Source organism: Ixodes scapularis, unplaced genomic scaffold (genome assembly GCF_016920785.2).
Source record: "Ixodes scapularis isolate PalLabHiFi unplaced genomic scaffold, ASM1692078v2 PGA_scaffold6__148_contigs__length_123643588, whole genome shotgun sequence".
Taxonomy (NCBI): Eukaryota; Metazoa; Arthropoda; class Arachnida; order Ixodida; family Ixodidae; genus Ixodes; species Ixodes scapularis.
Genome location: NW_024609881.1, coordinates 17998771 through 18070859, shown reverse-complemented (window position 1 = coordinate 18070859; position 72089 = coordinate 17998771).

The window sequence follows — 72089 nt, the reverse complement described above, 5'->3', positions numbered from 1 at the left end:
TTAAACTTTTTATGTCTTTGTCATACTGGCCAACACTCTTCAGTAGTTCATCATACTGGTCTGAAATGTTTTGAACAGAAGTTTTAATGGCGGATACGGTTTCCTTCATACTCAACAAGCTGTTCAGTTTCAGGTTCATGCTTGTAAGCAAGCTGGTCACATCGATTTCGGCACCTTTCTCAGCCTTCGCGGTTTGAGTTCTTTTCGCAACACTGCATGTCTCGCACCGCCAGGCTTTCTGAGACTTCGCATTTCTCGCTTTAAAGGTTGATTCCGCGATGCCACAGCAAGTTCTAAAGTGATAAGTGAATTGACATTCTGGAAACGTTATATTAGGTTTGTCATCTGATAACACTTCATGGCACGAAAAAGAAGACCTGGTGCCACCAAGTCAATACATGCGCTTTGGGCTTCGCCAAATATCGCTGCAAACCCAAGATTTTCGCACCGATTTCACAAAACGTCAACACACGGATCCAGGAACCCTCCTGCCATCCGGTGAGTGTGACAATTTGACCGACGTCGTCATACTTTTCGTCACGTCAGCCAACTCCATACTAGGCCTGGTACGCCTAAAATCGTTTGAAGGCCGAGTTTGCGCCGCGAGGCCTCACCCGGGCCGGCCTCCCTCGTGACATCTCCCAAGCCATGGACATGGAGTGGCGACCGGCCAGCGGTCAAGCCACCCGCTACACAAACTACGTAACCATTATCGTGAAGTTCACCGACGGCCTCAACCTAGCCGCCTTACTCCACCACGAAATCAGCGATCGAATCATCGTAGCCGCATCCCTAACTTCCAACAAACATTCAGATACATATATCAAAGTACGAGACATTCAAAATCTTGTCACTAGTAACACATATCGGCCTACCGTAGAAAGAAAATTGCTGCAACTACAACAAGTGAGCTTCGTCAACGCCGCACACCCGGTCCGAACCTACCTCGCGGTCAGTGCTGCCAACGCGCGGGGTGTGATCCACGGCATCCGACCACACATATCTGAAGAAGTCATCCGACAAAAACTACAAGTACAAGGCCCAAGAATCCTCCACACTAGACGGATTGGCACATAGAACTCCATCCTCATTACAGTCGAGGGCACCCAACTTCCAGGCTACGTGCTCTACAACCGCGTCGTGATGCGACTTTATCCCTATAGCCCACGCAGCCTTCAATGCCGCCACTGCTACGCGATCGGCCACCAAGCCGATGTGTGCCCCAAAAAGACAATATCGATAACGTGTCCCACATGTAGCACGACCTTACCCATCGAGACAGGCACAGCAACACCGCACACGTGCGAACCATTTTGTCTGAACTGTCAGGGCGAGCACCCGCCCGGAACACCGACATGCCCAGCCCGTGCCCAGGCCGACGAACAGGCGCAAGCAGGCCAACAATACCGCCGCGAGCGATTCCTGACAACTCATTTGCCCCGCAAAAACCCACCACCCTTTCACAGCACAGTGCACTGGCCTGCCCTGCCCAACCCACATCGAACCGGTTTGCGGCACTCGATAACTCCAGCCGCAGCCGCAGTCACAGCCCGGGGCATCAACCTGAAACAGCACAGACCACTACCAAAAAGCCAGTGACTGAAGCGGTCGCATCAGCGCCAAGCAGAGGACTGAATCATAATCCTCGCCGACGCCACAAGACCACCATCGACAGTAACCAAACCAGAAATATCTCTAAAGAAAATTCGCTCAAGGGACCGGAGCAGCGACTAAGGGAATATAGCAGTGTCTCCCGTCCAGCTCCATGTGCTAATCATTCCACACACTCCTGCACAACATATCCCCTTCTCAAGTACAGCCAGGCATTGGAACAGGCGCGCGTCGCCCCAATCACGTTTAATATTGTCAAGGCTATGCAGGCCGGCCTTCAGCCACACACAACCAGACCACAAACCCCGCACCTCACGCCCTCCACACCCCCCAGCACCACTCCAAACACTGAACCAATCCTCGCTGAATTGCAACAAATCAAAGCCACCATGATCCACATGCAATCAATATAAGTCAGCTACAGGAATCCATGGAGAAACGCGATGCACTTATGCAAAGTCTGGAGGAACAACTCGCCCACCTCACCCAACGAACCGAACAGTCCGATGCAACCCTAGCCAACGTCCAGGCAACTCTCGCTAGGAACAAAATGGTTCTACGAAAACGCCCACACACGACACCCCCTGACACTCCGGATAGCCCAAACAAGATCATCGTTTCCGAGGCAGCGGCCAGCTTCCCACTCTCACACGATGGCTAAGCAACCTACACCCAATGCAACACAGCCCTTAACATCTTCATCTCACACAAAGCAAAGCACTATCTTGCAATGGAACTGTCGCGGACTTAAAACGAAAAAAAGGACTCCTCACATATCACATTCAGAAGGCCGCAGTCAAACCAGACATCATACTCCTACAGGAAACAACCGGGTCAATAACTCTCCCAGGCTATCAGCTCTTCACGCAACCCAGTATTACTCGACGAGACAAAACCTCACACACCGGTACCACTACACCCACACTTGTGGCCACGTACGTCGCTAATCATGTAGCTGCCGTGCAGATCGACACGTCCCACATTAACAGAACGACAAAGGAACATGTCACTGTTCAATGCCGCCTGGGTTCGAACTCCAAGGACACAATAATTACGAACACTTATTGGCTGCCTAATCACCACACCGTATCTCTCAGTTGGCTGTCGAAGCACTCCGCCGCATACAGGGGCCACCCCTTGCTCGTGGCCGGTGACTTCAACAGCCACAATACCGCACATGGGACTACACACACACAACACCCAACGGGCGAAAACTGGAGGCCTTTATGTCTGACAGCCGGTTTTCTCTTCTAAACGACACCACAATACCTACAAGGGTGGGAAACAGTGTCGAGCACGACACCAACCCAGACCTGACTTGGTACAGAGGTAACTCAACAGCGTCGTGGGAGAACTCACTGGAGACGTTGGGCATTGACCACTGCATACTAGTAACCACCTTAAAATTTGCTAGGGACCGCAGCATACCGAACCGGGGGCCCCGCACCAAGATCACGAAATGGACCCGGGTTCGAGAAGAACTAGAGTCCGCCCCCTCGACCCCTGCCACACTCTCCGCCTGGACAAAATCAGTGCACAAAGCGTACAGCAAGCACACAAAAACGATAGCCCGCGACATAGACCATCCATTCGTGGACTCCCACTTAGTCAACCTCTGGGACAAACGTCACAGGATAGTTCAGAAATGGCGAAAAAACAAGACCAATCGACGTCTGGCAAAAGAGTTATTCAAGCCATAACCGAGGAAGCACAGGACTACGCTTACTCACTTGCCACGGAGAACTGGCTACAACTATGCGATCAACTGAACGGCCAGCTCCACACGCCGCGAGTATGGCAAATCCTGCGTACGCTACTAGGTCAATCCAAACCGATACGCACTATGACGAAATTACAAATGCACACCAACAAGACAAAGAACGATCTCGCCAACGACATTCACCAACTATTCTACCAACAGAAAACCCACCCCCTCCCACTTCCCTCTTACCCCCCCCCCCCCCCCCCCCCCCCCCGAAACACTCGAGGACCAATCCAGAGGGATCAACTCCCCCTTTACCATGAGCGAACTAGTATCGGCTCTCCATAGCTTAAAAAGGAACACCAACCCCGGCATGGACAAGATCACTTATGCGATGCTCCGAAACCTTCCGGAGACTTACTTGAACTCACTCCTTCAGTATATTAACGAGGCATGGAATACGGGCATTCTTCCACGGGAATGGAAAGAGGCGCTCGTGATCCTCATACCTAAATCAGGAAAAACACCCGATAACATTACTAACCTCCGACCTATCTTGCTTACATCGTGCACAGGTAAGCTGATGGAGAAGATGGCCCTACATCGACTAGAATGACATCTGGACAACACCGACGCACTACGCTACACTATGACTGACTTCCGCAAGCACGTGTGCCCAAAGGACACAATGATGCGCATACACGAAGATATCTGCAAATACCCCAGCACATCGCAACTACGCACGATTGCAGGGATAGACTTACACAAATCCTTTGATAACGTCACACACCGCGCCATTCTGGATAACCTCATTGACACGATGCCTGGGTCAAAGATGTACAACTACATCGCAGCCCTCCTGACGAACCGTACAATGCAGATACAAGTCGATGACTATACTTCACCAAAATACACACTCACCGCGGGTGTGCCTCAAGGAGCCATCCTCTCTCCCATTCTTTTTAATTTGGCCCTAGAAAACCTCCCACAGGCTCTCGCATACATCCCCGACCTACACCACAATCTATACGCGGACGACATAACCATTTGGAGCAACACAGGCTCACCGGCGGAACAGGAACAAACCATACAGGCAGGCCTCAATATCATACACCAATACGTTCAGACTATAGGCCTCACCTGCTCACCCGACAAGTCCGAATATGTCGTCGTTACCAATGGCACAGGCAAGAAAGCTGAAACATATAGAGACCTCATACACCTCCACATAGATGGCGAACTCATCCAACGAAAGCACACTATTAAAGTTCTCGGCTTCCATATCCAACGGAACGGGAAAGCCGATGTCTGGATAGGACACATCCTACGCCAAATTAACCAGATACACAACATGCTTAGGCGCGTTACGAGACGCAGTCGAGGCCTCAAGGAGCATGAGCTCCGCAAGACCATCGAGGCGCTCGTCTACACACGAGTCGTGTATCACCTCCCATATGTTACACTAACTCGAACCCAAACAAAGAAGCTAGAAACCGCACTCCGGAAATGCACGCGACTAGCTCTAGGAGTCCCCCGATTTGCGCTTGTGCATCTAATCACAAACACTGGCTTTTTTAACTCACTAGATGATCGCATCACTATACACGAACATGCACAGCACCAGCGATTGATAACATCACAACAGGGGAGCCAGATCCTCGCCCATCAACAATACGACACATCCAAACTTCCGCCCCTCCCACCCCCGACCCCACCCTGGGACTCGCTCCCACGCATAACTGTTTTCCCCATTCCACAGAACGTGTCTCCTGACAACCACCAACTCCGCCGCGAAGCTCATGCCCGCCGGGTACTCTCACGCACCCCTTCAGACACAGACGTGTACTACACAGACGCGAGCCGCACACTTTCCAGGAGCAGAACGGCAGTGATTGGACCCCGATCGTCTACATCCCGTGAACACGAAGGCGTCCGTTCCTCGACGGCCGCAGAACTACTCGCCATCGCCGAAGCCATCACAGAACATACCCACTCAACCGATACAATTCTTATCCACACAGACAACCAGGGAGCGTGCCGCTGCTTTCGAGACTTACCTTTCCACATACACTCCATACTACAACGACACCTTCACGCATACCCGCACCTACACATCAATATAGAATGGGTACCGGGTCATCAGGGAATGGGAGGAAATCTACGAGCGCACACGCTCTCCCTGGCGACTTCTAATCCGGGACCTCCCACCCTCTGGCCCGAACCCTATGACCCCAAAGAACACCGGAAACAAATGCACAAGGAACGTACAGCCTTGCTGCTCGAACTCAGACAACACACCAACACTTTACACACCCCTCATTCATATTTAGCCGGTCTGACTCTACCCATATTAGACGTGCACAAAAGCGGACTCTCATGACACCACATTACACTCACTTCATTCAGGGACGTCCTGGCCGACCAGTCTGCCTACATTGTACCGGCTATCCATCAAACATACACTACTTGTGGGACTGCCCTAACGCCCACACATCGCGTAACCTACTTCTTTCACTCCTCCCTTCCCACCACCTCCCTCAGACCTGGACAGAGTGGGCCAACGCGCCCAAGATACTCGAGGCTACACTATGCCCCCCCCCCCCCCCCCCCCCTCGTCCGACATGTCAAAATCATGCTTGCTGATGAATTGTGAAAAAAAGGGAGCTCCGGACTCGGAGCGAAAATAAAAGTTTTCTCTCTCTCCCTCTCTCATGGCACTTTAGACAAACATCGTCATCTTCATCACTCATCGTGACGCGAGCGCAATACAAGAAAAGGGCTAAGGTAGCAGCGGCAGCAGCAGCACGCGATAGTTATTAGAAAGGCTTTCAATAACAAAGACACTAAGCTGCAGGAAGTCACAGGCAAGTGGTCAAACACACTGCACTGTTTGCCGCTGCCGCTGCCTTGCTGTCGGACAGAACAGAACCAACGCGGTTGGGGAGCTAGAACCTAAAAAAATAAAAAGCATGTTTATTTATTATGGAGTGAAGGGAGATAATTTCCACTTCGTCGTTGCTATCATTGCAGTTCATGGTTTGCAGCATTCGTGGTTTGGGAACATGGTGGCAGCATCTTTCTAAACATGGCGGTTGCATGTAAAAGGAAGACGGCGTCGAACGATGCGTTCTATTAGTTTGTTGATGTTTGTCAAAAGCATGGTGGATGCTTGAAGCCGGTGCACTCTTAACAAACAACGTCGATGTTGACAGTCCGATGGTGCTCCTTTTTACGTCAATGAAGAAAAAATTAATTCCAATATCAGATTATCAACCTCGTCACTGTTGGTGCAAGAAGGCGACGACTTCAAGCTTCCACCATTATTTTTATACACAACATCAAATTATTGTTCGACGCCATATTATTTTCTCTCCGGAACGGTGTTACAATCCCCAGCTCATGGCGAAGTGGCGTAGTACGGGGATTAGCAAGTATTCGTGATCCGCCGCACGTGACTTCAAAACGCAGTAACAAAATCAAAAAAGTCAAATTGGACGTTTTAGTGATTTATACAGCGTAAGGTTGGTCTGCCAGTAGGGGCGACACTGGTTTACACTGTAAATGAGCAATTTTGCCAGTGCAATAAAACTGCTAACCTGGGGTCTTTAACGTGCTCACGCAGTAGTGATACACGACCGCACGCCGGTACGATGCTCATCCAGATCGAAACGGGCAGGGTTGGGGCTCGAACCCAGGATCCCTGGGTTCTGCAGCGCGAGCAAAACGCAGTAACACCTCCTTATTTCTGCTTAGAAAACGTTTGCGCAAATGCACTATTTGTTGTTATATGTTTAGGCAGTGGAAAGTTGAACAATCCTAAGAGGCCCTTAGTTTCTCCGACATGTGTGAGAAATCTAGCACGCCGGTACGATGGTCATCCAGATCAAAATGGGCGGCGGCGTGGTTTGAGTCGACGACTCCTGGGTTCTGCAGCGCAAATTTTCACTCTGCGTTATTCTCCTGACGTGTCTAGGTTTGAAGCCGAATGTGCTCATGAACATGCGCTTGCCTCGTTCAGCAGTTGGAAGAACAATGGCCGAGCTAGAGTGAACGGGGAGTAGTTGCTCCCTGCGGCGGGAGCTCGAAGTGGTCGTTGTAACCCTGCCGTATACCTACAGCGATTTATTTCTTCGGAGAGGCACCTCCTCCTCCCCGTGTTGTCCTCTTTGCTCCGGTGTTGATTTGGAGAAGTTTCTACAGTTATTAGACCCACTGGTAATAGAGAGTTTTAGTAGACCGTTTTCGGTTTCCCGCTCCGCTCTATGGAAAGCGGAGTCGCCATCGCGCATGCGCGACCCGCTCTGGGATTTGAGCGTGCAGCGTCAGCTCCGCTATCGTCACCATTTTAAGAAGTACGTTCCATTCTCAGTAAAGGTTCACTAGATGCTGCTTTTCTGAAAAAGGTGGGTGCTCGCTATTTGAAATCATGCTTGGGAGCGCGCTTGACCCTTATGAACCTCGCTACACTAAGAAGCTGCGCAGACTTTGTTTGAAAAGGCGTCCCCCAGAAAACGTTTCACGGTGGTCAAGAACCTCTGGCTGCTTCGAGAAATCGCTGGCCGCAATCCTTTCACGGCCCCTGAACGGTGGGAACAGGTGCTGCCTTGTCTAAGCCAGCGGGCTCGATTTTTCTATGCGAGATGACGACGACGACGTTGAGAGGATGACAGACACACCGGGCGACGGCGGTGTCTCAATCTGAGCCGTGGGCCTCGGTTCCTCGGAGGCGGCAGCTTCTACTTCGGCTGGACTACCTCCTTGGAGCATGATTCTTTGACCCCAGTGGACCCCAGTGAGCAATAGTGCCATTTTGTTCCTGGTGCTCCTTCATGCACTGATCGAACGGCGTGCAAGATCCTCATAGCTCGCTGCTCACCCGCCCAACCCGCCTCCACGAAGTCTGGACTTCTGCGAATCGGACTGCCACCCTCTCCAATACCAACAACCCATGTCGTCGTCATCTTGCACGTATATACTCATCACATTTCCATGTTCCCTAGACGCGGCACCGCGGGCCTCGGTGGTACGGGCTGCTGCTTTCCGCGGTGCCGCGGCTCTCCAGAGCCAAGAATTAAAGGTTAAAGACCAAAGACTAAAGCAGTCGGCAAACGCACAGATATTTTGTTTGGTTACTTCAGGCAGCAAGACAGTGAAAAATAGCGAAAGCGAGTGCTCCATTTATATCTCTACTTTTTTTTTTCCCCAATGAAATGAGTCTTTTCTTCTTCGTATGCTTCGGTTTGTGATATGGTGCCTTGGTGTTTATGTACACTGCGCGACACTGTTAGCGGGAGCATTCAATATCCTGTTTTCATTTTTCACCTTAAATTCGAGGGGCTGACATTTGCCTATTGGCGTGGGATAAAGCGCTCGTTTGGGGCACTAATCTGAGCGACAGATTTTCAGCTTTTTCAATAGCTGTCAAAGAAATAAACTGCAAATAAAAGCGATTTTTTTCGTGTTCGTATTAACAGTGGAGCGCAGTGTATGTATCTGCCTTGGGGGGGGGGGGGGGGGGGGGTGACATGAAACCATTTTGCTTGACTATACACTTCTTTTTATTTAATTTGTGTGTTTATGAAAGTGCGTTTTTCAGCTTAAGCTCCTGCCCAGTTTCTGCCTCACTTGTGCTACGGTCTTTTCTTGCAATAGAAGGCCACGCAACATAGTCTACTCTTACAATGCTGAATTCAACAGTAACACTGTAATTTGGTTAGATGCAATATTCACACGCACATCTGAGAAGTAAAATGGGAGTCGTTAGTAAACGTTTTTTATTAAAATATTTCTAGATGCCTTTCAGCCCAGTTGGACAGGTATTTCGCTCAGTACAAAAGCTTGAACATGATTTACTGTGATAATTTTATGCATTCTAATATTAAACAAACAAAAAAATGCCAATGGTATTTGTAGATTTCGTCCAGCCGTCAAATTATGCCGTCTGCGCACATCACTGCCTCGTGCTTCACGACGAGCACCCTCTTGTGGTCTTCTTCTAATTTTTTTGATGGACGGCATATGGGCATGCTGTGCGGTCAACAAAACCCCAACAGTTGTTCAGGGCTGTTCCCTTGTCCTTGACGGCCTAATAAAAAAGACAAAGAAAAACACTCTTACAACACGGCAGTATTTAAACACTACCAAAACATATGATATGGGACTTGTTACTCCTCTAAAATAAAGCGTATTTCCATTGTAGGGTTGTACAAAACTGGGTATCGTAAATTAATATATATACATATAGTTGTTCCTTAATTCTGCTAAGGTTTGAGGCCGTCAAACTGTGCATGCGAGGCCCGCTACGCCGGAATTCAAAACGAAACTCCTGAAAACTGTTCTAATCTACCACTATTGCTTAGAAGTCCAGGGTTGTGTTCGCTAAATTTTGCATTGTTTATGCCTGTCTGGTTTTCACCAGACAAAAAATTGACGTGGAATATTCTTTCGACCGTTATTGGTAACTCTTTTCAAAACACCACCGGGTAACATATTCGGCCGCCATATTTTGGGCATCGCTTTTAGTGCGAGACTTGTGACTAGAACCCATTTCATATTCAGTATTGACGCAGCATTCGTGTCTAATACATTTAGACTCGCATCCGCGACAAACAATGACGTAGCTCTCTTGCTCCCTAGACACTTGGCCAAAATAAGGCGGCCTCGAAGACTAGCGGCACCATGGGTTGCACTTTTAAAAAGGCTGCATTCAAGTTTCTATTATTTTCTAAATCTACCAAGGAAATCCAACGCAAACATTTCTTGAGGAAAGTTAAACAATTCAAAAGTTGCGAGCGAGTGTGAATAAATAAAGCTGAGAGGAATGGTTTCTTTGGTGCAGCTTGCGAGCCCTATGCTCGTGGTCAGCTTTCAGTGGCATTTTCGACAGGAGGGCGCATGCACAGATATAATCGTCGTTCAAGCACGCGCACCCGTACATCTGACTGCATAGCCATAGGCCGTCCACAAAACGCGACGACTTTGCCGACGCCGTGCTGGTTGCAAAGTGATACTCGTTCCCTTCGTTTGGTTATGTTGTTTTGTGTTACATAGAACTCAAATCGAATGGTTTACTTTTTACGCGCGGGGCGTACGCTTTACTTCTTGATTCGACCTCTTTCAAGCTGAGGTCACGGTCAAAATCATCGACGCGTATTGAGTAAGTGCAGCCATCTTGAGATCTAAGCGATCACGCTAAGGACGCTGAGGGCAGTCCGCTCTACAACTTGTGAAGCGGAGCGCACGCTCACTCCGCTAACTTTACGCTCCAACTCAGAGCGGGCCACGCATGCGCGGTGGGGACGATGCTTCTCGCAGAGCGTAAAGTAGAGCAAAGAGGGCTCATAAAAGTGGCCTACTAATACTCATAGGTTACGAACGCGCTCGTCGTGACTTGTCCTGACACTGCCCATGTACACCTTTGGCGTATAGAAAAAAGTAACTTTTCACCATACAGAGCAGCTGTGCTAGAAACAATGGAAACGCGAAATTTACACAAGCCATGCAGGGTCTCACCTGTGAGCACAGCTCTAGTTTGGCCAGGGTCAACCACCTATGTTTGTTCATGTCAGCGAGCAGGTGGCCGAACCTCTCGTTGATGTGACCCACGATGAGGTTCACAGAACTGAAGAACACCGACAAGTTCCGTCCAAACGCTCATCCAAGTACGAACAGACGGTTGGGATAGGTCAGTCGAGGAAGAACCATGCAAAGCGTCTCGCCAGATTGGCAACACCCTGCGCCGATCTGTCGGGTGCTGGTATTTCGAGGCCCGCATGCAGAACAGCCAGGTCCTTCTTTAAGCAGGATAGCTTCCTAAAGGGTTTCTTTTCTACGTTGGAAATATCCAGCAAACCGCGTTCGGAAAGGAAGCTTCGGCGCTTGATGGCACGAGGGATACGAATCATAGATTCGATGTCTCGCCAGCTTAATCTCGTTAGTAGAAGTCTTCTTCCTTGAGAACAGCGGGGATTTATCGTGCAGATGCCTTGCTAGCCTTGAGCAACACTGTACTCGTACTACGCAAAAGGATGTACTCGCAATGCGCAAACTTCGTCCTTTTCTCTTATTTTTCTACTTCGAATAAGTAAATCTGTTTCAGTTTTAATTCGAGTGGAGCAGAAGCTACAACAGCGAATGCCGGCCTTTCAGCGTCCTTGATAAGCAGGCGCGCTCGTGCAGTGCAAGTACCGTTTAGAGCAACATGATTATGCTTATACCTTCGGCTTCACTCGCACACAAGGTGGAACGATTATATTTATATTTTATAGCTTAATATTTCTTCAGGTGTGTGCCTCCTCTTTTGTGTTCATTATTGTCGCCTTCGTTTTTACTACCTCTACAATCACGCTCCCTTTTACTCTCTTGGTGTTAACGCTTAGGTTTTTTTTTTTTGTCTTACTAGTACTATAAACGTCCACTTGTGGGGCTACGCAAGCAAATTTTTCGAACCCGCTCAAAACGCTCTGACGCTGAAAAAAAAACGCTCTACTAAAACGCGTTTTTGGACCTCCGCTTTCCATTCCGGCGAAGCGGGCCGCGCATGCGCAGTTTGGCACCCTCAGAGCGGAGCGGAAGATGAAAACGGTCTACTAAAACTCTCTAATGAGGCCGTCTGCCTACAGGGAGTTATACGGAACACCTCTTTCTCTTCGTATTCTCAAGAAACTAGTTTGTATTGACAAGCATTTAATTATCGTAAATCTAAACTTATTTCAATCGGCTTGCTACAGTTATTTTAAGCAAGTATAATTGCACACACTTTCAATCGCAGTGGTCGGGGAACAGTTGTTCAGGATGGCTCTGGTGGTGTTGGCCATGGTAAAGCCCCTTCATGTTTCAAGAGTAGCGCAAGGTGCGCCGATGCACGAGGCACGTACAACGTGCAGCCCTTGGGAAGATCATGGCGGCACAGCGCAGCATTGATACAGTGTTGAGCTAATGTTGAGCTAATTAAAAACTGCCGGACCTCCGCTGGAAACTCTGAGGCACGGTGGAGCAGTCGTCGCGATAAAAAATCTAAAGAAACAAAATAAATAGCCTAGCGGTCGTCGGCGGCGTCATGAGGCTTCGCCGAGTGCGGAGTATAACGGTCATGGGCAGTAGGGTGTATATTGTGCATTTTTACTTTTCTTTTCTTTTAGACTAGGTCGAACTTTGACGCCAAGACTACTTCCCCCCTTCGTTCCAACGCGTTGTTTGTTATTGAATTAAGAAATCAGCTTCCAATAAGGGTCGTGGCATCCTCTAGGGTAAAGAAACAAAAAGAAAACAAACAAGAAACATTGCGAGCAACACCTCTCATCAAAGAACACGACGCTCAAGAACGGCTGCCTTCTTATTTTTTTTAAATTTTTATTCACTTTGGTACTTCATTTTTTGTTGGATCCCACTGTTCTCTTCTCTGTAACGATGCTGACCGTGGCAACCGTTCTGATCATATGATTGGCATTTGTTTTGTCACGCGATGGTGTGGTCCGACCGATTAACCAATGAGTTTGTTAGAATGGTGTCACGAGGTATAAAATGGCGGATCAAATCAAAATAATAAATGCAAAGAAACGCGCAGTTCCCCTTCGTCCCTTTATTCTTCCAGAGGCGAGCATCGCAGTGTCATGGCGTTACGCTCGTGCCGTCTTCATGACGCCAAGAAAGACCCTCTTGAAGCAATTAATTTGCTTCAGGGCACGGGCCAGCTCCTGGGTTATCGTGCGTGCCCAGAGTGCGAAGCTGCGATGACGCTGCAAGTCCGCGCTAGATCTGCGGATGGCTACTCGTGGAAGTGCGGTGTGTGGAAGACTCGTGAGGTGCCCAAGAGGAAGCCGGTCAACGTTCAGTGCCGGGCGAGGTCTCGGTACGGAGCGGTTCCTTTTTCGAGGGATCGCACCTGACGCTTCCCCAACTCATAAAAATCATCTACCTCTGGTGCCAAAACCTACCGTGCGCCGTCATTCAGCGGGAGACTGATGTCGCAAGTAAGACAATAACTTATTGGACGAGCCTTTGTCGGGAGGTTGTGGTAAATGCCGTCCTTACGCATTCAGAGATGATTGGCGGCGAAGGCGTGACTGTAGAACTAGACGAAAGTATCTTCGGGCGGTGAAAGTACCATCGCGGGTATTTAAGGCCTGGCCAGTGGGTTTTCGGAGGTGTGGAGCGTGGCAGCGGGTGCTGCTTTCTTGTTCCCGTGGAGGCCTGTGACGCTAAAACAGTGCAAGGGCTAACAGCCGAGTGGGTCCGCCCTGGAACAAGAATAATCACTGACTGTTGGGCTGGCTATCGCAAGCTTGCAGATGACGCTCGCTTCACGCACCTCACCGTCAACCACAAGCTGCATTTTGTCGACCCGAACACTGGTGCGCACACCAATACGGTGGAGGGCACCTGGGCCCACGTCAAACACTCTCTTCCATCTGGACGGCGCGAGAGTCACCATTTCACTGGTCACGTTGCAAAGTTCATGTTTAGGAGGAGAGAGGAGGCGTGCGGAAACACTGATAGATTCCAATCGTTCGTCGCCGCGGCCGCCGAAATCTACAGCCCCGACGCAGACAGGAACCTTCCCTAGAGTGCGGAGGACGAGGATTCTGACGGCCTCGGTGACTTCGAGTGATCCGTTGCGCTGAGCCCGTCGCTCGCCTGCGTGCATAAAGAAGACTGATGAGCCAACCGCTGTCAAGTGCTCGTTACGTCAGTTATATGTACTGGTAGCGGTCTAAATGGTCCTTTTCAGGGCCCCCATATTTTGCAAACGGAGCTGTTTTCTGAATGCGGCACCTCGTGTCTGTAAAAAGGTCACAGGAAAGACCCAGCAAAGGCAAAGGACCCAGCAAAAGCTTTTTCTTCGCCTTTTTAGAAAAACAGGGTATCTCGCAAAAAGCATATTGGCCCATCTGTTTTTGGCATCAATGCTTTCCGAATGCAGTGTCGAAGATCCGAGTGAAACGGATTAAATTATTCATGTCTCCACGAACAATCTATTTCCCCGTCATTTTATCACTTAATCTGTAGAATAGAACCCAAACTTTGGCGCCTGATTCGATATCTACTGCGTAAGCGTGGCATTGACTGTAGGATCGCCGTCCTGCAAAGACGGAAATTTATCGCATTAAATGTCTTACATTTCAACACGGGGGGTACGGTCTACTTGTCAGCAGGGTTGTAAAAGTTACTTAAAAAGTTACAGTTACTCCTACGAAAAGGTGCTTGGTACACACCTAGGTACTTGCTTAAAGATGTACCTAGGTACAGGTACAGTTACTTTAAAGATACTGTCTATATTTATTTTCCCCAAATTTGTAAAAATATATTGGAAGTAGAGCTTTTTATACTAAGGATGCACTCAAAAACGAGTGCAATAAATGTGCTTTATTGGTGTCAATGCGATGTCCACATCGGTGTTGACACTGTTGAGTCCTCACATGCCTTGCCCCCACGCTCCAATTGGTTCACCAAGGCCACAGCTTCCACTGTTTGCCATGTCATACCGAAACCGCCGAAACTCGCTTATTGACGTTCTTGCCCTCAGAGCCGGTGCTGACGCCGACGGGCCCAGAAGACGTCGGCCGCATGAAGAAACGCATTAGTCGGGTGCATATGCACCTAACCTTTGCGACGACGAGCGAAAGGCTTTAAGCTTGCACGTTTTATTTTTTTTTCGTTACTCAATAGAAAAATGAGTTTTTTTTTGTTTTTTCTCGGAACTTTCTTAGTTTTGATAACTGCAAAATTTGAGTCCGATTTATTGAGTGGAAACTGTATTATATATGCAATGTTACATTGCTTTACGATTGTAATTATAATTTATTTGTAATTATATTTTATATTGTATTTATAGCAGAACAGTGCCACCACCAGGACAAGATACGGGCAACAGAAACTGCGCACATCGTTCAAGTTATCTCCTTCCTTGTATAGCTGTCAGAGGAACTTCAAACATGCAATGAAGTCGATTTCAGTTTGCGATGAAGGAAGCAGGTCGCTATTTTCCCTAAATGGAGTTCCGAAGCGATTAAATAAATTGGTGTCGCTAGAACGGCATCGCTAATTCACCGTTCGCTCAAATGAACACCTACATTCACTAAAGTGTGTTGTTCGATGAAGCATCATAGGCAGGGCTCCGTTCGCTAAAACATCGTTCGATCAAGTCAGTGCCTCCAATGCCGTACCCAACTCAATGTTAATCACTGCACAAGATTTATAGTTTCTACCATTTTGACGAAGTGAATAGAAAAGTGCCTGTAAAAGTAACTCTTCTTAGTTACAAGTTACTGGAAATGTACCTAAGATACAAATAAAGATACCGAGAAATTAAAGTACCTAGGTTTCTACCTCCGGTACAACAAAAGTACCTAGATACCGATTTCCAGTTACTTGTACCTAGGTACTTTACAACCCTGCTTGTCAGCACTAATTCATTAACGCGTCTTGCTTCAAGTCCGACCGGAGCCGATCAAGTGCCAATCAATGGTGCCAATCAAGCAGTTTCAAAAGTGCATCGTACAGCGCTCATCGCCTCTTTGCGTTTTTTATCATCGACTCAACCAATCCCGCGTACAATAAACGCGCCGCGATCCTGCGTGTTTTTTTTTCCCTTCTGCGTGACTGGTTGGTTCGGTGATGGTGTACCCACAAAAACGACGGGCACCGTGGCGACGCACATCTTGATTGATTGGCTCCGACGGTCCGTAGCGCCGGCTGCGGTCGAACATCGTGTGAAACGATGATGTCAGACCGCCGAGCTCTGATTGGCTCTGATTGGAAGGATAGTGGGCAGACCTCAAATCTAGGTGCCTCGAGGTCTACCCGCTTTCCTTCCAATCGGAGCCAATCAAAGCTCGGCATTCTGACGTCATCGCAATCCCTGCGCTGGAAGCAGACCAACTTGCGCTCCACAATGGCCGATCTCACGAGCTTTTGTTGACTCAGAAATACGTCACAAATTGATAAAATGCGTAGCTATAGAGTGAAAGAAAACAATAAAGTGCGATGAAAAGACGAACAACGACTTCTGTCTTGCTGCAGGTGAATAGAAAACTGGTAAATAGAAAACAGTTCTGTTGTCTGGCCTCTGTCAGGGAGAATCGACTTCAGGGGGGGTTCAATGGCATTGCATACTAGCTGCAGTTTCATCCCGGCATTTAATTACAGTGTACAGGGATACGGAGCGGGGTAGTACGTGCTTGGACCGGCGCGACTCGACAATAGGGAGTTTTCGTAGACCGCGTTTCCCCCTCCGCTAAGCCCTGCGCAACGAAGAAGTTGCTGCTGCGCCTGCGCGCCCATAGCCTTCACTGTAGAGTTCCGGGTATCTTAGCGGGTTTCATTTCATTTCATTTATTATTCCCTCAGGGCCCGAAGGCATTACAGAGGGGAGTGGGCGGTCGACAGATAAAAATAACATAGTTGCGGAGGGCGTTGCGGGACGGCGAAAACGATCTACGAAAACTCCCCAATGGAATCTTGTGAGGCTGCGCGTCAGACAGCAATCGCGGCGCTGCAGTCGACAGGGCAGCAGAAAGTCGCTGCACAGCGTGCACGCGCACAACCACTATCATATTGACTAGGGATGCCGCGAACCACCCTAGGTTCGAATTCGAAAGGTTTCGATATTTTCGAACCGAACTGATGTTCGAATTCGAAAGGTTTCGATATTTTCGACCGTACGGAGGTTCGAAATCGACAAATTCGCAACTTTCAAAAATCGTGGAATTTCGAATTCAAAAAGCTCAAAGCTTTCACGGTTTCTAAAAGTTCGTGTTCAATTATTTCGAATATATTTTTACTTGAGGTTCGATAAATTCGAAGATTCCGAAATTTCCTAACGTGAAATCGAGAGAATCGAAGGTTTCGAATTTCTTTGGATCTGAAATTCGAAAAATTCGAATGTTTCGAATTCTTAACGACATAAAGGTCAATAAATTCGAAGATTTCGAATTTCTTTCTACATAAAGGTCGAAAAGTTCGAAGGTTTCGGTTCCCTTTTAGGGCTAGATTAGAAAAAAAAAAACTTTGAAGTTTCCAATTTTTTTAAGTCCAAGTGCGCAAAGTTTGAAGTCCGGTTTTCATGTTCCGCCACAGTTTCAGTTTCAAATAACGTTTTCACGCCTCATTGGTGTTCACGAAATCAGGTTTAGAAAAGTTCGGGTGTGATATTTAGAGTGCGAGAAGTTTGTCAGGCAATTAAATGAGACGACGAGTGCCCCGGATATGCTGGAATATTTGCCAGTGCGGGGTGACGTGTGACCATAGATCAGTAATTGTGACCGCCAGCCCGGGGGGATCATTAATGTGCATCAAGCAGTAGTGATCACACGAACACACTGTTTAAGGATACTCATCCAGTTCGAAACGGCCAGTGGCAGACAGGTGGTTGAGGCTCAGAAAAACCTTGAAGCGATCTAGGAAACTGCCTCCCTACCCCCTTGCACGCTGGTAGTAATCGGATCGAACGCCGCCCGAGTGACGCTGGCATATAGTAAGTTTAGTTTGTACATGATGCAAAACCCTGAGACTGGGAATGAAATTTGAAAAAAAAAAGTGTAAGAAGACAAAAAAAGGTAACAGGAGAACGCCTCAAACTCAGATCTGGAAATGAATTTTGAAAGAAAAAGTGTAAGAAGGCAAAATAAAGGGGACAGGACAACGTCTCAAACTCAACGCAGCTGAAAACTCGGCACAGGACAGCGTCTCCAACTCAACTCAGCTGAGTTTGAGACGTTGTCTTGCCCCCTTTTTTTTTTCTTTCTTCTTACACTATTTCTTGCGAATTTCATTCCCAGTCTCGGGATTTTGCATCATGATCAACATACACCAGATCGCCTGCACCTTCACAATTTTTTAGTTTGTAATTGCTTCGGAGGTTTATTTTCCAGGACGGAAGACCACGCCGAGCAAAAAGCACAAAAGCTGTCACAACTTGAGGTCGAGGAACGTTCTACCATACCAGTGGCGTCGGAAGAGGAAAAACTGGGGGGGGGGGGGGGGGGGGGGGGGAGGCTCCACTCTTTCCCCCCACCCCTCCCCCCCCAGATATTTCGGACTGTTAAAGAAAACAATATGGGGAAAGAGGGCATGGTTGAGCTTATTTTAATCTGAAATTATTTATGCATATGTATAGCTACTGTCGCTCTTCACTGCATAAAATATCGTGTAGATCAGGGGTCTCAAACACGCGGCCCGCGGGCAACGGGCTGCGAGCCCTCGTTCCCATGCCTTGAGCGCAAGAAATGGGATGCGCTATAATGATATCATAATATAATGATATCATGTTGCAGATTTATTTCCGCTTGAAACATAGCTCCACTCTTTATAACGTATCTACACAGTTACCATTCTATTTTCACTTGCCTTGTGTCTTCCTTTATATTTTGCTTCTCCAAGTTTTGTCACGCTAGTCACCTGTACCTCAATTTCGCTTTTGGGCTGCAAGCGCGAGCACTTCGCTCAAGGACAAACTTCGGCTGCACAAACTCCCGCTCAGGAGAGGAATGGTCAAAGGTAAAGCTAAGAGCTGGAGATTTTCGCCTTCAAAAAAAAAAAGCAACATTCGACTACAAGTATTTTTTTAGTCTGCAGCTATCAGAAATCTCCTAGAAACAAAGCACTCTCATATGAAGAGATTTCCTCCTTTTTTTAAAGAAATCTAGAGCTTTAATAATTCCCGAGTGAATTAGTGAACAAAAACAGCTGTGTACTTGCTCTCGTAGGAGCGGTGCCCATTTAATTATTGTTATCACATCAGGCAATGGCCCAAATTAGTCCTATAAGCAAAGCAAAACTGAAGATGCCAGTGCCTACGTCGGAAGTTTACAACAAGAAAAAAAAAAGAGAGCATGATTTTTAAAAACCTCCCCCCCCCCCCCCCCCCCCCCCCTAGGTTGGCCCTCGACATTTCGGGAATGGGCTATCGAATGAGTTTGAGACCCCTGGTGTAGATGGTCATTGTTAGAAACTCGTTGTCAGAAGGAACTACTCATCACATTCTCGGCGGTTCGGAATTTCAAAGCTATGTCTTTTCGACCTAAATAACTGTGCCACTGGTAAAAAATAACAAATAAATAAACATAAGAATAAATGCAAAACTGAAAAGCCGGAGAAAGAAAAACTATCAAGAACCCGCCGGAAGTGTTCTATTCTTGCATATTCAGAGGCCCAGAACTACGAAACAAGTTCCTCCAACCAAAATGCGTACAGGCCAAAAGAAACACGTCCCAGAAACGTGAAATAAGAAAAAAAAAATATTTTTTTTATGACGTGCTGAATTTGAACAATTATAGAAATCTTCCCCCATGAGTTAGTTTATTCCTCAAGGTGAAAAAAACAATAAATACATTATTTTGTATTCTGCAGATGGTGATAATATGTACTGTCTGTGGTGTTAATTCAAATGCGATACCTCAAACAATTTAGACGAAAAAAATTACCAAGTTTAGGGCATAATTGCCCGTAGATACAGGTTTGGATATTTCTTTGAAACTCGTTTTGAACAACAATAACCATATCTTAGGAAGACACTTACCTAGGCTATACATAGATCATTCTTAAAAGGTTTAATAACCTCTACCATACATAGCTTCCGCTATAGCGCGCTTCAAATTGGCACAAACGACAATTGTCAAAAACCCGTCGCCCTTCCTCGCTCCTTCGGGAATCTATTTCTTTAAAACCAAGCATGCCAGATGAATGAAATAAACAGTATTGTTTTTCGCAAGGAATGCGGCACCGCATGTAAAAATGCGAAAAAGAACTGCTAATGTACCTCAATGCTTGAATCCAAATGAAACCGCCCGCCGGTCTTTCGAAGTTCAACGAACTTCGACCTTTTACCCTAAAAGTTCAAAGTTCGTCGAACTTTCGAGTTATCAGGAATCGAAGGTTCGACAATTTTCGAATTCTTTAGATTAATAGGTTCGAAGGTTCGAAAATGATCGAATTTCTTGGCGTAGGAAGGTCGAAAGTTCGAAAAGCTTCGAATTTTTAGTGCAAGAAGTTCGAAAGTCGAGAATCATCGAAGTTTTTAGTCTATCGAGTTCGAACGTTCGACAAGCATCGAATTTCGCAACGTAATAAGTTGGACATTTCGAAGAGCGTCGAACTTTTAGTTTAACGAGTTGGAAAATTCGATTTCCGTCGAATTTCTCGATATGGAAAGTTCGAAAATTCGAAATCTTTCGTACCTTTCGAACTGCTTGATTCGATCATCGAACCTTCAATTCCAAAAAAGTTCGCGGCATCCCTAATACTGACCCTATTGCCGATGCGCCGGTGTCGACACCTATCGCGATCTACATCACACGCCTCACGCGAGCCGCTCCGGTCCCAACACTACCCCGTATCCTAGCACACTGTAATTTAGGTAATTTAGTATTTGAAGTGGCTTAGGATGAAGCTTAGCCGCTCCAGTGAAGTCACTCAACGTTGTCGGCTTGCTGTCAGCTGGCGCAAAACCGGCCAGTGTTGGGAAGGAGTGTGTCGCCATCTATCGACAGTTTGGAAAACCAGCACGATGAGGAGAGGGGCACGCTTCCTCCTCCCTCTCTTTCTTAGGCATGAGCGGGCGTTCGAACCCCTCCTAGAGAAGAAGGCAGTAGCGCTCTTCTGGTGACGTCGCAAAGGAGCGCGCGTCGAAGCGAAGGCAACGCGCGTGGATCGACCGTCGCAACGCGCTTTTAGTCACATACGTGTGTCTTATCAGCTGAAATGAAAGCTGCACATAGCAACGGGTCTAAAAAAACATTTTATTACACGTGCAAAATATTACGCCGCTAAATAATCGGTACGAATAGGCACGAGGTATGTGTATAAGACGTCTATAAAAAAAAAATGTTTAAGTCGAAAACATTCAGTCACGCAATTATTTCTGTAGGTATGCATATTTTATACAGAAATACTTTGAAAAAATGGCGAGACACGCAGTGATTGGACACAGCAAAACAGATCACAGTTAAAAATCAGGTAGACGTAGTCAACGCGGACACGGCAAGACAAGTGTCACTTACGATCATGTAAGCGATGTTATTGCGTGCAGTCACTGAATTCTGCCTTTATATCCCGGCCACATGGCAAAATTAATGTAATTTTGATCGAATAACATTATGGCGTCGACAAATCAGCTTGCGACGCTCGTATAATCACTCAAGACCGCGAGCTGATTAAATCCCATATCATTTGATGAAAATACATTAACTTTTCCGTGTGGCAGGGGTACTAAACCAACTACTTAGTCAACTAATCTACTTCTCCCTATGGGCTCGAGCTGCCTTAGAACAAAACATCTTCTTTTGTATATAATAGTACTATTACCTTGATGTAGTTAAGATTGTAGTGTAAACGCGGTAAAGGCAACAAAATAACATTAGTATAAATAAACACATAATCACAAACAACGTACGTTCAATAATCACACAAACTTGTTTTTCACCTTCCAGTACCACGCATATTTACAAATGTCGACGCAACTGCACACGGATAACGACAAAGAACGAGATCTCATGCTATCACAAGATTATTAAAAAAAAAAAAACGATTGCAGCACTTACTCGCGTCCTACATGACCAAGAAAGCCCGCAAATAAGTTGTTTCTTACCTATCGATCGTATCCAGTCCCAACATATCACAAAAACATTTGAACACGAACTCCAGGAAGTCTCTCTCCGTTGAGAGAGGTGTCTATCAATAATCGACCAGAGTCATCGTTGGGTAGTTGTCACACGTGTCACTCAAACCGTAGCAGGACTTGTTCCGCGAATCCACGTAAATGCCGAAATATCAAGCGTACACAAAAAAAAAACAAAAAAAAAAAAAACTACCCGAGATTGCGGTGATGACAGAAAAACGACGGAAAGAAGGAAACAAGTCTCAAAAGTACCACACACGAGAGCAGCAGCGACGAAAGGCTTAACGTTGTCGACCCATCTCTTGCTCGTCGCGTGTGCAATCCCCGCGGCGATGACTGGATTTTTTTTTTTTTTCGGTTTCCTTCTTTTTTTAAATGTGTCAGCTTTCCTTTTCAGACAGTCAGCAGCCCACACACAACGTAAATTTACCAGAATCGGAGCCCGTATGAGAAAGATGTCGCGTCGGAGCCGGTTCATTTGAAAAGTGTGGGGAGCTGCGGGACTGCACGTAGTCCCGCGGTTACGGGGATACTCATAATAATACATTTGCCACCTTCAACCTTGGTAACGCGTTGTATATTACGTTTATATTATATACATATAATAAATTGTACAAGACTGCGTTTTTAAAACGTATATTAATGTCGTATAAACGCGCACAAACACCACCGTCTATAGCAGGCATTTTCACGTCTATAGCAGGCATTTTTTCACGTAGTTGCGCCATGGCCTTCCTTCCTCCGACATTGGGACGTAACCACTCGGAGCGCTACGGCCTTCTCCTCTAGGGGGTGTTAGTTTGAAGCAGTCGAGCAGTTTCTACATCGGGCCCGTTTCCTCGACCAATCTCTTCGCTTATGCCGCCTCCTTGCGCACGAGAGCTTGGCCTTGCTCTATCATCGCGCTTACGTCGCCGAAACTGTTTAAACATGTTTTACCAATCACAATGTCATTTCCATTGTCACGTTTGCTCTCCTCCTCCCTCGGGTTTCAACCAAAGAACCGCCGCATTATTCAGCAGGTACGAAAGGCCCCTCTAATTTCCTTCCCTTCTCCTCCCCCATCTTCACTTACAACCCTCACACACACACACCTAATTTCCTTCTACAACGCCTACACACACACACACATGATCTACAGGTTTCGTTTCCCTGTAAAGGCTATCGCATTTGAACACGGAAGATTGAACCACCCCAAAGGGGCAATCAATACCCCTGTCACACGCGAAATGTGATTTAAGGGGCAGTACAGCAATATTGGATTTAAAGTTTTCGCAGTTCGCGGATCTAAGACTCGAATGCAACGCCACTGACGAAGAAGTCACTTTTCCGCGAAGTAAATTTAACTATGAAAGTCGACATCTTTAAAGCATGAAATGCTTTCTAACGGAGCCGCGCGATATCAAAATTGTATCCTTCCGCCGTCCCACCCGTCTGTGCGTTTTCCGCTAAATTTATCGGAGAAACCTAATACACACTATACACTCCGTGCGACGCGACTGGCGCGCCGCCGCGCGGCCGGTACCGAAGGTAGGCAGTGAGAACCCCGGAGAAAACGAAACCGAAACCACGCCGCGTACGTTGGTACGCATTGAAGTCGGAGTGGTGCGGTTGCGCTGGGTTCACAGCATGAAGTGCTTGCTACCTGTGCTGCTTCAATAGTTATGTGTATCACAGTTTTTCACGTCGCCGATGTTTTGTGGAAAAGCGACAATAATGGAGCCGTGCCGTACGACGCGAGAAATTTGGTCTCCCGATCATGTCTGCCCCTGTGTCGGCACGGCTGACATATTCTAGCTACACTGCCGCTTTGCGCTCGGCGTTTGTTTTCGTACCAGTAACGCCTACATCTGTTAGCGCCGATGGGACGAACTGAAACGCAATCCCACACTCGCGGGTATGCAGTGCCAATTTCGTTGGAGGAATGCCCTCCAAAGAAGTTTCGTCCCCATCGTCCGTGTCGATGATATTTCCGGACAAGTATGGCACGCAATCTGTACTCCATGAAGAAAAATTCGAATGGTAAAAAAAATGAAAAATATAAATCTAAAGAAAACAACAATGCTCGGAATCACTGGAGAATCGACGTTTGAGTATGGAAGTTTATGTGGTGTACTTTCTTTCTTGATCAGCCTCCTTTTGGACGTGGAAACGCTGACACCCCGAGTTCTGTAGACAACAATTTTTTTTTCTCGGCTTTAGAGCCACCTATTGCAAAGTGGTTCGAACTGGAAGTACCGTCCACTGGTCCCTTCCTACCTGTAAAGTGTGCACCTCCCACGATCAGTGGTATTATCTGACAGCCTTTGACGGTCAAAGCCAGTTCCCATTTAGTTACGCCGCCCAAACTAAATTTACACCTGGTTTCGCTATGCCAACTCTTTTTGGTATAATAAGTGTTGTGCCAAGTGACGGTCATGTCAAAGTACCTGTGCGCCGAAAATCAGCACCTCGCACAACAGGTTATTACCCAACAGCAGACCGCAAAAGCCCTTGGCGGCCAAACCGTGTTTTGGCCGACAACTTTGTTTTCTCGGCTTTGGAACCACCTTTCGTAAAGTTGTTTCAATTGGAAGTACAGTCCACCCTAGTCCCTTCCTACCTCTAAAGTCTCCACCTCCCCCGACCAGTGATATTCTCTTGATAGCCTTTTCATGGTCAAAACCGGTTCCCATTGTGTTACGCCGCCCAAACCAAATTTTCACCTGGTTTCCCAATGCCACCTTTTTTTTTTGTATAATAAGTGCTGTGTCATGTTACTGTCAAGACCAAGCACCTGTGTGCCCAAATCTGCGCTTTACACAGCCCGCTATAACACAACATTTTGGGTCGAATATTGGATATCCCGTACAGCTTTATTTCTTTATTCATTAGAAACCTAACTTTCACACCTGCTGTCTTAAAGAAACTTGGCACTCTTCGTGCACAAACTTAGTGAACATCTCACTCGCCTCCAAATATCATCGTTCGAGCAGTCCTGGGTTTACAGCGACGAGCGAAATAAATTTCCCACCCAGAGCAATCATGGTGGCGGCCGTCTTGTTTTTCGGAAAATTGCTCCAACTCCTTTTTCGGCCGCAACTAGAGAAATTACCCCTAATAACGACTCAAACTCAATATATAAGAAGTGGAGAACAGCTAGATTGTCTTCTTAGGTCTACCCCAGCCCCCATGCAATGTCACCCTCAACTTCTCGGGTCAAAAAGCAAAAGTTTCGTCCGTGCGCGCTTCCGCCGCCACAGCTTAGCATGCGAAAAGGCGCCGCAGGCTGCTGAACGCTCCTCACAGTCGAACGCCAGCTCCTCCGCTAGCGGCGCTGTGCGCGTTTTTCAAAGCGCCCCCTATAGTTCCCGCACGGAGTGTGGAACTTGTGTCCAAAAACGGAAATTCAGACTACCGCTAAATTTACCAAGGAACATCAATTCAGTTTTCTCGCTAAGTATAACAGGGAAATTGACATAAGGTGACCTAAACAAATATGGTGTCCTTGTTAAATTTAGCGGAGGAAATCGACGTCACGTGACCTGAGGGTCTAGGGGAACACGTCACAAGCTCAGTCGTCACAGGCCTACTGGTCAGAGAATAACTGGTCCGGTAGGCCAACTAATCCCAGGGCATTTAGATTGAATTGAATTGGTTTTATTTAAACCCTAGGTCTAGGGTAACAGGGCAAAAGGACCATTAAGTCTACCTGACGTGGCTCTATCAGCCGTTTATTTAACACCCGCTCGAAGGATTCTTGTCATGCCGGAATACTCGTCACATGGAGCACTCGCTGCTCGTATTAGGACTTCCCTTTTTATACAGTGCAATTGGTAATACTTGTTTCCTATAAAAGCCGGAAAACAATTTGTTTCGATTTTGTTATACGATTAGTCAATGTCTAAAACAGTGAGTTATTCGCAATTCTAGTTGCAAGTAAAATAATTATAACGATAAACATTCCCGGAAACCTTAAATCTACTTGAAAAAAGTAGAGATAATAGATATGTAAACTCTTGATTATGCATCAATTTATATACTGGGAGACAAGAGGCCACAGGGCAGGTGTGGAGCTATGGTATAGAACTCTTGTTCCCTGGGCCCTCGTGCGACATGCGCGCCTCTGACTTTTGATAAAACGCGGAACAACGTATGCTTTTTTTTTTTTTTTTCAAATACATAATTATCTTGTTAGCAGTCTTCAGAACTAGCATGCCAAATTCTGAGGATGTTGTCATGACGTATTAAAAGGCTAGTAAATCGTGGAACAAAATACGTGTTTATCTGGACTTCGGCATATTCTTTAAAATGTCTAAGATGAATCACTGGACGTTCCTTTTTTTGCAACATTTCAATGTGTTCTGATTGCGGAAACTATTCTGAATACCAAAATACATCCGGCATTAAGTAGAATGCAATGCGGAAAATAGCTTTAATATGTTTAGTTTGTAGCGCAGAAAACACGCAGACGTCCATGATACTTAAATAAAAACCTATTTACTCATCATTTCAAATTCGGATGTAGCTATTAATAAGTACTCGTATTAAGACAATTTACGCTGGATGTGGTAGTCCCTGGTAATTGTACACTCTTGTTGGCATAGTGTCGTCTCCTCTTTTTAGGGGTGGCGCCCGCGCGTGCCTCATTCTAGTACACCACACTCCTTCCTCACTCACACGAAGTCTGAAAGATACCGTGGACGCGTTCGGGCACGCTCGGAACGTCTGAATTGTGTTGGAATAGACGCGCGTTCATTTGGGACAGAAATTGCGATTCCTTCACTCGAGATACTTGGTTCTGCTGATGAAACATCCCCTCTTGGAAGTTGACATGTTTCGGCTGGACGTTGCAAGGGTGTTGTTGGAGTAGCTAAGGCTTCTAGTCTGGGCGACTGTTGAGGTGAGATCCTCCGTGGGGTCGAGTTGATTTCCTGCCTTGGCCACCCTTGAGGTGAGGATTGCCCCTGGGGTGTGTTCACTTCTTGCCTGGGCAATGGTTGGGGTGAGACCCGCCGCTGAGGCATGTTTGGCTCTGAACTCTGTTGGAAAGGAGGCAGAACAGAAGGTAGCAACGGCGATGAGCCGGATTCAACGATACCGGATCCGCTTAAAGGGACACTCAAGCGGTTTTTGGAGAAGCTACTTTTTGGTGCGATGGTGTTAAGGAAGTGTCAGTGAATGAGTATCTTCAGTTTTAGAAGGCAGAGACGCCTATTAATCACGCAGGAATAAAATACGTGCGGACTCTTTCCTGTACTTGCGAGGACCAATGAAGTTATCGTATGTTTGAAAATTTTGGCGGTCTTTTTAAAGTTTCGCTAAAAAAACAATTTTCAGTTCATTTAAATATGTTGTGCATGATAATTTCACAAGACGTAAAATATTTCTAGTTTAGAATACGCGATAGCGCAATTATCGTTTCACAAACAAGGGACTACGTTTTCTATTTGCCTTCCTCCGCGGGGGGTGAATTTCCCGTTCCCCAGGGATGCGCGGAAGCGCACGTATCTCCGCGCGTTGCAGGCCGGCCGGCTCCTTCTATCCGCAAACGTGGCGTCGGTGGTGATCGTCGGAATGGACGGCCTGGTGAAAGCTCATCGTTCCGCGTAAAAGCGCTATCCTTGACTGTGAATTTTCGTCGTATTTCGCTATGATAACCCAGCACGTACTAGAAGGGAACATCCACCTACTCGTGCGGCGATGTCGTGGCGGCACTCTCAAGATAGCAGAAACGCCCGTGCCGTCGTGTTTGTTTACTTCGACTACAGTGGTGCTTTCTAAGCATTTGTGTCCTCGAACATCGCCCGGATTTCTGATTTGGCACATTTCATGCGTGTGCTCAAGTTCAAGGTATTACTGGCGCGTACCGTATAAAGGATACGAATTTTCACGCGTTTTCATCACCGGAGAAAAGTGATTAGGGTTAGCAATGCTGAACGCTCGCAACGTCTATCTGATCACGAAATCATATTTCTACGTTGCTATATCGCTGCTAAGATTACATTGTCTTTTATAATCGTAGAAAAGGCGTGTGGCGATATTTGTTCTATTGCAATGTCGTGTATTAGAGTCGTGATCGCCCAAGACGGCGCTGCATCTTCTTATTTTATTTTTTTCATTCGCTGTACCCTGCAAGCCTATCAAGAAAAAATAATAAAGCTTTAGACTAGAAAACTGTTTGTCTATATTCTGTTACGGCATTGAGTAGCAGTGCGTCCCCTTTTTTAGAGGGGCCGCTGACACAGCTGGCGGCGGCGTACAGAAGCGGTCGCCGTGCTGACGACCCGCTGCGCTTGTTGTAGTGGTTACAGGTGTGTGTACGCGCGGCGCAGTGCGGTCGTTCCGGTTGCAACGGACGCAGTCGTAGGTACGCGCTCGTTGCACATGTCTGAACCAGCCTTCCCCCCGTTCTCCCGAGGCGAAAGTCAACGTGGCGACATCGTTTGACATCACGTACCAGAGGTAACGCTGCGATGTCAAACGTTGGTTTGGTTACGACTTGCCCCAACCGCAAATCGAAGAACGCCCGAAAAGCTCTGCGTTTTGTCGTCCTCGGAACCCGAACATGACTCCGAAGCGCTGCTATCGTCCACATCGCACGTCGGAGTGGCGTCATAGGAAATCATCCCCAGGTCGGCTGTCCGCCGAAGAACTTCAACCTCTAACGGCGTCAGGTCCTCGAGCGTAGAGAACTCCGCCATGATCGAAGCTCGAATGACGAAAGAGGTTCGGCCGATGCGGCTACCTCGGGATCACTGCGCGACGGAACGTCGTCCAACGCCATTGGCCCGAGATCCTTTTGATAAGCGTGCGACGACCAATGAGAGTGGTTTCGTTTTCGGATGGATCCGAGGTTTGGCGGCCTTCAATTACATTTTTATTAAAGAAATAATCACCGTATGACTATACTTTTTGGTTTTTAGGGATACTTAAGGTGTCTAAATTCAGCTGTCATTATCAAAACACGAACTCAAAAACCACTTGACTGCCCCTTTAAGGTGCATCCACTCGACGGACCGGGCTGCGGACCGATTGATCACGTGATGCGCGGCCCGCGGGCCGCCCGGCTGCAATGAGCATCCACACGGCGGACCAAAAGAGCAGACGACAGAGTGAATGGGCCGGCCTAACCCTCGACCTCACAGCTCCGCCAAACGCATGCAGCGAGCTGCTTTGAGGCTATTTGTAAGGAGCCAAGATGGAGGTTGAACGAAAGAGGCGTTTGACCGCGGTGGCCCTGGCGTTGACTATTGAGGACGAGGAGGACTTAAGTGAACCGAAAAGGGCACGCATCTATTGTCCCACAGAGCGGCGAATTGCTCCACGAGCGCGATGAAGTGAAAAGTTGCATCGTCGCACAACAAAAGGTTCGTTTTCTTCGTCTTCAACAGTTGGCGCCAAAAGAACACGACTTTGGATTTGGATTCCAATCCAAACAACAAAAGTCAGCTTGTTGCTAGACTTAGCACCTCAATTATACTAAAAACGCCGCGGTCCGCGCCAAGGTCCGGGCGAGGAAAGTTGCTTGGCATTTCTAAAGGTGTATCCACACGACGGACCGGGCCGCGGACCGATTGATCACGTGATGCGCGGCCCGCGGGCCGCCCGGCTGCAATGAGCATCCACACGGCGGACCAAAAGAGCAGACGACAGAGTGAACGGACCGGTCTAACCCTCGACCTCACAGCTCCGCCAAAAGCATGCAACGAGCTGCTTTGAGGCTATTTGTAAGGAGCCAAGATGGAGGTTGAACGAAAGAGACGTTTGGCCGCGGTGGCCCTGGCGTTGACTATTGAGGACGAGAAGGACTTAAGTGAAGCGAAAAAGGCACGGGGACATCTTTAGATGATTATTTGAGTAGTCGTCGCGAATATTGTCCCACAGAGCGGGGAATTGCTCCACGAGCGCGATGAAGTAAAAAGTTCCATCGTCGCACAACGAAAGGTTCGTCTTCTTCGTCTTCAACAGTTGTCAGCTTGTTGCCAGACTTAGCACTTCAATTATACTAAAAACGCCTCGGTCCGCCGCCAAGGTCCGGGCGAAAAAAGCGCTTGACATTTCTCACAAGCGCGGGCCGCGGACCGCCGGCGGACCTCGAAAAGCGGTGACGTAAGATCACGTGATGCGCGGCCCGCGGACCAAAACAGCATTTTGGTCCGTCGTGTGGATACACCTTTACAGTAGCTGAAGTACGAGCGGGTAGCTGGTCTATGTGGCGACGCCAAAACTGTCCTTGATTTGTTTGTATAATGTAAAATTTTGGGCCTGCAACAGCTTCTATACTGCCAGGACTCCAAGTATGCCCAGATGCAAAAGTTCGGGCATACACCTCGTCCCCTGGTTATAGCTCTGCAATCTATCAACAGAAGGCTGATTTCTGTAGAAATCTTCACTTAGTGCACCGAGATCAGCGTCCAGGTCTGGGTGCAGTCGATTCAACGCAGTCGTGATCTGTCGGCCCATGAGAAGCTCTGCTGGAGTCTTCCCGGCTGCAGAATGAGGAGGTGAGTGCTGAGAAAATAACATTCTCGCTAGGCGCAGCGACCAGTCGTTGGACTTCATACGAACTTCACCGTTTGTTCCATTCTTTCGACTTGTCCATTAAAGCTCGGATGGTAGGATGCGACACGAACGTTTCGAATCTGATTATAGATGGAAAACTCTTCGAATTATGCTGACGTAAAACACGCACCACTATCGGACACAATAACGTCTGGAAGCCCGTGCGTGGCAAACAAAGCACGAAGGTGGCGTACCGTACATGACGTTGTCATCGAGGCCATCTGCACGACCTCCAGCCACTTTGAATAGCTGTCTACGACAATGAGGAACGTCTTATTATACACAGGTCCAGCAAAGTCGATATGAATGCGAAACCACGGTTCGGTTGTACGTTCTCAAGGAATCGTCGGACTCTTCGCAGGAGCATTTTGGGCCACCAGATATAGCTGCGAGCCAAGCCTTTTATTCGTACGATACCTGGGTGGCTGTTGTGAAGCAGGGTTAACGTTTCCTTTCTACAGGAAGGTTGTACGACCACACGACTGCCACAGAGCAGGCAGTTTTTATGAGCTGATAACTTGTACCTTCTTCGAGCAAAGGGCCGGAAACTCGCGTCGGATGGCAGGGCTGACCCAAGGTTCAATACGCATGACAAGACCATTGATAATACCGGGTCATGACAGGTCTCCTCTGCAATCTTCTGTGCGTTGAGTGGAGGGTTTGGCGACGCCTCTAAGAGCAAGCAGTTCATGGGTGTTCCAGATACTTCTCTAACAGTAATCGCCAGCGGTACACGACTAAGTCCATCTGCATTAGTGAGCTCTTTTCCCGGACGATAAGCTTGCTCGTAGTCATAGGCTGATAAGATCAGGATCCATCTCAGCATCCGCGGAGACATGACTAGTGGCACGTGCGTGTTGTGGTGCATCAGACCCAGGAGAGGCTTGTCATCTGTGTAGATCAAGAAATGGCGCCCATACAAGAACTGTTAAAATTCCTTGACCCCCGTGACAATAGCCAGGACTTCCTTGTCTATCTGAGCATATTTTTGTTCAGTAGAAGTTAGTGTTCGCGAGGAGTAGGCCACAGGTGCCACTTCTCCATCTGTCATGGTGTGGCTAAGGACAGAGCCTACAACATACGGAGAAGTGTCACAGGCAAGCGAAAGAGGCAGCTAGAGCTTCGTCGTAGTGCACTAGTAAGCTGTCGTTCTAGCTGCAGAAGCTGTTTCGCTAGGAAATATGTTTCGTCGTGGACCTTGCTCCACTGCCACCTTCCTCCGCTGGACAGCAGTTGATGTAGCGGTTCCAATACTCTGACGCGGCCTTGGAGGAAGCAACCCTACAAGTTTAGAATTCCCAAAAATTCTCGCAACTCGGTGGTATTACGAGGTGTTGTAGCATCGCGGATTGCTTCTACCTTTTTTTTGGCTGGCTGAATACCAGTCGAATCTATGCTGTAGTTTAGGCACGTGATGCTGGCAGAGGCGAAGACGCACTTTTCCTTTTGCCAGCGAAGCCCGGCCTCCGAGAGTCGCCACAGGAATTCTTTCAAGCGTTCATCGTGCTCCGTGATGGCTTCTTCTGTATGGGTTCTTATAAAAGCGGGGAGGGAGTCGCGAACGCCACAATATATATTATATCTACATATTTACAAAATAAAAGGGAAATAAACATGAAGGTTGTTCGCTAGTAGGTGTGGCCGAAAACTGACTCACTCTCGTGCTCTCTTCGCGCGCCTCTCGCGCATCCCTGAGTCCTTCTCATGCTTCCTTGTGTCTCTAGTTCCTACAGGTACTCCCCCTTAACCCCCATTCACACTGGAAGCGGATCCGCGTTCGCGAAGCGGTTGCGAACGCGGTTGTATGAAGATCCAGTGCAATTGCACGCGCATTTGATGACATCAAATGCGCGTGCAATTGCACTGGATCTTTATACAACCGCTTTCGCAACCGCTTCGCGAACGCGGATCCGCTTCCAGTGTGGATGGGGGGTTAGAGAGGAAGCCGGTTGACGAGCGTTGAGCTTTACGTTTTTTCTTGAATACGAACTTTTTTGGAACTCTGCCACTTCTTGGGGGCGCAGTGAGGAGATCTACGGATGAGGAAGGTTGCGGACGTTCCTGAAATACAGGCTTCAGTCGGTCGATAGACACTGTGTCTGTGCGACCATTGATAAGCAGAGTCATGTGCTTGGCGTCCCTACGTAGAACTTCAGATGGTCTGTTGTGTGGAGGTTGAAGTGATCGCTTTACTGCATCGTTCTGAATGAAGACGTGGGAAAACTTTGATAATGCTGGACTCGTGAATATTGAAGATGGTTGTGTGGTTCTTGTGGGGAAGGGTCGTAGCTGTGCCATGTGTTATCGTAGGTGGTTTGCAAAATCCTGTATGTCAGGAATTGCAGGCTCTGTTGGAGGTGCAATTAATTCACCAGGCAGACGTAAGGTCGTGCCATAAACGAGCTCAGCGGTAGTGCGGTTCAGGTCATTTTTGAATGCAGAGCGAATGCCGAGGAGTACTAATGGCAAAACTTTAGTCCAGCATGATGAATGCGTGGCTTGTGCCATGAGAGCTGCTTTAAGTTGGCGGTGTAGCCTTTCAACCACACCGCTGGCTTGCGGATGGTACGCCGTGGTGTGAATGGGGTTGAACACCAACGACTGTGAAAGATGGCGGAAAAGAGATGATTCAGATTGTCGGCCACGGTCAGTTGTGATGGTAGATGGTATACCAAAACAACAAATCCATGTGGTAATTAATGAATGCTTGGGTGACATTTTCCGCTGTTATGCGTATGATGGAAATTGCTTCAGGCCGTCTTGTAAAACTGTCTACGTAAAGGTAAAGGTCCCACAATGTCCAGATGGACATGGCTGAAGCGGGCGTCATGTTGGGGAAAAGCATCGTGAGGCGAGATGGTGTGTCGATGAACATTTACCTTTTGACACTGAAGGCAGGATTGTGACCACCGCCTCACATCTGCGTTGATTCATGGCCAGACAAAGCGTGCGTTGACCAAACGCTGGGTAGCACGTATGCCAGGGTGGGATAATGTGCGCAGTGCATCAAACACTGTGCACCGGAAATGAGGTGGAATGTAAGGTCGAGGCGTGCCTGTAGATATGTCGCAAACTATCGTTGTAGTGCTGCCGGAAACGTTGACATCTTGTAGTATAAGACACGTTTGTGATGAGCGGAGCTCGCTTAACTCCTTGTCCGTTTCCTGAGCTTGAGCGGTAATCCCGAAATCGATTACTGGTCGGGTTGAAGAGATCTCAATTATATTTAATCGTGATAATGCATCGGCGACGAGTTTGACCTTTCCTGAAACGAACCTTGTGTCGGTAGTAAATTCGGAAACGAAGGACATATGACAGATCTCCCGTGGCATATGGTTAGAGTTGTTGGATTAAAATGCGTATGTAAGAGGTTTGTGATCTGCTCAAATGCAAAACTGTCTACATTTTCAAAATGGCGGAAGTATTTCACGGCGAGGTACACCCCAAGCAGTTCTCTTCCGAAAGTACTCTATCTTGTTTCGGCTGGTGAAAACTGTTTTGAGAAGAATGAAACTAGATGCCACTGACCGTCTTTAGCTGTTGTAGAACTGCGCCTGCTGAGTTGTCGGATGCGTCAACCATGATGGAAGTCGGGGCGTCGCATCGGAGGTGAGTCAAAAGGGTTGCTCTGGAAAGAGCCTGTTTGATTTTGGTAAATGCCTCAGCAGCTGATTCTGTCCACGTAAGTTGCTCTTTCTTGCACTTTGCGCCTGCAAGAAGCTAATTGATCGGCTGGAGTATTGCTGCGCAACCAGGAATAAAGCGACGATAGAAATTCACAAGCCCCAGGAATTTTCTGAGCTTGATAGTAGCGGGAGGCTGCGGAAATTTTTTGATCGCTTCGATTCGTTGCGGCAATGGGCATATGCCAAGGTGATTGACTTGGTGCCCTAAAAACAGAGTTCTGAGACGCCAAACTCGCATTTCGCCGGGTTGATGACAACTCCGTACTCGCTGAGGCGAGCGAAGAGTTGGTGGAGATGACGAAAATGTTGTTTACGATCCGTGCTGAAGACGAGGATATCATTTAAAGGGATACTACAACGAAATTTCGGCGCTCATTTTTTGGTCTATATGTGTTCAAAGAAGCAGTATCGCATCGAACATATCAATATCTTGTTAAAAAAAAGTCTCGAAAATAAATTTTAAAACGAATCAAACGATTCCCTACTGAAAAAAACCATTTGAAATTCAAACGGGTGGCAAACTGGTCGCCCGTTTGAATCAAACCTGTCGATCCGTTTGGATCAAACGTGATTATGGGATACGGGTACCCGTTTGGAAACGGTACCCGTTCGAAACGGTACCCGTTTGATACAGGTGACCGTTTGATACGGGTGCCGTATGGTACGAGTACCCGTTCGACATGGCACGTGACCACACGTTTGAACGTGCCCTTCGAAATGGCAAATTATGCGCTAGCCCTAAATGGGTATCGTCTGGGAGGTTGGTTATCTTAAACATATTTAAGACGTCCCGAAACTCATAAACGTATTTATAACATGGAGAAAACACGTAGAACAAATGCACTCGCGTAGGTGCTTGTAAGTGGACAGGAAAACCGACACAAAAGATTGTTTTCAATTCTCCTCGAAGTTTATTACCTCTTCTGTAGACAAGTACAAACGTGCAAGCGATCTGTGAACACTATACAGGTAGACTTTCGGGGAAATTATTCTCCTGGCTGCCGCGCGAATAGGCGCCTCATAATTTTTTAAACAATTTAGAAGAGTACGCGTAGAAGAACGGTCAATCGTTGCCAACACGTAGGTTGCAGTGCACTTACCATAACAATAGCGGACTTGAAAGAGGTAATCCGTGATATTTGTCGACACGGTCAAAGCAGGACAACCACACAAACACAAACGAGAGGGAACGGCTCCTTGGAAGTTTCAACACGATGCGGCGCACAAGCTGTCATTTGCCGAACCCAACCAAACCGCGAGAATTTGCGACTTTTTTGAAGAATCGCTCGTTTCCGACATACACGTGGGTCTTTTCGAACACTGATAGCTTTGGTGCACATCCAATACGTTGTCGAGAGACATCCCAATAAGACCGCAGGGTTAGGCGACAGATTGAAGCAGGTAGGACGAGCGAACTTCGAGCAGCAACTGACAACAAGCAGACAAAGAAAAAAGCGGCTGCAAGGCGCGCCCTTCCGGATCTCGATGCTTATCAGCGTGTAGCTCGCGCGCTGCTGTGGGTCACGTGACAGGGGTGACAAGAGAGGAGGGAGGGGGCGAGGTCAAGGCGCTGGGACCACCGGGACAGCCCCTCTCCCTCTCCCCAGGCATTCCAGGGAGATGCGTTTTTGTAGTCCCGAAGAACAAACGCGCGCGCGCGCGCGCGCTCCAACTTTGGAAATGGCGGCGGGGCTGCCAGAAGCTCGGCTTGCGCCCGAGCGAAGAAAGAACTCAGGGCAAGCTCGTAGTTTGAGTGCTGCAACGGCGGGCGTGCTCTCGCAATGCTCGATGTTCTTGCAGCCGCGTGTACGCGTGCTACCTTCGCTGCGTCTTGAATTAAAGTGAAACGGAGTCTAGACGTACATTCTTTCACGCGGTCGCGTCTTCTGCGAGAGAGATTCGAGCTGAATAAGTAAATTGAGGCAACAAAGATGGACAAAGTATTAAAGGTCTGTCAAAAATATCGGCTCACCAACGTCGCGCGTTTACGTAAAAAAAAAAAAAAAAAAAAAAAAAGGTGTTTGTTTTAGTTGCAGTATAATCGAAAATCAGCGCAATTGAAATATAAATATAATTACTTGCATTACGCGGACGATCTGAAATCGATGAACCGGCGCTCCCAGCCTTCCGGAAAACATTGGCTGCCACGGCTGAAACGCTAGGCGTGCCTACGCCGCCGATCTGTACGTTCAATATCAAACGGGCTCCGGAGAGCCGTTTGATTAAACCGGTACCGTTTGCAACATGGTCGCCGGTTTGAGCAAACGTGCGACAACTTTGCCCAAACGAGTCGCCCATTTGCCCAGACGAGCGACCCGTTTGCCAAATAGGTGACCGTTATGGCTCATACGGGGGACCCCTTTGAGCCATACGGGCGACCCCTTTGACAAACTGGCGACCAGTATGGTTAAACGGTTAGCGGTATGGACCCGTTTATTTTCATATGGGCGCCAAATGGTTTTTTTCAGTAGGGTTAGCAAAGAGCACCTGGTGGATGTCGCTAACGCCTCGCTTGTAATGTCCGTCTAGGAACCTTGACTGCTAGTGACGAGGGTTGTCTCGCCTCCGGCCACGATGAGAGAAGAGGGGAAGGAGGAACTCTCCTCTTCCCGAGAATCCCTTTTGTGTGTCGCAGAAGTCGCTATTGTCCCCCTACAAGATTATAGAAGATTAACCCGTCACTAAAAATTCGTACAAAAGCAGCCGCTTCGGTGGCTGGAACGACTAGGCCATCCTCTTGACGTCAGCCTCGCCGTAGCTTTGATCGTCCTGAGACGACCTACGTCACGATTACGTTGGATGTCACGTGCTCTAAGCTGGGCCCTCTCCGAGCGCTTACCAGAGTGGGCCGTTTATAACGAAAGATACAGCCACCAGGCTCAAAATACAAACGTGCGATTATCATTTACGGATATTGTGGATCATATTCAACCTATTTTTGAACACGACGGGAATATTTCAAATTTCGTTGAAGTATCCTTTTAATTACGCAAAACAAAAGGGGTACACGAAGTATTTGGTCCATGAACCTTTGAAACGTTTGCGCCGCGTTTCTTAGGCCGAAAGGCATTCTGGTGTGTTCATACATGCCAAAAGGTCTTATAATTGCTGTTTTTGGTATGTCGCAAGGTTCGACCGGAATTTGATGGTACGCTTTTACGAGGCCAATTTTCGTGAAAATTTTAGATCCGTGCAACGTACCTCCGAAATCTTGAAGATGTGGAATGGGATACCGGCCCGAGACTGTCACGTTGTTGAGAGCCCGGTGGTCCCCGCAGGGTCGCCAATCTCCAGATTTCTTTGGCACCATGTGTAGTGCTGATGACCAAACGCTTGCTGAAGGACGTACAATGCCTAGTTCGATCATGTGTTCGAAATCCTGTCGGGCGATTTTGAGGCGATCAGGAGCGAGGCGTCGAGGTCTTGCAAATACTGGGGGACCAGTTGTTTCTATAGGGTGCGTGACGGTGTGTTTAGCTGGCTTTGTCGCGTCAGATGACCGCAGCTGCTGAAAAAAATTGTTTATACTTTGTTTCACCTTAAGATGTACCGCAGAAACGGCTACAGCCGCGAGCTCTTTGCTCTAGAGCACATCAAGGCGGCATAAGCTCTCGTGCGTTAAGAGTAGCTCCCAACGCTATGAGCTCTCGCATCTAGCCTTGTCTGCGGTACAACATAAGGTGAAACGGAGTATAGAAGGGACTTCAACGGAGCCTCAAGTACGGATGTTGATATGGTGAGGTTGAGGGACTCGGTCTTGGACGCGGTTCTGTGAACGTAGAGATGCATTCCCGCGTCCAGGAGTACCTTCTTCCTCAGATCGACAAGGAGGCCAAAATTATGTAAAAGATCTTCACCTAGGATGGATTGCTGAACATCAGTCACGTAAAACACCCAACAAAACGTCCTCTTCAGACCTAGGTCAAGAGTGAACGACCGTTGTCCATTGGTCTTAATGGCGGAGCTGTTGACAGCTCGCAAGGGGGGTGTTTCAGCTGGGCACCATTGGTCCTCCTCTGTTTGTGGAATGACGCTGACTGCCGCGCCAGTATCAACGAGGTACTGATGCTTAGTGGTGTGGTCAGTCACAAAGAATAGACGGCTTGTTCTGTGGCCCGCAACGCCGGCCGCCGTCAGCGCCGGGCCTGCCTGTTTTCCTGGAACGTGCAGGGTGACTTACATCTCCTATCACGGTTGCCAAGGGTGCGGTGGTACCAGCATCTACCGCTGCTCTTTGCAGACATAGGTCGACAACGTCGTGGTGGGCTGTCGGAGACCTGACGCGTTGTCGGACGACGAGTGTCCAGCCGCAGCTGCTTGAGGTCTTCTGAGAGGTGTGCGACAGTCGATGTCAGCACTTAGTTAGACTTCAGCAGCTGGGGAAGAGCCTCATTCTGCAGAGATGTTCGGTGTGAGGGGTTTGGAGGGGTTAGTTGGCAAATGTTGGGCGTGTTAACGTCCATAATTTGGTCCGCCATTCGAGCTAGCGTTTTGACGGAGTCTGTTGCTGAGGTGGAGAGAATCATGCTGACTTGAGTGGGCAGTCTCTGGAGAAATAATTCCCGGAGTATGCTTGCGCTCAAGGTATTTGCCTTGTCACCCAGAAGTTGCTCCAAACGACGAAGTAGCTCCCATGGTTTCCTGTCTTCAAGTTCCTCTGATGTCAGAAGCTGTTGAAGCCGCCGTTGTTCAGACTCCGTCGTACGCCGTGTAAGCTCGGCCTTGAGCAGGTCGTACGGCATATCTTGAGGAGGTGCACGCAGGATATCCCGGACAAACACCGCCACTGTTTGGGGCAGTGAGGAGACGACGTGGTCAAATTTGGACTATTGGGAAGTTATCTTATTCTTCCGGAACGAGGACTCGATGGTCAAGAACCAATGTTCCGAGTCCGACGACCAGAATTCCGGCAGTTTGAAATTTATGGAAGCAATTGCGGCAGCTGCTGAGCTGTCGTCTGAGTGACACATGACTGACTAAGGGAATGTGCGTCGGGTGATGGGGCGGTTCCAAGGATTTAAAAGCCGAAAAGAAAAAGAAAAAAAAATGCGGGTACTTGCTTTGACGGATGAGGACGGTTTTTTTTTTTTAGTCCGAGATGCGGGGTCACCAAATTGTGGGTTTTTATGAAAGCGAGGAGTCACGAACGCCGCAATATATATTATATTTACATATTTACAAAAGGAAATAAAGGTGAAGGTTTATTTCCTTTTGTCCACTCTCATGCTCTTTTCACGCGCCTCTCGTGCATTCCTGAGTCCTTCTCTTCTTCATTGTGCCTGTAGTTCCTACTCCTGTAATCAGGATGTCATCAAGATAAGGAATTACACCTCTGATTTCTGACAGAAATGTGTCGATGAAGCGCTGAAAAATCGCGACCGCAGGAGTAACTCCATAAGCTAGACGGCGCACGCGGTGCGGTCCCATAAGCGTGTTTATGGTCATTAGATCAGCAGCCGCTTCATCAACCCGGAGCTGTTGATACGCCTGAGCTAAATCCAGTGTTGTAAAGATGACGGACGCCTCCAGCCAAAGTGGTTCAAGTGTCATTGATTGTCGGAAGCGGGTAAGTCTCAGCAATCACAAACGGGTTGATAGTGCTGCGGTAGTCACCACAGACAGCAGCTTGCCATTTTTCTTGGCGATTGGCACAATTGGTGTAGCCCACCGGCTATGTCTGACAGGCTCCAATATTTGCTGTTTTACAAGATTTTCTAGCTCCGCCTCAATGGCAGGCCGAAGAGCGAACGGAACGGGCCGACTCTTGAGGAACTTCGGCGTAGCGTTCGTTGCGGCTGGAATCGATATCGGCTCACTACTGTGGGCTCCTAAGTCTCTTGCAAAAACGTGGGGAAGAAGTGCAAGCTGTTGGGAGCTGCGTAAAGAGTTGACTCCTGTGACATCAATGCCCAGACTACTAAACCAGTCGCACACGAGAAGTCTAGCCTGTCCTCCGCTGGCAACACACAAGAGAAGTGTTGCGGTGTGGCCTCTGAATTCTACGTCAACTTCTATCTTCCTCAGTACGCTTAGGTACTGCTGTATCCAGGTTTTAAGCAAATGGTTATCTTTTGTCAACGGGGGAGGTACCCCTGCTCCCCGCATCTTGCAAGTGTCCTCACTGATGATAAAAACGGCAGCTCCACAGTTCACTTTCATGGCCAGAGGAACTCCGTTGAGAGTCACCATCACCATATACGGAGGTAAAGTTTTATTTTCCACCGCATACATATCAAATCGAGGTGGGTTGTCAACTTGACCTTCCTCCACCGCGTGTGTTGCATGAGACTCGTTTGACCTTGCTTGTGGATATCGTCGTTGCTCTCTGTCTTTGGTCATGCAGACCTTCTCGATACTTCCCACCTCGATACAGTAGCGACAAAGGACGCTTTTAAACCGACATTTGGATGGTGACTGCTGACCTCCACAGCGAAAACAAGAGCTTGATTGCGTAGGTCATCGAGGAGAACTGCGCTGGACGGCATTGACGATCGAGGAGTTAAATCTGGGGTTTCAGCATTTGTGTCTCTGCATGGCTGAATTTGGGGCAGCGACGATCTTGATTGCAGCTCTAGTGTTCCTTCTGAGGAAGCCTCGGCAGCGGTAGCCAGCTTCAGAGCAGTTTGCAGATCCAAGTTTTTCGCATCCAAAAGTTTGTCTTGTACTTTGGTGTCTTTCGCACCATAGGCAATCTGGTCGCAGATCATCTTATTGATCATAGCGCCATACTCGCTGGTTTCACCCAACCGACGGAGTGCGCTGACGTATATAGCAAAGGTCTTGTTCTCTTGCTGTTCCCGCTTGTGGAAACGAAAGCGTTTTAAGGTCTTCAGTGGTTTAGGACAGTAATAATTTTCCATCCGCTCGAGGATGGTCTAGTAGTCGGTTGCCGATGGTAGCGCCGGCGAACAGAGGTCTCGCATGACAGAGTAGGCCGTTCGTCTACATTTTCCCATCAGCACGGCTCGCCGTTTTTCTGGGTCTTGTACCTCGTGAATGGTGAAGAGGCTGTTCAGGTGTTTGATATATTCAATCGAAGCATTTGGAGAGCTAGATTCGAACCTCTCAATGGCTCACATTGTGAGCCATGGCTTCGCAGCAGGTTCTTCAGTGTCTCGTCGCCAGCAATAATTACTCGTATTCAGCAGCGAAGACAATTTATGCTGAACGTGGTAGTCCCTGGTAATTGTACACTTTTGTTGGCATTGTCGTCGTCTTCTCTTTTTAGGGGTGGCGCCCGCGCGTGCCTTGTTCCCGTACACCATAGCTATAGCTGACCGACTGCCGATATCTACTAAATTGCAAATAGCGCTAGGACGAGGACAGACGAAGAGGTGGACAGGACAGGCGAAAAAACAAATTAGTCGTTAGTTGTTTATACAGCAGGAGTTTAGTCTGCCGGAACATGGCGACATTGTTACCCACTGTAGATAAGCAATTTAGCCAGTGCGGTACAACCGCTAGCCTGGGTCTTTAACGTGCACCACGCGGTAGTGATACGCGACCGCACGCCGGTACGATGCTCATCCAGGACAGGCGCTAACTCACAACTGACGGTTTTATATACGACGTTAAAGAAGAAGGTGAAGGAAGTGTCTGGAGTTGAAAAAAGAAGATGAAAAAGGTCTAACCGGGCGCTCTATATAAGAAGATTGTTATACTAGAAAGACGAAAACACAGTAGACGAAAACAAACTTAGTAAAAATTAAACAAAGGTAATGATTTTGAACTCTATACGATACTATTCTGAAGGCTGGACCGTTGGAGACAAAATGATAATAAAAAATTTTAAAAATGAAAAGTTTGATAAAAATTAATAGAAAATAATAAGTGATCGTCCAAAGGCCGCCGATCAGTGCCTCGTACAGCTTATTTACCTTTTTACATCCAACAGGCACCACAGCCAAAGCTATACCGGCGCGAGCGCAAAGACCCAGCCGGTGCACCACCTCACGCGCTCACGTGCAAACGTGATTATGTATAGTGGTTCAAGTACTGAACCTCTTTGTCCGTCAACGCCAAAGATGGGGCGGAGACGCATTTTCTCCATTGGCTTGTATGGTCTATGCTTCAAAGATTTCCCTGTTCCTCTTGTCTTTAAAACGTCTGATCACTTTTGTGTTTGAAAGCAAAGGTGTGCAGGAGCAATCTCGCACATGCATAGCTAAATGTCCAGATGGTGTTGACAGCAAGGTCAGGGCATGTTCTCTCAGTCGTGTGTTTATGCAACGTCCAGTCTGTCCTATATACACTTTCCCACATGTGAAAGGGATTTCATACACCACTCCGCTGTTGCAGTCCACATAGGCACATTGATACTTTAGACCCATGTTGTTGTAAAAAAAACTATCTCCAAACTCCGGTCTAAAAACATGCTTTTCGCGCAAGGCTCGTAAAAATATGAGGCGCTGGAGAAATGCAGCATTCTGCGTAAAGTCCTTATTTCGAACTCCTTTTGTTCGCCTTCCAATGGAACCCTAGACGTCTCCATGGACGTCTAGGGTTCCATTGATTTTTCGTGTACGTCAACGAAAACTCAAAAAGGGCTCGCACCGCCATCTCTTTGTCGTCATTCCAAGCGCTTGCGTGCTTAGTTTCTTTTCCTTCCGCCGGGTGGCGGTTCCGTCGCGCGTGTCTAGTTCGCTCCGGCTCCTCGGGGCGGCGATAGTCCTCGACATGTGTGTGCGTACCTTTCGTCAAAAGGACCACCGATCAAGACAATAAAGGCTGAACTTCATAGAACGAATTATGTGACGAATAACTGGCGAACGCCGCCCGACGGCACGCTCGCTTTCCGCGCGACGTAGCAGCCACTGTGTTGATCCCGCGTGCAGAGCAAAAGCCGCCGGGCTAAATTCGTCAGGTATTCGCAGCATATTCGTCCCATGGAGTTCAGCTTTCAATGTGTTCGTACCTTTGTTCGAAATTCTGTTGCACGTCTGTGTCGTGTGCCAAACAGCTTCGCTGTTCATCCAACTTCACAGAGTGGAATAGCTCATGATTTTTTTCATCATTCTTGTCCAGCTCGCTTGCACCTTTGCATTTAATTGAATTGTCAATCATCAACCCTTTTTGGTTTTGAAACTAAATTTTAAAAAAAGTTTATTTCAGTATCACCTATTTGGCGTACCTCATGGTCCCGCTGAAAACTTTTCTCGCCCCACCTTTTCCTCACCAAACTCCGTCCCTGCGTCCACCATTTTTTCCTCACCCTATAGTGTACAAAAAATTTACACTGAGAGTACTCAAGTCGTTGCAAGCGCCTGGAGTTACTGACTAATCTCTAACACGTTCCGTTCATCTACGAAAACACTCTGTTGGCTTCTCAGCCCAACAACAAGAATTCCTAAAAAGAACCCAGTACCAGGCCCCGGAAGCCAGGGCTGTGTCTACAGACATCTTGCCGGTACGTAATGCTCATTAAGCATGCTCAGTATGTATAATGTTCAAAACGACACGGCTCCCCAAACAGCTTTTTGTTCAGTAAGTCCGGCAATGACCCTCCGGTGATAACGTCGTCAAAACTAAGGAATGTTCCACGATGTCCTCGTGAAGGCAGCCTCACTTTCGCACGACGGTTTCTGCAAACTGTCGCTGCATCATAAAGAAGCCAACCGCGATGACCAGTCCGATGGCCACCAGAATGCTCACGGCGAGGCTCATGTAGAAGCCATGCGAAGAGAGCACGGGACGCTTCGGGCTCTTGAACGGCGGTTGGGGGGCCGCCAGTCTGGGCTGTGGCCCGGCAGGATGCCGGGGCCATCCGGCAGGGGCTGCGGGCGCTGCAGCTTGGACTCCGTAGGCCGGGTATGCCTGCTGGTGCATCGGAAAAAATCCTTGCCCGGCGTAGCGGTGAGGGCTGCTCTGCTCCCGGGGAATGAGTCTCCCTGTCGAAGAGAACTGCATGAACAACCTCGGAGTTCTAGCTCTGAACACGCGTGTGGATGCTGGTCTTGGTGCCCGAGCTCCGAGCACAGCTCCGAGGGTTGAGGAAGGCTGCGTGGCCCTTTCACGTTCCAGCAGCCCCGCACTACGCTCAAGAGAGCGTGAGAGCTACGCAGGGGTGTTTCTTTGTCGTCTTTTATTTGGTCCCTCGTTTAAATTGAACTATCCGGGAGAGGGGGATGCTTTATATAACAATAAAAGAAAACAGCGTTATTTCCAACATTGAGGTACAGTGTTGGTGGGGGCTTGGGAAAAAACCTGTTAATATTGCAGATTGGGCGAGTTGGTAAGGCATCATTACGAACCAGCGCAAGTAGACAGTTCAAAATCCAAAAAACACACAGAAAAATACACTCACACAGCGCTGAACTATCAACTGAATTGTATTTCAAACTTCCTCTTCTTCGACCCCAAGAAATAGATTGCCAAGGAAGAAAAGGGGAAAGACAAGCCAAAGGGGGGAAGGCAAAAGAAAAAGAAAAGGAAAACAGATGAATAGAAGACAAAAAAAAGGAAAATAAAGGAGAATAATACTAAAAAAACACCAGAGTCCAAGAGTTACGAAAAATCACAAAAATAATTACAAAATTAATCACAAACAGGTATAAACCAGGTGATATGCTGGCCTACTGTCGACTACACTCTCGGCGTAAATAGTTTGAGTGATGCAAAAAATCCAAGAGTTACAGAAATTAGTTGTTAAATAATATCAGATGTAAACAAAAATCAGTGGTTATACTGGCTTATTGTCTTAAACACCTTCTGTCTAAATAATGTAGTTCTTTCTCCGATAAAGCTAAGGACGAAGTGCTAACGCACTGGGCTTCTCGTCTTGCAATTTTCTCCGCTTCTATAATTTCTCGGGTGAGCTGGTTTTTACTCCTGCCTAACACAGCACAGTTGTCCAGTCGCGCAAAACAGCCACAATCCCTACAGTGAATACCTAGGTGACCGGAGTTGGCATTGGCAATGTTGTTGTTGTGCTCTCGCAGGCGGTCGTTTAAACACCGCCCCGTCTGTCCAATGTACTCTTTTCCACAGGAAAGGGAAACGAATAGACTACCCCTTCAACACATGGGACAAAGTTGGATCTGTGTTTCTTTGCGCAGCTGACGGTATTGATTGAGGAGGTGTTTACTTTTTTGCAGAGGCTGTGAAGTTTGTGTGGTGCTAAAAACACTACATTCACATTTACTCTGTTTGCTATTTTCTTTATACCATGAGATAGATTATGCATATATGGCACGACTACCGGTCTGGCTGTCCTGTCTCTGCGTATTTTTGCGGCGCTACCGAGCTTGATTTCTCTGAGGAGAACCTCGGTTACCGACGTCATGCTTGCATTCAATGCAGGCGAGCTTCGACGTTCAAGTATCAAGGCTAAGGTCCGCTGGATATCCTCTACCCATTTTGACGTCGGTAACCGAGGTTTTCCTCAGAGAAATCAAGCTCGGTAGCGCCGCAAAAATACGCAGAGACAGGACAGCCAGGCCGGTAGTCGTGCCATATATGCATAATCTATCTCATGGTCTAAAGAAAATAGCAAACAGAGTAAATGTGAATGTAGTGTTTTCAGCACCACACAAACTTCACAGCCTCTGCAAAAAAGTAAACACCTCCTCAATCAGTACCGTCAGCTGCGCAAAGAAATACAGATCCAACTTTGTCCCATGTGTTGAAGGGGTAGTCTATTCGTTTCCCCTTTCCTGTGGAAAAGAGTACATTGGACAGACGGGGCGGTGTTTAAACGACCGCCTGCGAGAGCACAACAACAACATTGCCAATGCCAACTCCGGTCACCTAGGTATTCACTGTAGGGATTGTGGCTGTTTTGCGCGACTGGACAACTGTGCTGTGTTAGGCAGGAGTAAAAACCAGCTCACCCGAGAAATTATAGAAGCGGAGAACATTGCAAGACGAGAAGCCCAGTGCGTTAGCACTTCGTCCTTAGCTTTATCGGAGAAAGAACTACATTATTTAGACAGAAGGTGTTTAAGACAATAAGCCAGTATAACCACTGATTTTTGTTTACATCTGATATTATTTAACAACTAATTTCTGTAACTCTTGGATTTTTTGCATCACTCAAACTATTTACGCCAAGAGTGTAGTCGACAGTAGGCCAGCATATCACCTGGTTTACACCTGTTTGTGATTAATTTTGTAATTATTTTTGTAATTTTTTGTAACTCTTGGACTCTGGTGTTTTTTTAGTATTATTCTCCTTTATTTTCCTTTTCTTTGTCTTCTATTCATCTGTTTTCCTTTTCTTTTTCTTTTGCTTTCCCCCTTTTGCCTTGTCTTTCCCCTTTTCTTCCTTGGCAACCTATTCCTTGGGGTCGAAGAAGAGGAAGTTTGAAATACAATTCAGTTGATAGTTCAGCGCTGTGTGAGTGTATTTTTCTGTGTTTGGATTTTGAATAACTGTCTACTTGCGCTGGTTCGTAATGTTGGGAAAAAAGTTGTTAAAACAGCTTGACGCTTTATCATTTGTCACGAATGACAAATGATGAGGCGGCAAGTACTAGGGTGCCTACATGTCAGTCTGTCTCAGGGTGAAGACATCCATTGTTGCCCTGAATGTGCCAGCGCGTGTCGCTCTCGCGCACTCTGTGCGTGACTTGGGCGGTAAAATGGCGTCTATGCAGTAGCCAAAGCTACGCGCTCGAGCTGAGCGACACCGTATTCCGCGCACTTCAAAATGCATGAAAAATCTATTGGGCGGAAAAATGGCTGAGATGTCATCACTCAAGCAAAAGCGCGCGTGTGTATGAAGGCACTCTAGCAAGTACTGTAAAACCCTTCTTTTTTTTTTTTCGCGGCCCCCATTTTTCGCGAATCGATCACAGAGGACATGATCGGGGCCACTAAATTTCACGAATTCCAGACGCCTGCATTCAAACCCATAAGAACCGAAATTATGGCTTGCCCTTATATTTCAGAAATTTGTCAATTAGCGAAATTAGCGAAAATTGAGGGCTCGTGAACATTAGGGGTTTTACAGTAACTGGAGAAACTAAATGTAGAATGTGGCGACCTTGCGCCAAAACAAAATAAGAACAATGGCGAATAGCAGACGTCGATGACGAGGTAATGGCACGATCGAACGCAGGCAAAAAAGTGACCCCGGTTCGCCACGCGGAGCTCGTGATGTACGATCGGGTTCAAATGAAATGCGAACAGCCGAGAGTGTGGCCGTCGGTACATGCTGCGTGTCTGTGTGTAGGCGTTGTAAAAAAGGGGGGAGGGGGAGGGGCAATGTACATTTTTCACATACCGATGGCACCAGGCGGTGGCTGCACGAACTAAAAATCGAGGATGTGACCTACCTGCGCTATTAATCGGTAATAGGGGCTAAGCTACCAGTTTCTTCACTCTCTGAGCTGCAGCGCGTGCCAAACGTGACTTTAAAGAGGGGCATCCGTAGCGTCCACCCAAACGTCGTGTTTTTTTCTTTCCGTCCACTTTCTTTTTTTGTGCAACGCAGTTTGACATATGTTGCAATTACGTGTTCTACTCACTGATCCACAACCTCCTCCTGAATTTCCTCGAGTTTTCGTGGCGACTTCCGCCGCTTGGCATCGGGCGCTCGCGCGTGCGCAGAACGCTTCTCGGAAAAGGCCCATTATGTATGGGCACCAGGCGCTTTGGTCATGCTGCGTTTTTTGGAGGCCTCTTGAAATTTATTAAACTTCGGGTTGGAGAATATGGCGCTGCGAGGCTGCGCATCCTACTCCGGTGTGTTTGACAGCCCAAGCTTCGACGACGGCTCGGGCTTAAGCTTTTGATTAAAGCTTTCCTCTTCCTCCTCCAAGCTTCGACGCTGCGCCAGTGGTGCGCATGAAGTTCCGTCAGAGGTAGAGCATCGCGTTCCTTTTCGTTGCGCGGCCAACTCCGTATTGGCGGAGAAGTGCTCGCGTGCTCCGAAATGAATCCACTTTCAGGAGGGAAAACGACCTTGCAGGCGCAGATTTTTGGGCGGAGCATGTTTCTCGCTTTGGCGTTTGCGAAATGTACGTCCTACACTAAAAACGACCGAACTTGAAGATTGACCATTGAACATTATGTTTAGCCACTGGGTACAGCGTAATCGCGTTGTTTCATAACACAAGCGATTTTTTAAAACGTGTTTCCAGAGCAGTGTGCTTTGATGGGCTAGTTGGTTCATGACTAAATGGAACAGCGCGGAACATAGGACAGAAAGAACAGGACAACACGAGCGCTGACTTACAACTGACTGTTAATGAGAAGCGAAGGAAGAAGAAATGAGAAGCGAAGGAAGAAGAAGAAATAAACTGAAAATAAGGATTAAAACAAAATACTTGCAATGAAAATAACTAAAAGATGAGGGAAAAGCAAAACAAAAACAAAAGTGAAGAAAAGAAAATAACTTTTTAGAAAAAGCAAGGTTCATTAAGTGCTCTCGAGATATGCGATTTCCTTCCTCAACAGGGTCACGGAAGGCATGCTGACTGCGCTTGTGTCTTTCTTAATGATGGAGAACGCTTCGATGATCTCGCGCGTGCGACAGTCTCTATGGTGTTTGATAATCTCGCATCTGTCAAAAGCTGGGACGCAGGCACACGCTGCACAATGCCTGGCTAGGTTGCTGCCAGTGGTCGTTCCCAAAGAGGCGCGGTGTTCTCTCAGACGATCGTTGATGCACCGCCCGGTCTGGCCAACGTACGACCGACCGCACGATAGCGGAACGTCGTACACGACGCCTTCGACACACTCGACGAAAGGATTTGCATGGCTCTTCTGGCATTGCCTGATGGAGGTGGCAGAGGGGTTGGTAGAGTTTACTTTTTTGCACAGACGACCCAGTTTGTTAGGTGCAGAGAAAAGTACCTGAACGCCTGCCTTGGCTCCAACCTTTTTCAGGTTGTGGGATAGGCCATGGATGTAGGGTATGACTGTCCAAGGAGATCTCTTGCGTGTATCTTGAGGCTTGCTAGTGGAGCGACGCGACTCTGGAAGGAGCTTTTCTGCCAGGCTACTCAGCAGAGGTTGTGGGAAGCCTGCGGACAGCAGTCTGACCACTTGGGCGTTGAAGCCTCTCTCAACCTGGTGGTGGCAGGATCTTTGCGTGGCATTTTTCATAGCCGCTAGCGCTATTCCTCGCTTCACAAGCTTGGAGTGAGCGGACGAGAACGGCAAGAGCGCCTTTTGCGAATGAGGGGAATACCTCCAACAGACGTGCTCCGCTCCAAACACCAGGATCAGGTCTAGGAACCGCAACTGATTGTCTTCGGTCAGTTCCTTGGTGAGAGTGAAAATACGGAGGTTCGACTTGAAAATTTCAAAGATGTTTTCAACTTGCCGGTGGGTGTCAGCTCCAGAGGTTTGGAACAGCACCAAGAAATCATCGACATACCGGAACACTCTAGCTACGTTGAAGTCCCGCAGAGATATTTCGAGCAGTCTGTCATAGTAGGCCAACAGCAGATCGCTGAGGACTGGCGCAAGGCACGATCCCATACACACACCCTTGCGTTGTATATAGAACTGGTCGCAGTACACCACTGATGTAGAGCGCAGATAAAAAAGGAGGAGATCTAGAAAGTCGGCGACACTGACGCCGCATGAGTTCTGAAACTTTATAGTTCCAAACCTGTCGATGCAGTCACTCACGACCTCGCAGAGAAAATCGTGGGGCAAAGAGTAATAAAGGTCTTTGACGTCAACTGAAAAGCCCTGCAGGTTCCCATCGTGCAGTTGTTCAAGGTAATCGGAAACTGCAGACGGCCTCCTGATCAAGAAGGGATCATCTAATTCTAATACAGAAATCGACTTTTGGAGGAAAGATCCTACCGAGTGCTGCCACGTGCCTCGTTCAGAAACGATAACTATGAAGGGACATTCGGTCTTGTGGGTCTCCGTGTTTTCACTCTCACCAAGGAACTGACCGAAGACAATCAGTTGCGGTTCCTAGACCTGATCCTGGTGTTTGGAGCGGAGCACGTCTGTTGGAGGTATTCCCCTCGTTCGCAAAAGGCGCTCTTGCCGTTCTCGTCCGCTCACTCCAAGCTTGTGAAGCGAGGAATAGCGCTAGCGGCTATGAAAAATGCCACGCAAAGATTCTGCCATCACCAGGTTGAGAGAGGCTACAACGCCCAAGTGGTCAGACTGCTGTCCGCAGGCTTCCCACAACCTCTGCTGAGTAGCCTGGCAGAAAAGCTCCTTCCAGAGTCGCGTCGCTCCACTAGCAAGCCTCAAGATACACGCAAGAGATCTCCTTGGACAGTCATACCCTACGTCCATGGCCTGTCCCACAACCTGAAAAAGGTTGGAGCCGAGGCAGGCGTTCAGGTACTTTTCTCTGCACCTAACAAACTGGGTCGTCTGTGCAAAAAAGTAAACTCTACCAACCCCTCTGCCACCTCCATCAGGCAATGCCAGAAGAGCCATGCAAATCCTTTCGTCGAGTGTGTCGAAGGCGTCGTGTACGACGTTCCGCTATCGTGCGGTCGGTCGTACGTTGGCCAGACCGGGCGGTGCATCAACGATCGTCTGAGAGAACACCGCGCCTCTTTGGGAACGACCATTGGCAGCAACCTAGCCAGGCATTGTGCAGCGTGTGCCTGCGTCCCAGCTTTTGACAGATGCGAGATTATCAAACACCATAGATACTGTCGCACGCGCGAGATCATCGAAGCGTTCTCCATCATTAAGAAAGACACAAGCGCAGTCAGCATGCCTTCCGTGACCCTGTTGAGGAAGGAAATCGCATATCTCGAGAGCACTTAATGAACCTTGCTTTTTCTAAAAAGTTATTTTCTTTTCTTCACCTTTGTTTTTGTTTTGCTTTTCCCTCATCTTTTAGTTATTTTCATTGCAAGTATTTTGTTTTAACCCTTATTTTCAGTTTATTTCTTCTTCTTTCTTCGCTTCTTATTTCTTCTTCTTCCTTCGCTTCTCATTAAACAGTCAGTTGTAAGTCAGCGCTCGTGTTGTCCTGTTCTTTCTGTCCTATGTTCCGCGCTGTTCCATTTAGTGTTTCCAGAGTCTGGGAAGCAGACGACACGGAGGACGGTCGCGCAGCTCGCTTCTGTGGCCATCGCGGAGTGATACGCGACCGACACATCCGACCACTTCGTACCACGCTTCGTACCAGACGACAATGTGCAGCTGCGGCTAGTTATCTCTATGACAATTGTTGGATCGCGCAGCCCCGCTTGCTCGCTGCAGCGCGATTGCTGCCACCGAATGGCACACTTGCATGTCGTTTTTTTTTTGTTTTGTTTTTTTCGTTTTGCTATACTCTGTTTCACCTTACGATGTACCGCAGGAAAGGCTACAGGTGCGAGCTCATTGCCCTAGGGTACATCTCGGCGGGACAAGCTCTCGTGCATTAGGGGCAGCTGCCGACGCTATGAGCTCGCGCTTCTAGCCTTCGCTGCGGTACAACATAAGGTGAAATGAAGAATAGCGCTGCAAAGGTTGGTGGCAACGTGCTGAAGACATGTTTTTTACTCGTTCGTCGTCATTAGGGAGTTTCGTAGATCGTTTCCACCGTCCCGCAAGGCCCTCCGCAACCCGCTACGATAGTGGGAACTCCACAGTCAAGGCTATCGGCGCGCAGGCGCAGTAGCAATTTCTTCGTTGCGGAACGCTTAGCGGAGGTGGCAAAGCGGTCTACGAAAACTCCCTATTCTCCGAAGACGTTCTTTAACATCTTGTGTGAGGCGTGATGCTTGCCGTTGAGAACACGTGGAAATTTCTACGAAAGCGCAGTGCAGCAGGAAAAAGGCACTACTCGACGAAAGCAAGTTTCGCCGGTCTCGCGGCGTGTTCAAAGCTTCCTTGTCACGCCGAAGTGCTGTGTTTCTGTGCCTTCGCACGCTTGGATACTAATCAAGAATCGACGCCGTGTGAATGTCTTTTGCGAGTGCAATGTGCGTGAAGCCGTATGTTCCTCTGGATCAGCGTCTTACTTTGCCCTGACGACTGTATACTTGCGGCACTCGCGGTCCAGAAACGAGCTCAACCCAGTGTCCAGTAGCGACGGAAGAGGGGGGAAGGTACGTCTTTTTTTCGTCGTAAGACAATTTACAGAATACTGCGCAAAACAGCTCCTCATCACTGATCAGTGCTGGCTCATTATTTATGCACATAATTGCACTTGACGTTTGGGCGCGGCTCGCCTGATTGTGATTGGTCAACAGATTACACACGACCACATGGACTGCCGTCTTGTACTTTTGCCTTCGAAAACCCTACTTGCTTCACAGCGTTGCTACACTCGTGCTCCCATGTGATCTGTTCGAGTAGATTTGGAACATAGCCATGGTTAGTAGTACATAAAAGCACGTACAGATCACGGCCCCCTCTTTTTTGATAGCAACTTACCTGAACAGCTGGGCGATCCAGAACTCCGTGGCCGATTATATATATATATATATACACACACACATATATATATATATATATATATATATATATATATATATATATATATATATATATATCAGGGTGTCGAACCGGAACGGAACCGGTATTTTTCCGGAACTGAACCAAAACCTGAACCGTTATATTGTTATCGCGATGAACCCGAACCGGAACTGAACCGGAAAAAAATAACGGTTCGGCCACGCGCTGTTGACAATGAATGTGCTATCAATGCCATTTGTTCTTTAAGTGCCGTGAACTGACACACACCCTCGCTTACATATTTTTCTTCTCCACTCAGTCTTAGGAATATAAACGCTGCATCCATGAATCTTGACAAACGCTGCATCCATGAATCTTGACATAGGAACCAGTATTGCGCTGGTCGCGGCTTGCACGGAAGAAAGAGAATTGGAAAGCTCTGCAAAAAAAAAAAAAATCGCGTCACGGGATTTCATTTTTCTACAATCTCGTAAATCCTAAATACTGCTGTGTGCTCATTTCATAACACGTTTCTAGAACGTGATGCTGCAATTTTTTTTTATTTTTTTATTTTGATGTTATTTTGATTTTGTTATTTTGATGTTGCATTTTGTCATTTATAATTTCCGAACCGGTTCGCGAACCGGTTCAGCGCCCCAACCGGTTCGCGAACCGGTTCGCGGATCGAATTAATCGAACGGAACTGAACCGGAACAAAATAAATTTACCTGAACCTGAACCGTAACCGAACCCGTACTTTTTTCGGTTCGACACATTGATATATATATATATATATATATATATATATATATATATATATATATATATATATATATATATTGATCTAAAGATATCTTCGCACGACACACCTTCAGGACTTTGGAGCGGCGTCGATTCTTGATCGGTATGCAAGCGTGCTAAGGCACAAAGATGCAGCACTTGGCGTGCCAAGGAAGTTTTGATCACGCCGCGAGACCGGCGACGATTGCTGTCGACGAGTGTTACCTTTACATACGGCTTCACGCACATTGCACTCGCAAACCACATCAACACGGCGTCGATTCTTGGTCGGTACCCAAGCGTGCGAAGACACAGAGACACAGCACTTCGGCGTGCCAAGGAAGCTTTGAACAGGCCGCGAAACCGCCGAAACTTGCTTCAGACGAGTTGTGCCTTTTTCCTGTGGCACTGGGCTTTCGTAAAAATTTCCACGTGTCCCTAACGGCAAGTATCACGCGTCACACAGGGTTTTAAAAAACGTCTTCAGCGAATGACGGTGAACGAGTAGAAAACGTGTTTTTAGCACGCTGCCGCCGGCCTCTGCAACGCAAGTGAAACGAAAGAAAAAAAACGGCATGCAAGATGGCCGTCCAGTGGCCGCACTCGCCAAGCGGGGATGCGCGATCCAGCAATTGTCATTGAGATCAGTGGCTGCGGCTTTCAAAGGGACGACGTTTTCTCAGCTGCTATGTTCTAACGATGGCGTAGAGAAGAACAGGAGACAAATGACGAGGCGATTGTGCACACGTGGCGTGTCGCCGCACTATATCTTCAGTTCTGCACGCCGCAGCACGCCGCCTCACAGTCACGCCATCCGCGCATTCGGATCTCCCGAAAAAGCGACGGTCGCTTCCCGCAGTGCGGCCTTGGATCCAACATGGCCGTCCTGGGACTACCATTACGATACTCCGCTCCGTAAGCGGAGCATATGCAGTTACTCTACGTCACAGCCACTCTCGTTGGCACGGCATGAGCCATGCGAGCAAACTCGCCGCTCGCAGCAGGAGCAGGAGCTGGTTGCGAGCGCGACTTTCGCGTGCATTGGTGGGGCATTAATTACCGCAGCATCATACTCTCATCTAACTTGTGCAGCTTCTTTTTTTTTTGTCCTTAATTCCCATTGTTATTATTTTTTTGTGGGTGAACAGTATAACAGAAAGTGCGAAATTCGAGACAGAATAACAAGATCGAGGGAGACCCACGACGGGTGCTGACGCCTAAGTGAGACACATGTCCCCACAATTCTTGTGACTAGGATGACTATTAGTGAAAAGACGGTGAGTGTGCAGGCAAGCTGGTGGTAGCTAATCATGTCGTATTACACCTGAGACTGCGGCGAAAGAAATCGGAAGAACTTTCAGTAGAACTCAGTTCTTCCGTTCTTCCGATTTCTTTCGCCGCAGTCTCAGGTGTAATACGACATGACTAGGATGACCTTTGTGGAGACACGAAAAGCCAAACTTTTATGTATCAGCTCCCAGCGCTCGCCCTGCGTCTCCTCTCTAGACGCTTTACACAAGCGCCAGATTACAGACGCCATTGCCGCCCTTCTATTGTCTTACCGAGATATCAAACTACTGAAGCGGGCTTTGGCGAGCCTCTACAAAGGCAAATGCTGGGGAAAAAGACACCGCCGTATCTAAAATGCCAGTAACCTGTCCTCCTGCGGTAATGATGGAGCAGAGTGAAAAATATAAACGAAAATAAAGACTGAAGGGCAGTTATGGCGGCGCCCATGCACAGCTGCTGTAAAGCGTCTATACTCTGTTTCACCTTGTGTCGTACCGCAGAAAAGGCTGCAAGCACAAGCTCCTTGCTTTAGGGCACATCTCGGCGGCACAAGCTCTCGTGCAGCAAGGGCAGCTGCCAACGCTATGAGCTCGCGCTTCTAGCCTTCGCTGCGGTACAACATAAGGTGAAACGGAGTGTAGTTCTTGTGCCTTGCGTGTGGCGCTGGGATTGCCAAAATGCAGGTCCGTCAGCTCCCGCGTTCACCAAACATTTTAACAAAATCTAGTAACTTTACCATTGGCAATTTGAAGGCAGCCAGAATCTCCCTCAGCGTGCTCATTAAATTATCACCCCTGTGTCAGAAGTGTGAAAGAGAAGTTAAAGCAGTTCGTTCGTGCAAGGAAGACCTGTGAAGCTCGATTAACGTCAGCTATCAGAACCACGCAGACGTCCTCGTGAAGGACCTAGAGCGCATGACTCCTGCAAAATCGTGAAACAGCGGGGACGGGAAATGACACGTTTATACACTCTAAACACCACTTTTTTGCAAATTCGTGGTGGATATATTTGTGACGAATATATCTGGGTCCGCTTGAAAATGTTTTATCTGGGTTACCTTGGAGAACTTTTATCTGGGTCACCTTGGAGAGCTTTTATATGGGTCACCTTGGAGAACTTTTATCTGGGTCACCTCGAAAATGTTTTACCTGGGTCACCTTGAACATCTTTTATATGTGTTACCCCAGATATTTTTTACCTGGGTCACCTCGAAGACTTTTTATTTGGGTCACATTAGATACTTTTTTATCTGGGTTGATTACAGAATAGTTCACCGCTACGAACCTTATTCGATACAAATTAAACCATTCTTTTAGGGTTACTAACGTCATTCACAAAGCCTTGAACATATGTTTCCAATATAGTGATGCAGTCGGCAGCAAGGATAGTATGCATTTAAGTGTTGAGGACGGCGCTAGTGACGCTAAAAATGAATGGAGCTGAATTATATCTACAGCTAGAACTTTTCTTGCACCTATAGCACGGGGTTATCTAAAAGCTTCAAGAATACGTGAGAAGCAAGAAATAAATAGTACGGTTTTTCACATAAGATGCTATATTTCTGAATCTAACATCATAAGAGGGACATGCCTCGTTGCTACATTAGGTTATTTAACAGGCGGCTGTTGGCAGTGAGCGCATCGGATCGTTCTATGTCACCTCAGACACAATATGTTGCTCTATGTAAACTCCAGGACACTGTGAGCACGGCTACGTCAACAATTTTTCGTACCAGGGCTGTTTTTTTTGTTTTTTTTCAGCTTGCGACAAATTGTGTGAAGAAGAAAGGAGCGATTAAAAATATTTGCGTATGCAGATTGCAGATACATGCTCTAGCCACTTTACCACATAATCTTGGCATATATTTAGGCAGCCATTATGACATTGCACAAGCTTTCGTATGCACCCCACTTTACAACTAAAAGGGGAGGGCATACGAAAGGGAAAAAGCATACAAAAGCTCGTGCCACGTCGTAATGACTTCTATGTGGTTAATATTTGTAGGAGTATCTCGAGTATGTATCTACATTCTGTGCGTAAAAAAAATATTTTTAAGCACTATTGTCTTGTTTACTCAGTTCTTTGGAAGGGCTGACAACCCTGGCCGAAGCCTCCTTTGAGGACGTCATCGAAAAGTTTGCACCCCGTCATAATAACAGCCTTAAACATTACGGTGATTATGTAAAAAGGTAGTCAGAGTACATAGCTACTATTAGAGTATATTACAATATTTTAATCACTATTGCTTTTTTTACACATTTATTCGGAAGTAAAAAACAACAACAAAGAACTAATACTTTATAGGGAAGTTTGTGGGTATAAAATATGAATGCTTAGGTTAATGCGCCCCAAAACCTTTTCCACCAAACTACTAGTTTTGAAGACAGCCCTTAAGCTTTAAGAAAAACAGAAAAAAAAAAAAAAAAAAACGCGATCGCTTGTTTGCGCAGTGTACTTAATCAGCTTTCTCCAGGCACTACATTAGGATGTCTACCAATATGACACTTTCAAATTCTACGACTTTTTCAGGTTTCCCCTATTCTATCATAATTCCCTGCTGGGTTCCAGGGGGGAGGACGTAACTGGACCCTTAAGCACTGTTTATATGTGAAAAACACTGGTATATCTGGCGGCCAACAAAGCGTTGACTAACCACTATATCATACTACCTTGTCAGTCTATCCTTTGATATTTCACCCAAAATAAATCTTTTAGCGCGAGCACAAGGAGAGCAACTCATCTTAGTACGAGCACAAGGATAGAAGCTATAGTGCGAGCGTTTCAAGAGAATGCGATTGGAGTTCCAGAGATTTGCGTCGGCACGCCAGCCGAGTTGCATGCGATTATGCCACACCACACGCGCGTGATTTTCGGTCGCTCAGGGAAAGAAAAGCTCAATTTCCCGGACTGCGAGGTGTATATTCCCCGATTTTTCGAACTCGCTAAATTCGCTGACAATTACAGGTTTTCTGTTCGCCAGGTTGGTAGACAGCCTGTATACAAGGTAGATCATAGGGATCTTCAGTGTTTGTGTAACTGTTGATAGCAGGCACGTAGCCAGGGGGGAGGCCCATGGGGCCCGCCCGCCCCCCCCCCCCCCCCCCCCCCCCGAAGTCATTCATTTTGCTGGAACCTCCTCTCACCCCTCACCCTCACACAGCATTTCGTCATGGGCGGCCCTCCCCTCCTCCTCCTCCTCCTCCTCTCCCCCCCCCCCCCCCCCCCCGAACCAAAATCCTGGCTACGTGCCTGGTTGATAGCCTGTTTGCATTAGAGAGGTACTGAGAAGTAAGGCATTAAACTAAACCAGCCAAAAGAACGTAACAAAAAGATACGTGAAGCAAAGGTTAAACAATGGGAAACGTAGTTATTTGATCTTAAAATATTGGCACAGTGAATCCTGGTGAGCTTCCAGAAATTTTATATGCCTATAAGGAAATGTGATTAGTTTCAAAAACTGTATAGTAACGTGTATCAAGCCTCTTCACTCTTTCAGGTTGTCAAAGATTTTAAGAGGGCCTTCAGAGGTACCCTTCTCCAACTTTGGCGAAAGTTGGCGTCGCCCGCCACCACTATTTGGATTAGTGCCAGGAGCTGAGAAAACGCCACTGGGTAGGTTATGTTTCTTGCATAATGAACTCCCAGGCAGAGCACCAGTGCTCGCTCCATCGATGTTGTCTTGAGGACGATCGTTTGGTCGCTTGAACACCAGATGACTTTTCGGTCAGTGCCAAAAAATAGTTTCAACCCAGGTTCCACGACGTTGTCCTCTGGACATTCTAGCTGCGATATTGAATAAACATTCCCACTCACTTATACCGTATGCAAAATGATCTTGTCAAGGATGAGTCGATTCATAATTTACAATAATATTTTTTAAGCTTAATAGCAAACAATGTGGTTTACCAGACCGATGAGCTCAAAACGGGTGTTCTAAGGCCTCATATGCTTGTCGATGCTAACAAACGAGCTGGATTCATTTCCTTGGTCTCGTCGAAACACCGAACACCCCTTTAAGCCAGAATGGCACAATAAAGACGTCTCTCTCTCTCTCTCTGTCTCTGTCACACACTCGACGGGTTCACGCAGTTATGAAGACAACGAACTCTCAATTTTCCAGGCCGTGCGGACCTCCGGAAACGCTTTAGAACGGGCCCCTATCGTTTCATCAAAACTCGTTTCGTGCGACTGCATTTCGTGGACAACTTTTCATAGACACGTTTTATGTACACACCTTTCGTCGACACTGCATGGTTTCGTGGAAGCTCGTTATGTGAACACATACCTTCCTGCGACAAAACGTCACAGGAGGATATGTGTTCACGAAATGCGACCGTAATACACATTGCAACGAACTGTCGCAAGGGGTGTCGAAGAAACGAACGCGGAAAGCCTTACGATAAAACAGTCTAACGAAGAAACGTCGCACGTCAACGAATTGGCGACGACTGATTTCTCACCGCTTCAAAACAGGTCCAACTAGATCACTTCATTTCCACAGGCGCGAACGGATTCCAGAACACTAATTACTTATATCCGCCTGACCTTCGCTAGGCGAGAAGGCAGTTCATTTCTACAAACATGCTTGCAAAATCAGAGGTAAAGAAATGAACTGTGAAAACTTACCCAATTCACGGTGCCAAACCGGGCGGTCCCAGCAATCGATGCAAGCACCGAGTGGAATGTCCGTTGCAAGCTGAACTAACTCTATCGTTCTAACGTTAGCGGTCGCACCGACACTCAGCACAGTTACCGCGCAAAGCGCCGCGGAGGTCACGACTTGTTTTGTCTAAATATCGCTTCTCTCTCTTGGTGCATCTCCCGCGCTTTTGAAAATTCATGACTTCCCATTGGCTGAAGTCAGTGTTGCCAACCTATTTTTCGAAAATACCCCACGGCAGCGTCCAGAAAACCCTACATTACCCTACGAATGTTTCTTGTTACCCTACATTTTACCCTACGAGGCAAATCTTTTTTCAAATAATACTATTGCATGGATTATGATGATACAGGGTAGTATTAATACAGTACAAAGCGACAGGGCACGCATGCACGCGCATACCAGCGTTATTTTTGAACACCATGCTTGCATCTTGCATGTACGCTGTGTAGCATCAGCACAACAATGATGTACCGAGCGCACAGACATCCCAACCAACATGTTTAGTTGATTTGTCGTGCAATTAAAAACTGGGCTACGCGGAACCAGCACTCGCGGCGTCAGACAAGGCGGCTCATTACAAAAGGAAGCTAATCCGAACGGTATATTAGCTTCTTTGGGTGTACCGCCTAGGGATTCGTCAAACTAAGGTACTATTTCGACAAACTAGGCTTTTACACCAGGGGAGGATAGGAAACCGGCGGCTCCTCCGTATTCGCTAAAGTGTCATTCGATGAAACGTAATGGTTTCGGCTCCGTTCGCTAAAACGTCGTTCGCTCAAGTGAGCGCCTCCAGTCCCCGGGATGCACTCACTTGATCGAATGACGTTTTCCTGGTGGGCTCGGGATAGTTCCGGCCGTGGTGCCACGTGTTTCGCAGGTGTAACAAGGACCGCTGGATTGACCAGTCATCAGAAGAAAATTGGCGGGACCATTTCCACTGGGAGGAGGAGGAGGACACAACTTTATTTATACTGGGAAGATACCTCTTCTGGCTCCAAACTTCCTAAGCGCAACTCCACTTCCTCCCTCCTCTCCCACTTGCTTCAGCTCTCCAATACTTTCCAACTTAGGGAGCCTACATACTCCAACTTGGTGTGTGGTGCTCTCAGTTAGCACGTCTTGCAACTTGGATTCTTTCGTTTTGCACGATGTTGTGATGTGGCAGCACACGGGTTGTAAAGCTATGCAAAACTTGTGCGGCAGCTTTTTTTTTTTTTTTTGTAATGTTCGCCGTTAAAGAAGCAACGTCTGAAAATACCCTACTTTTGGCGGGAAAATGGCCTGACGGCCCTACAGCCCTACAACATACCAAAATGCCTAAAATACCCTACAAGTAGGGTAATTACCCTACGATTGGCAACACTGGCTGAAGTTCTCCCGGGACCGGCGTCGGGTTGTAGCGTGGTTTTGTTTTTTCTGTCGGTTTGAAGCTCTCTCTTTATAGCCAACTCTTCGTCTCCCTCCTTCTCCCTCCCCTTCTCCCGACGGTGCGGTCAAGGATTCAAAAACAAAAACGAAACAAAAAGCAAACAGAAAGAACAATTGGCCGGAGATTTCACTTTGTTTCTTCATTTTCGTGCACAAGTCAGGGTTCGCCATGGGCTTTGCTGTGCGCTCCGAGATTCATCCGCTACCGATCTATTTTAACCAAAACGCAAAATGTAAAAAAAACAAGGTCCCTTAACCTTGAAAAATCCTTTCCGCAACAGCGTGGGGAAAAAATATTCGCTACGAAAGGATTGTATCTTTTTTGATGGATTCATTCGCTACGTACCTCTTTTTGTATGTTAGGTTGCTCGACATTTTGTTGGTATCTTACTTTTTTTGTGTCTGTAGCGAATACAGGACTGTGGAAGCCGGCTTTTTACCGCTGTTGTAGCGAATATATTCTCTACGAGCGCTTTTATTCGCTATATATTCGCAACAGAGATTTAGAGTGTAGCAAGGGAGCATTAGTGCAAACATAAATTGTTAATAATAAGGAAACACAAATGCTGCAACGAGCAAAGACTAACGCCTCAGGCAGCGCCGCAGCAGTAGCTGTCTGGGCAGGCTTGCTTTCGTTGTTGTATTTCACTAAGCCGGTCTTGGTGAGGAGCCAATTAATACTTTGTGGAGTCGCCTTCATCGTCTACAACGGCAGCCATCCGACGAGGTAGACCTTCCATCAGGCGGGAGAGTAGGTCCGAAGCTCGCTGCCGCTCCCGCTCACCCTCGACCACCATAACAACGCGTAATAAAAAAAAAAACTGCGCAAGTTAGGAGAGAGCATGACATTGTAGTAATACTCCACAAATGCGAGAGCGAGGCGCGCGCGCAAGCATGCAGCCTGCTCCTGCTGCGAGCGGCAAGCTTCCTCGTATGGCATGGGCGATGCGAGGAAGCTTTTGTAGCGTGATCTACACTGGCCGAGGTTCAGCAGTTTCGCGTGGATGTCAAAGAGCCGTGCTGCGCAAGCGCGAGGAGCAGTGACGTCACACGGCGCACAGCTGGCGCGCCGGAGCCGCCGCCGCCGTGCGCTCCGCCGCCACCGCGCGCTCCTCACCGGTCTGCGCATTCCAAAGGAGTGCGCAGACCGGTGCAGCCGTGGCAGACGTACTGGCGCCGCCCCGTTCCCAGCTGTGCGCCTCCGTTGCGCAGTAACCAAGTCTGACGCTGCACCGGAGCTGCTTGATAGCGCCTCTCATTCTGTGCGCATAAGCTCACGTTACGTGTAACCTTGCATAGCCGAGCTAAGCCACCGCAATTTTTGTAGCGTGAGCTACACTGGCCGAGGTTGAGCAGTTTCGCGTAGTTTGCATAATGAGCCGTGCTGCGCATGCGCAAGGAGCAGTAACGTCACACGGCGCACAGCTGGCGCGCGGGAGCCGCCGCCGCCGCGCGCTCCGCCGCCACCGCGCGCTCCTCACCGGTCTGCGCATTCCAAAGGAGTGCCGTCATAGCCGCGGCAGACGTACTGGCGCCGCCCCGTTCCCAGCTGTGCACCTCCGTTGCGCAGTAACCAAGTCTGACGCTGCATCGGAGCTGCTTGATAGCGCCTCTCATTTTGTGCACGTAAGCTCACGCTACGTGTATCCTCGCATAGCCGAGATAAGCCACCGCATTTTTTTTTTATTTCTGTAAATGTCGCGTTCTGGTGTATTCGAGAATTCTTTTGTTTTTTTAAGATCTGAAAGGAACGGACACCCTAAAAATCGACCTTTTTTATCTAAAAAGATGCAAGTTGTAGTCATATACAAACAAAAAATGCCACAACACCAAAAAAATTACCCTACGCGCGCGTGCGCCTTTTTATTTTGGGGTTTTCTCTCCTCCTTCTCACCTCCTCGCTTCTTTTCAATTGTGACGTAATCGATTACGAAATTTTGAAACTATGTAACGCCCAATTCCATCATATTTTATAACAGCATTGGTAAAACGTCGTATCTTTTAACACAATAGCGAACGCGCTACGGTTCTCCTTTAACACAGAAAATCGGAGTCCGACCTGATGTCGCCTTCAGACTTGTTCCTCTCTCGGAAAACATGGCGGTGCTCGGCACATGTACTGAGGATGATCGGTGAGTCGGGAAATCCGACGACGTTTTCGTTTTTAGGCACCCGATGACCTTTCAGACTTTGAAAAGGAAATCGTCAAACGGTGAAAACAACCGGGTTTGGTGTCTGTGTACCGCTGTTTCGGTTGTGACTCCGCCGGGGCAGTCTTCCACGCAGAACCGGCGCGCCGTGGCCCCTCACGACTCACGACAAGCATAAACGTCCACGGCACGTTCCCTTCGACCTCACACCGTTTCAAAGAATTTAAGATTGTTGCAAAGGCCCTGAAAGAACTTCAAACTCGAAAGTGGAGCCTCGTGTGCTCACAACGATAGGTGGCATGAACCGAGGAGAGCGGGCCGGGACGGTTCGGAGGCGTGAGAGAGACTTGAGTTGCGGGACGACTCAATCTGTGACGTCACTGCGCTGGCGCGCATCGCGTGAAAACTTCAAACTCGGCTTTGGGGGAAAAAAATGTCCAAGTTTCGAATTTCGAGGGTAATGTCTGGCATCATTATTACTCGTTTCGGATAATAAAAACAACATATATGATTTTGATCTGTCAGTGCTCTTTGAATATCGTACGCTCCGAACATTCTACGCCGATTGTTCCAGAAGCCCACGCGTGTACAAAAGGAGCTCGGCGTGGCGAACTGCAGGTCACTATTTCGCCTGCTCTCGATTATGTCGTCTCATTAACGGCGAAGGAGAAGATGACGATTTGAGGAAGGAATATATCACTGAGTTGTTAGTCAGCGCTGCGAGTCTATACTTCGTCTCACCTTAGTATGAACTATTGTTAGCCGTGCGTGCTAAAAGCGCGAGCTAGTTATTTTGCATAAAGCCTCGGCGGCTGCACGAGCGCTCGTGCAGCGAGTGCTCCACTCAAGACAGTCAAGGCTAGTCGCTCGGGCTAGCACAGCCTTCGCGGTTAGTCCATGCTAAGGTGAGACGAAGTATATATTCGCGCTGTTCCATCCAAATTGATGATGGCAGCAATGCAAGGCAGTGACAAACCCAGACAACACCCGACATCCTCAGGACGTCCTCAAAAGGTAAAAACGTCCTCACTGTTTTCAAGACGTCCTCAAGACATCCTAAAAACGTCAGTCGCTGGATCATCCTAGAAACGTCCTTCCGAGGACTTATTGAGGACGAAGGACACAAAGTTAGAGGTAATGTATACGACCTCAATTTGATTGCGTTTAAAGAAATGAATGAAATGGCGGTAGTATATACAGTTCATGTTTACTGATAAATGGAATTTCACATACAAATTAGTTCATGTAGTTGTGTAAGTCTAGGGCATCTTTTAACTATACTTTTGATCAAACAGTTCTTCAATAAAACCAGGACGCACTACAATTATTAGTTTTGTATTTGCGCAATATTTCGGAATGCAGTTCAATTGGCAACATTCATTCTAGGTGGCGCAAGCTACCGCCTACTACAAAGCCTAACGTTATTGCAATTATCCACCCATCCGAGTGACTCAAGCAAGCTAAGCCAAGCGAGGACAGAAACAGAAATAGCCTCGAGGTTGATTCATTCATTCATTCATTCATTCATTCATTTTTCGTGCTCATGAACGGCGAGTAGCCTATGTAATGATGCACAGAGTCAAAAGAAACACACATAAGAAATCAACAGCACATGCAACAGCTAATATCTATTATGGGGGAACAGGAAATAGGTAACAGTTAAATATCAGCCAGAGAACACCTAAACGCTTGAACACTTGAGTTGAAAATGTCGATGTCGATGCTGGTTGTACTGAACCTGTTATAAAAATGTTGGATGCGGTTCATGGGACTGGAGAGGTTGATTTTTTGAACTGAGAAAGTGGGATTAACCCTCAAAAGCACTCGCGGTACATATATGCTAATAGCTGATGTAAGGGTCGAACAGTCAATGAACGCATTTATACAAAAAAACTAGATCGCGCTCAAGTCTTCTCGAGCTTAGTGTGGTACAATCACATCGTCGTAAAAGCCTGTTATACTCATAATAAACACTGCGGCCAATATAGCGATCATATACAATACGGAAGAAACGTCTCTGCACGTTTTCGATTTTTGCTTGGTTTGCATTACCAATACAATTCCAAACAACAGAACTAAACTCAAGCTTGCTACGTATTAATGAAAAATACAAAATGAATATGCAAGCTGACGAAGGGAATTCACGTGTTATTCTCGAAATAACACCTAGCGTCCGATAGGCAGCATTTGTGATGTTGGAAACATGTTCATTGAATGACAAAGATGAATCAATATATACTCCTAGATCTCTTGTGCATTCAACCCTACGCAGAGGTAGGTTCTCAAGATAATAACAAAAACTTACAATTTCCAGTTTCTTAGAAAAGGACATAACTACAGTTTTTTTAGGATTTAGTGTTAACAAATTGCGGCAACACCAATGATGCACAGCATTAACATCCTCCAGTATCATTTCACAGTCATAGATGGATGAGACCTGCCTAAACAATTTGATGTCGTCAGCATATTGCAAAATATGTGAATGGCGGACACAAGAACCAAGATCATTTATAAAGACATTGAATAAAATTGGTCCTAGTATGGACCCCTGTGGCACACCCGAAAATGACACATAAGGTTTAGAATGATGTCCCATTATACGAACGAAGTTTTTTCTTTCCATCAGATAATTCAATGATGATGGCTTGATAATGTGAATGCTTGAGCTAGTTGGTAATTCATGCTTGGATGGAACAGCGCAGATACAGTCACACTCACAGGAACACAAGAAGAAAACAGACTCGCAGCACTGACTAAAAACTCAGTGATAAATTTCTTCTTCCTCAAATCGCCATCTTCTCCTTGGCCGTTAATGAGAACATTTTAAATTTTTAAACACCAGAAACCAAATACCCAAGTAAATAAATATTAAATAAATAAATGACAACTAAAATAAGTAAAACAAGAAAATAAAAATAAAACGTTTAAAGTTGAATTTTGTAATTATATTTTATTTTCTAAAAAATATTTTTATTTTATTTTATTTTTTATTTTCCTTTATTATTTATTTTTTAGTTGTCAATTATCAAATAATTTATTGATTATTTAATTATTAATGTCTATTGGCTCTTTGGTTTCTGGTGTTTAAAAATTTTAAATGTTCTCATTACGGCAAAGGAGTTATAGTCAGCGCTGCGAGTCTGCATATCCGCGCAGTTCCATCCAAATTGATTATGGCAGCAATGCAAGGCAGTGACAAAGGTTAGTGTTTCTTTATATGCAGTACTTCTTCGAAATGGCGGACAGCAGTGAACGGCAATTTCGACGGGAAAGATGCCGGCGCGTAAACGAATGCTTCGAGCTTATCAACTGTGCGAAAGTAGACTCGGTAGCAAGGGCATCTTCCTCGCAAGAACCGCAACCGCCACAGCCATCCTCGGCGGTGTGTTTTTCTCCTGAGTTCGATAAAAATGTGTGTGCCGTAACGTTTTCTCCTGTCACTGTCATCACAAATCAATGTTTCAGGGGCAGTGAAAGCAAATGTTGAGTGTGCAAACAATTCGTGGAGACCATCGTCACAGTGTGGCTGCGCCACGCGGGAGAGAAACTGCAAAAGCTGCAGTCAAAAGCCGGAGATGGTAAGGTTCTCACATCACCTGTTTTTATTATTAATGCTTATAGAATTGATTTTTTTTTCTAAATCCCGCTGACTATTCGGACTATTGCTGGCCAAGATGCGAAGCCAGACTGCATATGGTGGAGACATTGAAAAAAGTCATGTATAACATTTGCTCTCCAATAAAGTATCTCTTGAATAGCATGAATAGCATGATCATGCTCATAGTTACAGGCTAAGAACATAGGGCAAGGAAAGACGAAGAGGAGAAAGCAGACGGGATGCTTGAGGGGAGAGGTTTTCTTCTCTCCTCTTCAGCATTCCGTCAGCTTTCTTCCCTCTTTCCCTTGCCCTATCTTCTTATCCTCTCACTGACTAGTAATCTGGAATTAGTGTGTGAATTTCACTTTAGAATGGTACACAAAAATGAATTCCTTTCTGGAGGCAGCTCTTCAAGGCATGTTCAGGTTCAAAATCCAGTTGGAGAAAACCTAGAAACAACAAAAATGAAAGCATCCTAACAGCTCAGTGAACAGCTGCACCTGCAGTGCATTGTCTTAAAGGGGCACTGACACCCCAAAGGTCGTATATATTTTTATTGTCTAAAACGATGCAAGTTGCAGTCATAGACACGCAAAACAAACCGCATCGCGAAAAAAAATTTTCCCGCGCGCGCGCGCGCCTTTTTATTTTTGGCGTTTGATTTTCCCGCCTCTCGCCTCCTCGCTTCTTTTGATCGGTGACGTCAAGAATCATGAAATTTAGAAGCTTTGTAGGCGACATCTCTGTAACATTTAATTACGGCAATCCTAAAACATGTTTTTTAACGCAATTGCGAACGCACTACGGCCCTCCTTTTTGAAATAACAAAAATCGGGTGTTCGTTGTGGTGCCGTCTCCTGGATTTGTATCCTCCAACGAAAAACAGGCGACACCGCTCAAAACCGGTCCGCCGCAACGCGCCGCTCGCTCCTTTCCTCCTCGCTTTGGGTCGCCATGGCAACAGCAGGGAGTGGTGAAAGAAAGTCGACTCTCAGGTCTCCGCAATTTTTGGCGTCAAGGCACCGGCGCCGATCGCGCGGGAACTTCGAATTCGGCATTTGGAAATTGTTTTTTTACTTCACAAATACTAAATTCCCAAATTTCAAATTTTGAGGGTAATGTCCCGGCATCGTTTTCAATCGTTTCGGATAATAAAAAAATATATGATTTTGATGTGTCAGTGCCCCTTTAAAGATGTACTAGAAAAATCCTTGGCTGCTCTCCTAAGAGCGTTCTGAATATGTCCTGAGGCCGGACAATAGGACATTTTTAGGATGTTTCCAGGATCATTTGAGGATATCCTCAGGACATCATAATGTCTTCAAAAGGTTGTCCTGAGGACATCCTGGGAATGTCCAAGTGTTGTCTGGGAAAGGGTAGTATTTTTTATACGTAGTACTTCTAAATGGCGGAAAGCAGCGAACGGCAATTTCGTCGGGAAAGATGCCGGCGCATAAACGAATGCTTCGAGCTTATCAACTGTGCGAAAGTAGACTCGGTAGCAAGGGGAATCTTCCTCGCACGAACATTAATTGTGATTTTTTTCTAGACCATCTTAGTTTTCTGTTGTGACTGTCATCACAAACCAATGTTTCAGGGGCAGTGAAAGCAAATGTTGAGTGTACATACAAAGCTGACGTGGAGGCTATCATCAAAGTGTGGCTGCGCCACGCTGGAGAGAAACTAAAAAGGCTGCAGTTAAAAACCGGAGATGTTCGACATGATGGTAAGTTTATCACATTACATGTTTTTATTATTAATGTTTATGGAATTGATTTATTTTTGTGTAGGTCCCGCTGACCATTCGGACTAGTGCTGGCCAAGGTGCGAAGCCAGACTGCATGTCTGGTGCAGACATTGAAAAAAGTCATGTAAAATATTTGCTCTCCAATAAAGTATTTCTTGAACAGTTGCCTTTGTTTGCAATAACGAATGGCATGATCATGTTCTATAGTTACAGGCTAAGAACATAGGGCAAGGAAAGGCGCAGAGAAAGCAGACGGGATGCTGGAGGGAAGAGGCTTTCTTCATCTCTTCCTCAGAATTCCGTCAGCTTTCTTCCCCCTTTCCCTCGCCCTATGTTCTTAGCCTTTCACTGACTAGTAATCTAGATTTTGTATGTGAATTTCACAATAAAATAGTACACAACAACGAATTTATTTCTGCAGACTGCTCTTGCGGGCATGTTCAGGTTCAAAATCCAGTTGGAGAAATCCTAAAAACAATAAAAATGAAAGCATCCTAACAGAACAGTGAACAGCTGTATCTGCAGTGGATTGTCTTAAGGTCTGTTCACACGATGCATCTTTTAGGCGCGCAACAGTTTCGCGACACTCAAGTTTCGCGAAATGTGCTCGTTCACATGTACCACTTCACGTGCAACAACGATGACGTTTAGACTCGCGAAAATAGTTTGGGTGTTGACCATAAAGTGGCGCTTCAGTTAAAAGCCAACATCATCATCATCACCATTAGCCATTCAGCGTCGTGTCATTTACTTCCATTTACTTAATTTACTCTTAAATTGCCACTTACTAGTGGTTGAATTGTCATTTACTGCCATTTAGTTTATTTACTGTTGAATATGTATAATTTGGATGGAGGTTGACAAAGAAGAAGACTGTCGTGGAAGTAAATGAGAGCTGTACGCTGTGCTGGTTTTGAGACGGTACTGCGTACGTCACTTATTGTTTCCTTGTCTCAAGGTTTTATTTCTTAATGATGACTAAAAATAGACGCGAATTATCATCATCACCAATTACGTCTTCGTCCATCGCTGGATTTTTCTCCGATATGCTACTCACGTTTCCTTCAGTGGTGCTTGACGTGCTTGCGGAAGCGCCGGCAGTATCCATCGTTCGTGGTTTCGGTTTTTTTTTGGATTTGGCTCGGCTACAACACCGGTAGTGAAGTGGTCTTCTCAAACAGCTCGCTCCCCCCTCAAAGGCCACGTGAGAGGGTTTCTGAGCGGCCATTGGCGGCGCCCTCAGAGTGATTGACAGGACTCGGCAAAGTTTCAGCAAAAGCTCGCTCCAGAAGCGAGGTGTGCGCGCAACTTTTTTTAGATGCGCGCGTCCTTTTCGGACTCGTTCAGACGGCGCAACCATTTCGCGAAACTACGTTTCGCGACACTAGATGCGCGAGAAAAATGCATCGTGTGAACGGGCCTTAAAAAATGTACTAGAAAAATCTTTCGATGCCCTCCGGAGGACGTTCTAAGGATGTCCTGAGGTCGGACAATAGGACGTCTTAGGATGTTTTCAGCATTTGAGGACATCCTCAGGACATCATAATGTCATCAAATGGTTGTCCTGAGGTTATCCTGGGGATGTCCAAGTGTTGTCTGGGTTCGGAAGCCTGAGCCAGTAATACTTCTGACGAATGCTAGTAAAGGCCCGTTCACACGATGCATTTTTCTCGCGCATCTAGTGTCGCGAAACGTAGTTTCGCGAAATGGTTGCGCTGTCTGAACGAGTCCGAAAAGGACGCGCGCATCTAAAAAAAGTTGCGCGCACACCTCGCTTCTGGAGCGAGCTTTTGCTGAAACTTTGCCGAGTCCTGTCAATCACTCTGAGGGCGCCGCCAATGGCCGCTCAGAAACGCTCTCACGTGGCCTTTGAGGGAGGAGCGAGCTGTTTGAGAAGACCACTTCACTGCCGGTGTTGTAGCCGAGCCAAATCCGAAAAAAACCGAAACCACGAACGATGGATACTGCCGCCGCTTCCGCAAGCGCGTCAAGCACCACTGAAGGAAAAGTGAGTAGCATATCGGAAAAAAATCCAGCGATGGACGAGGGCGTAATTGGTGATGATGATAATTCGCATTAACAAATAAAACCTTGAGACAAGGAAACAAAAAGGGACGTACACAGTACCGTCTCAAAACCAGCACAGCGTACAGCTCTCATTTACTTCCACAACAGTCTTCTTCTTTGTCAACCTCCATTCAAATTATACATATTCAACAGTAAATGAAGTAAATGGCAGTAAATGACAATTCAACAACTAGTAAATGACAATTTAAGAGTAAATTGAGTAAATGGAAGTAAATGACAGCTGTATGCTGTGCTGGTTTTAAGACGGTGGTGTGTATGTCCCTTTTTGTATCCTTGTCTTAAGGTTTTATTTCTTAATTTTGATTGTTCACCAGCTCGCCTGCATTTTGAATCTTATGGCGAATTCCACTGGTCGTTTTGGAGCGCGCCGGGATCGACTTTTCTGGAGCGAGCCTATTTCACTGGGTGATCGGGATTGAGACCGACATGTTTCACTGGTCGTTTTGGATTAGCTCCCGCTCCAGATCTCGATCTGGATCCGATGGCGAATTCCACTGGGTGTTTTGGAGCGCGCCGGGATCAGTTGACCAGATCCGAAATGGAGCTCACAATCCGAACGGGGTCGCGCCGGCGATGGATCCGCCGTGGAACATGACCACTGGTCTGGGATCGGCATTTGCCTTCATGTCATTAAACTGCCGGGGAATCCTCTTTCCGTGGCCGCCGCGGTCGTTTCGAAGACGTTTTCGCAATCGCGACGCTAACACGTGTTCGACGCACGAGCGGCAGGAATGGCTCAGTAGCTTCTAGCAAAGATTGCCGGAATGCCCGTAGCGCGGCAAAACCTTCCCTTCTCCTTCCTGGAAAACGAACCGGCTGTCGAGCCAAGGGGTAAAGGCCCTGTCACACTGAGGGAACAGTTGGACAACTCTATCCGGCAACACGGGGAAGTCGTGTTGCCGGCGACCCTGTCACATCGCGGCAACAACAACAGTCGGGCAACATGTTGCTGCCGCCCGGCAACAGTGTTGCCCGATTTGTTGTCCGACAACCCTGTCACACCGCGCTGACGGCGAGGACAACACGGGGAACACTCCGCCATCTTGATTGTTTACCTTCGTGACTCTACAAAGTGCTAGTGCGTTCGAAGGGCCGGGAATTACCACGGTACGACATCAACCAGTGGCTGTAATTAGAGAACTTGACACGGGGAGTATTTTCCGCTCTTTATTTTATCAAGATGTTCTTCATTCGCTGACAAAGCAGATAGCCCTACCCGAGGAAAGTCACATCGCTGATATATGTTCGGCATTGACGCCACCGTATAAAGTGTTTCTGTCCGGTTCTTTCATGCAATTCCTATTTCTATACTGTGAAATTGCGTTAGCACCGGCAGTACCCCAAACCGCCTTTTGTAACGTGGTGTTGAGCTGAACTGACAGTGCTTCAAAACTGCAACACCGACACCATCGGCCTTCATAACAATCGGTGGAATAAATATTTTTCAACGCTGTCTACTTGTCTACCGCCTGCTATGTGATCGATTCATTGCCCCAAAACGTTCTGGGTATTTTTGAAACAAATCAGGATAGCTAGGTTCGACATTGTACATGTACCTTTTTTTAGTACACGGAAGTGACGTCATCACGTCTGATTGGTTGGAAACAAAAGTGACGTAATTTCCCTAGAAAAATGTGGGCGGAGTCGGCAAAACTGGGCGGAGTCGGCTACCGGACGTGACAACAAAATGACGTTTCGTTTTGTACCGAGTACGTTTCAAAAGGTACTTGCTCGGAACTAGGTGTCATTGGCACCATGTTTTCGGCGGCGAGGCGTCGCCGTCTCGTTAATTCGACTTTTTCTGTAATAGAGCTTTTTTTTTCGCCCGAAAGGCTGTATCGGGAACACCGCGATGCATTCGAGCTCCCGGA